The 66544-nt window shown below is 35.4% G+C and overlaps 3 protein-coding genes across 3 annotated transcripts; 2 read left to right on the forward strand and 1 right to left on the reverse strand.

Moving 5' to 3' along the window:
• Positions 1-4807: 4807 nt before the first annotated feature.
• On the forward strand, positions 4808-31479 carry LOC100378044 (cubilin-like). Its single transcript, XM_078005830.2, has 17 exons — positions 4808-4817; positions 5202-5436; positions 6527-6606; positions 7322-7455; positions 9266-9503; positions 11114-12023; positions 14168-14265; positions 16927-17127; positions 18418-18804; positions 20136-20423; positions 20705-20899; positions 21460-22176; positions 22624-23007; positions 23213-23308; positions 23847-24029; positions 25544-25823; positions 28985-31479. The coding sequence occupies exons 1-17, from the start codon at positions 4808-4810 to the stop codon at positions 30201-30203; spliced, it is 5655 nt and encodes a 1884-aa protein (XP_077861956.1). The 3' UTR covers positions 30204-31479.
• Positions 31480-37340: 5861 nt separating this feature from the next.
• LOC100378193 (uncharacterized) lies at positions 37341-55216 on the reverse strand. Its single transcript, XM_002741528.3, has 9 exons — positions 55128-55216; positions 50086-50258; positions 47774-47823; positions 46802-46881; positions 45857-46081; positions 45217-45384; positions 40693-40752; positions 40099-40213; positions 37341-37804 (listed from the first exon to the last, which is right to left on the reverse strand). Exons 2-9 carry the CDS (start codon positions 50232-50234, stop codon positions 37512-37514), a joined length of 1140 nt encoding a protein of 379 aa, XP_002741574.2. The 5' UTR covers positions 50235-50258; positions 55128-55216; the 3' UTR covers positions 37341-37511.
• A 247-nt stretch (positions 55217-55463) lies between these two features.
• LOC100379082 (programmed cell death protein 6-like) lies at positions 55464-60741 on the forward strand. Its single transcript, XM_002741534.4, has 5 exons — positions 55464-55577; positions 56298-56359; positions 56475-56678; positions 59616-59725; positions 60091-60741. The coding sequence occupies exons 1-5, from the start codon at positions 55480-55482 to the stop codon at positions 60190-60192; spliced, it is 576 nt and encodes a 191-aa protein (XP_002741580.1). The 5' UTR covers positions 55464-55479; the 3' UTR covers positions 60193-60741.
• The last annotated feature ends 5803 nt before the right edge of the window (positions 60742-66544 follow it).

A 66544-nucleotide genomic window follows, 5' to 3' on the forward strand; every position in this document is an offset into this window, starting at 1 on the left:
AATAGTAGATCATATTATTATCTACACCCTCAAATATTGTTCCTATGAGCGGCGTAAGAATATGCAGATCGTCAATCATATTGCCACATACAGGTGTAACAGCTGCAAATTTTAAAGCCGAAAGAAATACACCGCAGTTATACAATTTTATTAAATATAATAAAAAGAGATACAAAGTTCTCCCGTATAATTGAAATGAAATAGTAGGCAGTCAAGGCTACATATTCTGTCCTTATCGAACGAATTTCATCAGTTGACACTTAGAGCCTTCTAAGTGTCTAAAATATAAAGTTTCTACTTTGCGACAAGAGGTCGCTTCGTTTATGAGGGTATTAGGAGAATATAAATTTACTAATTTTTTAATGTTAGTCTGATTATTCGTGAACAAGCAGGTAATATACATTGTGTTTGTAATAACCCCGTGTTAGTTCAACTATAAAATGCACGCTTTATTAGAACATTGAATACGTGTTTTATAAACGCAGTAACAGGCATATTACTTGCGCAATGTTTAATTAATATGTACACGTTGCGTGGCTTCGGTGTCTATGCACTAAGTAATGTTTGAAATGCTCAATATCGTTACAGTACATTAATTGGATGTGACATGTACCTGTTAATAGCATGCCTAGAGTCAGGTGTTTACTTTAGCATGGACAAGCGTACAATGTAGAAGCAACTTATCAGCAACGTAGTCGTGAATGCGCTTTCCATAACATTGTTAATTTCATTGAATTCTGGATAAGGAAAGATTGTAGGCATATGCGTATTTCGCTATTTCTTTTGATATTGAGCACGTATACGATAAGATAAAGTCCTGAAATGAAATATGCATGAAACTTAGCAATAGCAGACTTGATTAGATTTATGTTATGAAGAAAACGGAAAATAACACGTGATTTAAACCAGAATGTAATTTCCTTTCTTTTTTCGTTCATTGTGCAAAATTTTGTTGTTGGTGAATATTAATAGCATTCGGTTAATATCCTCCTGATAGCATGATAACTTCCGTGATCATTAACAGGAAACACAATGCCATCAATATTATATAGTTTCAACTGACGTATGGATTTCGGTTACCGGAAATGACATAAAACGACATCATCGGCGTTGAATGCGATCTCCATAATCCTTATAAAGGCATTCTGCACTGTCTGCTTGTTTCTCATTTCTTTTATGGCCATGCATTATTACCAAAAGTATTGGTGTACTATTCCATTACAATCGTAATACAGAAATGGTACGTTGAAAATGAGCAATGGAAATCATTACATGTTTGTGTAACGAGGTTTACTAATGAGTAATAAAACATTTTATTGCTGTAATTACGCAACGATAGTTACTTTTGTTTTGTGAAGTGTCTATCATGAACATGTTGTTATATTATATTATACTCAAGAGTTATATTAATTGTTAATTGAGTTACATAGTATATATATATATATATATATATATATATATATATATATATATATATATATATATATATATATATATATATATATATATATATATATATATATATATATATATAACGTCATTGAATATAGAAGACTAAATCTAAATATAGTCTACAATTATTAAAAACAAGGTATACATAAAATGTGTGTGAATGTGTTATAATGTCTATCAGATGTGTTCAACGGAGTCTGATTGACCAGAATAGCAACAACAACAATATCAAGAACATGTTGTCTATTTTTATTATTAAGTGACGCAAGGTGAGGCTGTCTTTAAAAAATCGCAAAGAATATATCTGTCTTGTGTACTGATTTTACCGGAGCATAACTGAGTATCTGGATATGACGACCTCAATCAGCACACAAATGCGTATCAATGGCAATTTCAATTACTGTAAAATGAATGGGAATTAGAATTGCATGCTTCTTTTAATATTATTGATTGACGAGATAATTTAGCATATCCGACTAAATGAAGCAGTAGGTTTTAGCTGATCGTGGATGGGTCGTGTTTACATCATACGTTTCCACTCATGTAAATCTATTATTCTCAACACGTTTTAGGATGCCATATTCTCACAATGCAATTCGCAGCTTCAATTGCAGAAACATGTGTGACTGAATAACGCGTTTGTTGCTCGGTGTTTGTTTACATGACAACAGAAAACTAATTCTAAACGAGAAAATATTTTGATGCAGAATTTTGGGTCGGTACAATGACCCCTCTAATGAGAAAAAAAACACGTCGCGTCTTTACGGTATTCCAACACGTATGGATTAACGCGAATTTACTGTAGTTTATGATTGCCATTGTTTTGTTTTTGTTTTTTGCTTTTGGCAAATGCACTTGGTGTTTAAATGTTTTGAATTATTTACAGTTTGTTAATGAAATAGTGTTGAAGTGTTTTTAGTTAATTAGTTTTGTCAGTATAAGGATCAATGGTACCGCTTGGGTTCAGCAGCGACCTACCTAAAGGGTGTGAATGAAACATATGTTCGTTAATTTCTCTCTTTGCTTAGGCCAAATTTAACAATAACAAATACTACTGGCTAATCATATGTCATTTCCTCATCAAAGAGTGTCTCCATGGTAATATCACTGTCAGTTGCAAAAGCCAGTAGCTTTCATAAGAATATAAGCATTAAGCTCTTGTCGGAAATTAGGGTCTCCTCTTACTTTTATAGACGTTTGACAACTTACATTAATAATGGTTGTGCTATAGTCATCTCAGTTAACTCCTTCCTTTCCGCCACTTGAACTTGCAGGGTTTTATTTCAATATTGATCCACAATTATGATTGGCCAAGTAGTCGTAGTAGTAGTCCAACTGTGACTTTCACCTTTAATTCCTGTAGTAAGCTATTAACAATTCACCCATTTTTTTAAAAAAAAACTTTATAAAAAGCATGTTTTATTGAATGCTAAACAATAAACTCCAAGCTTCGTAAATCGGGCGCCTTTAACTGGTTAACTGTTCAAGTGTATGTGTGCTTAGTATGTCTCACACTTCTGCTCACTAGTCCGAGGTTCCATTTAGTGTGGGCGTTTCGATGATATTTCGATGCGCTGCTCTGTAATCGACCTGTTTTAGTAGTAGAATACAAAGCAGTGTATTATTTTATATTAGACAAATCGATAATGTATACATCAATGACGTGTCTCATTTGTTATTATTACAAATAAAACACACAGAATGTTTTCACTCTCCATATTAAAAACAACTTTCAAATAAAGCTGTTAACACAGAGGATCAATTGTTGATCTGACCCAGGTCAATTCGACATCAGTGCAATCAATCATATAATATATATGTATTTGTTATAACGACAGACTATGTGAAACTTTTCTAAAAAAAAATTGTTCTTTAAAAACTGTTTAGTAAATGCTATCCCCGCAACGTCGCTGCTTAGAATAGCTTCTCCGTGTGACATTTTCATCGTATGAGATCCGCTCAGCAAGGAAGACGTAACGTTCCAGCAATTCTTTTGTTGTACTTGCTTCCGTGATATCCGTCCTCTTCATGCCGGGAAGCCTGGCAAGTCATTTCAGAATTAAACACGCACTCTGTCACGTGTCACCATTCACAAAGCGCGTCTATCTCCCATAATCGTACAATGTAAAGATTTCTCTAATATGGCGTCAAAATGATACAGAAGTTGGGGGAATATACAGTGGCGATGGAATACCATCGCCATTATTAAATGTGAATTTGTCGTGTACAATTCTACTTTGTGCCAAAGCAGAACAAGGAATGTTTAACGCTCAAGTTTTCACAAACGTGTAGGGTGTACCTACAGTAGTATTTAATTAATTTTTCCGTTACTGCTCAACATTCACAATGATATCTGGCATAACTGGTATGACCTCATGACATTTAATCAGGCAAGAACTATTATAGAAAAGAAGTATTACCTTCAGCTTAAAAGGGGTTTTTGATTGAAATTACTATTTTTCTTCATTTTTTTGAGTGTTTGTCAGGTGATGCTTTATTCATGCAATTGTCAGCTTTTTTGGACATGCTTTATGGATGACATATAAAGGATTCATGCGGTCTACTCTGTCTGAATGATCTTAGGAAGTATTGCGAAGCTTCGTGACTTGCGGGAATAGCGCCCATACATCTTAATGCAAAATGTGACTATTGGAATCGATGCGGTTTATTCTATTATCTGACAAGCAATCTACAAGAATGGAATCACATACGATATTATACTTCTGTTTTCACGTGGAAATGGAATAGCAATGTTTCCATAAACATTACAATTTTCCTCAGGGTTGAACATTTCTTTAGTCTGTATCATTCATTAGTTGTATAGGTATATTAGACAACATACCTCTTGGTACAACTAAACATCAAGACACAGTGTGCACAGTAAACAAATAAGTTGTGTGTACGTGAATAAGTACACCAGCTGTTGAGGGAGAAGTAGCTCAATTCGAGAGCATCAACCTCAACTGCAAAAGGTGAAAATGATATTTTTTATAGTGAAAGTGTAGAAAAACGCTATGTTCTCATCGATTTAGATTTCGACATGCCCTGACAGCGAAAATTAATCGGTATTGATTTTTTTTGGTCTTGTTTATGGATTCCTCGCACGTGTCGATCCTCAGAGGATGCATCCTTGTATTCTATCGAAATAACAGTCAATGGGAACTGTAAGTTCGAAATCACACAAGTGAAACCCAAACAGAGGAGATGTTAAAGTAAGGGAATTTACGTTGAATGGGATTGAATATACTCAGGCTGATATTCATCGATTTCAATCTCCTTATCAAAATGTCATCAATTAGGTTTATAGAGGGAATGTCAATCGAAACATACCGAATACAAAATTGCTGTATCGGAAATGTGGCATGGTATGTCTAGTGGGGAATCGTGATGTCGTTATTTGCGTTTATAATTCTCTTCTCTGTACATTCAGACAGCTTATCAAATAATCGCGACACTCTGCAAAAGAATTTATCGCACGCCTCGACGCATTCTGTTAAGCTTAATTTGGTATACGCCTAGACGTATGATTTTATTTGAGTGGAAAACGATCGGCCTGAATCGTACAGCACTTCTCTTCTGATCAAAGGTTATTAGATGTACCAGCCCCCGATATTAAATTAAGTTCTTTGGTATTTTAATAACAGGTATTGAGATGCGTCAAATGTGTTACGCTTTAGGGATGTGAACTGAACTTTGTTGCCTTCTTCCGTGAAGATTTAACCAATTTCATCATTTTTTTTTTCTTGTAGTTCATTTACACAGCGCTGCTGGCGTGGGTGCCTTTCAGCGTTTTTACATCACGTCGGTATTAGCGAGAAATGGGCAATTTGGCGGCAACTTCACTACTCCGTTACCTGGCAACGTGGCGGCAATTGAAAACTGCGGCACGATGAACGTAGTATCACACACCCAAGCGCCCAATAGAAGCGAAGTTTCTCTCTACTGGCAGATAGAATCACGTGGTATTGGTTGTGTCGAGTTCAGGTATGTGATGGATATGAACACACGTCACGCATCGCGCGTTTATAGAAAATTGATGGATTTTATGTGACTTTTTTTTCAACTACAGTCCGACATTTTACTCATCATAATGCATCGCTAATCGTTTTATAATCACTACATTGTCTTGGTAGATAAATTTTAGATTTCAATTGCCGCCGTATCCCAGACAATGTCGCCATACGTAAATTTAGGTATTCGAACAAAATATCACACGTGTCGGCAAATATACTTGAATCATTTACATGTCAAACTATCATGTTACTCTACACACGATGCATAAGAATGAGAAGCCATTGGAATATTTTAGAAATACCTGTCTCCGATATTTAGTTGCCCCGATCGTAAGGCATTACACTGCTCTCAAAAAACTTACCCACACAAAGTTTTGTAATCGGATTAACTGTATGAGTAAGGTACCTCGACATGAACACAGCACATATAAAACCGCCACAGTCGTCGCCCTGTGCCGTGTTCGATAGGGGACTCATGCGACGGATACAAAGTTTACACGAAATGTGACCGCGCGCTTCATGACTGCGTGAGTTGAAATGAAAGTTGCATATTCCACAATCACTCCGGTAAGGGGTATGTGGAAACTGTTCATCGCATGGAGGTAGTATATTACTTACCGAAACAAAAGAAAGTGATTTATCACATGCATGCGTGCGCGAGGCGTAGTTTTTCTGAAGCCATATTATCACGTCAAAATATATCCCGCATTTTCGCTTCATCGCCAGCTTTACTCAACATACACTACAGACTCCCCGATTTTTGTTTAGTGTTAATACGTATGTTCGATTTGATTCATGCTAAACTAAACATGTTGTGTTGCCGCGAACATTAGATCGAATACTTACACGCTACGTACGTACGTACCAGTGACACATATTATTGTGCCGAACGTATTACACAACTATACCAGAATTACTGAGATAACCCATACTGGTACTTCATTGGATGAAAAGGGTGGAATAATTTATTTATGTGTATATTTCGATTAACAACTTCCGGTGTGATAATAATTCGTATTTCTTGTATTTACTGTTTTGCAATCAATTTTGTATTTCCGCAGTGCTCTTGTACAAAGCAGTCATGGAGAATGGTTCGAAACTTCCACGTCTTTTTGCGAATTCCCGGGAAATGAGATAGCGGGTGAGTAATGAAATACCGATCAATCATGTCTTGGCATTTTATGATGAATAATTGAGAAAGTGCACAAGTTGCTGATTACTTCTTTTCATCGACCCTAGTCAATTTCAGCTGAAACCCCAGCAGATATTTAAATCACCCCTTTTATAGTAATCCCATTTTTTTTTTGACGGGTTGATTTCATATCAGAAGCGAAAATTGATATTCAAAATAATTTACTACGCATTATACTGGTAAATTGGGAAATATAATACATTATGAAGGCGTTATTGTAAGCAGCTAACGTTTGTTCTCTGTTATAGACTTAATAATTGGATATGGGGTATTCTCTTGACACGGAGTGACCCGTTCCGCTCTGTTTTGTTGTTGAAAAGTTGTAGCTGTATGCACGCCACATTGCCTTTGACATACACCGTGTATAGCAGCATCTTCCCGTGGCAATTTGATCGATTCAACTATAAGACTTATTCGTGTCGCACATAGTTAGTAATATTACTTGTCGAAAGCAACGCAACACTGCGTAAAATGATTTTAGAAACACTTTATAGAAGTTTTAAAAAAAAAAGTATCAGAAAATTTTTAAAATGTTCGATTTTCTGTCAGCCTCGATACTTAGATTCAGAACGACAAATTTGTGTAATTTGTTATTGGATACACCCCGCTGGGGACTCGACAGTTTTTTGTACTTAATATTCGGTATGATTAAAACCCCCAACAGGTTGCATTGAATACAGAACTGATACAGTAAAAGGCGGACAAATTACGTCACCCAATTATCCTTATCAGTACCCAGACGGTGTCGTCTGCGTCGCTTTCATTCACGCGCCGTTGTTTGCTAGCATTTATCTACAGGTAAGCTTAGTTTTTTTCAATGAATTGATGGCATTTTGAAGCTATTCTAATCTCAGATAATTTAGTAATCAAAACCTATTCATGTTTCGTGTGCTGGAGTCATTTAGTTGTAGCCTGTGGAGTCATTTTTTGTCAAGTCCTTATAGTTATAGTCTACTCGATAATCCCACGCTGGCAGCATTCCCGGGGCCTTATGTGGCGTTATTCGCGCCGTCTACTACTGTGTTCAGAGAAATCTTCAAAGGAAAATGCAATTCACAAGTATGTTTTATTATATTGAACCTGTTCCGTTCAAACAAACATGGCGGATACACTCAGTAGTAGTGCGCACTTTCCCGCTTTGAGCATAAAGTTTTAAATAGAGGATAACTCATGAGTGATCCTATAATATGAGATCTATTAAACGAGTTTGGTAATTTTCATTTCTTTCGAGCCTTTGGAGATCATCCCATTTATCCATTTCGCAGCTTCTAATGTCTAAAACCTGACAGAAATCGTAGTTTGTGAGCGCGTAATCAAGGCATCATAGAGCGTTCTTGCTCATTTGCATAACCGATCGTCGTGTATGAACGCCGATTGTCGTTCAGTAGTTTACCCTATTGCGATAAAGCAAAATAGTGATTTTTGAAATCATCGTTATATTTACGGGCTGCAAAATGATTTAGTATCATAGATACTAATTTTAAAGTCGATTAAAACGGTGACCGTTTCACAATTCAAGACAAATCTCCAATAGACATAGTTGAAACAAATGTATGTTAGGAAAAATTGGGGTTAGGAGAATTTGTGAATGAGGTTTCGAATACTGTATATGCGTTTTTATCAAACACGCATTTGAGAAAAAATCTGAAAAAATTCGAATTATTATAATTATCAATAACAAAAATACTGTGTATATTGGCCTATTTTGTGATACGCCATGATGTCAAAAGTTCAATCTGGTTGCATTGACCAATCAGATTGCAGGGATTTTTATTATTCAGTATGGAGATTTAGGAAGTTATTACACCGAACTGCCATGATATATGGAATACACATCGTTATCTGTTATCTCGTGACGGTCCAGTGTTTATAATTGTCGGTAATTCCCATTTGTAAAACAAATTCCAATAACCTGACAGGTACTGGAGATTGAACTCAAAATATGTAAATATCTCGATGTATTGCGAGCTTTACAATATATTTCTCGATGGACCTGCTCACAATTTTTTAGAAAGTTTGTAATAAATCGCATGATAATGTTCATTAGTTCATTAAATCGGTGATTATATGTACAATCATGAAACTATTGTCTCATAGCACAATGAAATAACATCTATTTGTGTGTATAGTGACGTATTTTGAAGAAAGAATTGAACTAATATTTTTCAAAAATCGCTATTCATAAAATGATTTCATAGAATATAATGTCGAAGGAAAGTTGACTATCTCTGCCATATAAACCTATAACAAAAGCGTTTTATACTGACAAAATGGCAACTATCCACTAAAACTACAACCATCATTTTCTCGAGGCTGCTGAACCAAACAGTTAATTACCTTATATTGTACTATTTATTGCAAAATGAATAAATTCTGTGTATTTTTTTTTATTCATGAGTAGGCTCCTTACCTTAATGGGAATATTTCTGGTATTTCAAGGATATCCGGTACTATGTACCCTTTTCTGAACAGTTTAGTATCAAATCAATCGTCGCATAAAATACCAGTTGATTGTTTGCAACATCCTTTTTTTTACGCTTTTGAAAAAAAAAAAGTCGAATAATGTTCAGGCACTGCAATATATAACTTTGTTTTTGTTTACTCATAGTTTACCAGCGTCGAAATCGAATATGAACGGCAATGCAGTTACGACAGTGTTAGCGTATATACTCGAGGCACGAACACGGAGCCGCAAGAAATAATCTGCGGCGAATACATCGGCGAAGAACTGAGACAACTAAGGTTCAAATCATCTAGCAACATCATGGTTGTTAAACTAACAGCTGATGTCAAATTCGGTGGGAGAGGTTATACCGCAAAGTATTACAGTCTGGACAGCACAAATGGTGAGTTTCCTCGCCACAAAAACGTTATGTATTTATGCATTATTTATCAATCGTGATTAATACATTATGAAACGCGTCGATAATTAGAAGGAAGCCTTTCATAGCTTGTCAATTTACTGACTAAGCTCGTATTATACCCTTGGCAATGAACATTGTGATTGAACTACTGGTACTGATGTGTTAAAATTGCAATATGGACGAGAACATCTAATTAAGAAATAATTACCCAAGGAGCGAGTATGCCATGTCATGTTTACCAGTTTCACGACCTATACACAATACGATAATTAAAGGTAATTCTTAGACACAGAAATAACTTTGAATCGGAGGAGTCGTCACCTGCACATGCGTCAGATGGCCATAGCGTGTCATTGCTTACAAACAAACGTCTACCCATGAGCCTTTGCATTTTTGTCGTCGCGTGGGACTCAATTCCCGCGCGTGCGCAGGTGACGAGTCTCTCGTTTTAACATACTAAAAAAACATGTTCAAAGTGATACAACATCTAAAACGTAGTACTGGCAACCATGGCTGAATGAAATGGGACTTGCAACTAGAATACATCGATTAATACTATATAGCGGTGACAAAAATTCGCATCCGTATTTTGGCGTTGTGAGGTTTATTCATGTTGTTTTATGTACGCCAAATAACGCCCTACGCTCATTTGCGTCTTTAGAGGCTCCACAAAACTTCCGAGTCAGCCACTACAGATGGGACCATGTTTAGTGTCGTTCTGAAAAAAGGATATTGTCATGCTTATCTTTAAGGTACCCGGAGATAACATTTTTCTTTCTTTTTTAAATTTCTATGAACGAAGCGCAAAATACACACAGTAATGTTAGTTGCAGCTACGGATTTTTAGTGAATCACTAAAATTTATCGTGTATAACATTTTTGAAATGAATTGAGAAATTCTCAAACGCAAGTTATTTGACCACTCGCCAGATAAAAATGTCGTGCCGTGGAAGTGACTGAAATTACATTCTCACGAATGTACCACATCTTCATATTGTACACAGCTTAGAGCGTTTTCGGTGAGCATCGGCGTGGCATGCGCAGAAATGCTCACAGCGTAGAACACGCCACAGCGATCCCCGGCAGCGATCCCGGATGCGACGTTTCAGTGGCGGCCGTACAAGGAATACCCTAAACATCAAAACGGAGTGTCTTACTTAATATCGATTTTGACACGTTAGTATATTTTGGATGGCTAAAATTCCTCAAAATCCTTTAAAGCAAGCCCAAAAGCAAAATCGGCCGGGGCAGCACCACTGCAGCGAACGACAATTTGTTATGCGCAGTATCGTTGCGCAGTAGTTTCAGTGATGTCATCCATGTAATATCCACTTGGCGGGCATTATACCATGTAATATCCATTTTTATTTAATGTCATGTGACCGAGTCTCGACCAATTATAGCATGCATAACAACAGTGGGATGTGATAAATAAGTATATGCAACTTGACAAATACTTCTCCATGGTTTCTGTCGCATTGCCAGGCATGTTCATAAAAGCTATTGTTCTTTACTTACGTATTACGTATAGCCGAGGGTTAGACTTACCAATAGCATAACGGTATCAATGCATTTCACTTTACATGTTACAGGGTGCAACCTGACAATGACAGCGGACTCGGGTGTCGTTACAAGTTGGAACTACCCGGCATTTTACTTTCCAAATCTACAATGCCATATTATCATACATGTCGATTGGTCGAAACGGATAAGGCTCGAGATTACCGAGCTTGATATCCAAAATGAAACTATTAACGGGGAGTGTAACACTGACGTGGTCCAGGTGTTCGCTGACGGACCTGAACGGAATCACCGCTCGTTTTTCTGTGGAAGCATATACAAATATTCAAGAAAGGAGTTAGTGGCGGATTCCGTACGCAATATTATTGAACTTGAGTTCACTTCCGACTACCTCATTGAAAATTCGGGATTTGTAGCAGAGTATTATACGAAACTGTCTTGTGTGAATCAAACTATAACGGGAAGGAATGGGACCTTGTCGAGTCCTAACTATCCTGAAAATTACCCGAATTCTCAAGACTGTTTTATTACAATACAAGTACCGGAGGGATTTTCAGTCTTGTTGCGGTTCGTTAATTTTCAAACAGAAGGTACTGACATTGACGACGTTTCGTCTTGTCGAGATTATGTCGAAATATCAACTGGGAATTCTACTTCAGTACTCTGTGGCAACTTGGAAGGGAAACAAAACCAGTTAGTTTTCCAATCAACCAATAATACTATAATCTTACATTTCATTACTGATGGTTTAGTAACAATGTCCGGTTTTTATGCCGTGTTTGATGCTGTAGATATAGTAGATGCAGCGTTGTCGCCTTGTCCACTCGATTGGCTGAACTTTCGCGATAACTGTTACGAAATTGTGCACACCAAAAAGACATGGCAGGAGGCGTCCGGAGCTTGTTTGGCGGAAGGGACTCACTTAGCCAGCATACACAGTATGGAAGAGCAGTTTTTTATAAATTCCGCTGTACAGAACAGGTAAAGGTGTTACCTTTGTAGTTCACATAAATGTGGTCCACTTTGCAGTATATAACATGTTACAGTAATTAAGTTTCCTGCACACTCTGTTATTTATAAAATTATGCATGTCAACTTAACATTGGAGGTCCATCAATGGGGAGGCTACTAGTCGTTGTCTATATTTGCTAGAATTGAAAATTGTGTGTAAAACACTGTGTACCAACAAATAAAGAAGCTTTTTGAGGGGTTATTGTGGGTAGCCCAACAACGTGTAATGTCGTATATTGTAAACAGTATATTGTTGTGGCCACGAAAAATAAACTTTCCCGTTAACAATTGCAATTTGAAAAGTTGTAAATATATTGAACCATACATACAATTAACATATGTACTTCGTTGCCATGGTAACGCAAATAAGCAGGTGGATGTTTTATAAAAAAAATGATTGATTACACTGAATGGACGACAAAAAGACAAGCAAAACAACATGTATTTCGGGACCCTGGTACCAGATATCAAGCCGACTACAAAATCGTCATAAATTTCCTCTTCGTGCACAGAAAAACTCATATACACCGATATGTGTCAATACAATTGGTGCTATATTTTTTAAGTATGTTTGTTTTTTGTGCATGATTGGGAAATTGAAGCGTTTCCTTCTCGATTAACGGCATGTTATGTAACACCCCGTGACCTGGAGAACGCAATAATTTAATATCTGCTACAATATTATTATTCACGCCAATGAAAATATAAGGCGATATGTTGAAAGTCAAAGCATAATAACGCTTTTTTTTGGACTGTGTTCGATCAACTGCGATTAGCCAGCTTTTTGGAACCATAGTGTTTCTCGTCAACAGTTTGATGGTTAATGCATTTTTTGTTTCGCGATAGCAAGTTGTTGATCAACATTTTATTTGAATAATTAATGGCGACGAACGATAACTTTGACTTTCAAAGTGTTAAAGGTAATTAGCTGATTGGTAAAATTGGTGATATAGTAATCAGCAATCGTTCAGATTATTGCGCATTGGAAAAACATAGTGAAATTGTCATAGCCTTGCCAATAACGACACATGCTCTGTTTGGATGGAAATCATTAAAATTGATCATATCATACTATTGACAGAACAAATATTCCCTTAGTTTTTACAAAATATTTCACAATTTCTATTGGCGGTTGGAATAACATTTTCAAATGACCTAATTACGCATGGCGATCATTGATTGGCTGGTTGGATTAAACTGCAATCAATTTAAATTTCTAAAAATAAAGAGAACGTGTTTTCTTAGTTAAATCACAGAACAATAACACTTACAATTACTTCGATATACAGTGGCGTTAAAATAATCTAATCATAAAAACTGCCTCTCCTTATCAATTTTATCTGGAGCATTGTAATCTCTCTTAGAAGATTCCTAGTAGTGTATGTTGTGCATTCAATCGTTGACAATTATCGAAAGTACCTCTATATTGTCTGTGGGGTGTTCGAATTTGGGATCAAATTCTACGCTTGTAATTAGATAATAAATTCATATTGCTAAATTGTAAAAATCTCCCATGATGCAAATATTCACCATTTTAATAGTATTTCACGCAATTTCTTTGAAAATGGTTTTCACCAGAGAAACATCGCCCTCAAAAATCAACGGTCCGTGGGCAGCATCTTGAACGTGATTCATAACAGCGCTAGTCAATAGTTTGAATATGGAGGATAGTCAGCCATATTTACAATCATGATTTGAATTTTCATCCTCAACACAACACGTGGGTAAAAATACATATACTGTGTATAACTGTTACCACCCGCAATCCTGGTGACAATGGTTGTATCCAGAGACGCTGGATTAAACAAAGGCGCTAAAGTCAAAACAAACACCGCTAAGGATATTCCAAGGGATGTTATTCCAGGGGAAATTTGTAGAGAGATGGGGAAATTTTTACAATCGCTGCTTTGTGGCGCCCGCTGCATTAGGTTTATTATTCTTCAGTTATCATATTGAAAAACCTTAGACATTTTGGCGCCCTGAATTTTGTATCGCAAACCGCCATTATATTTATACACGTTAAGTCCTCTGCTGGTTAACATGGAGATTTGTCTGCCCGAGTATTGCAAACCAGTCACAAGTTGTCCCACTATGTTTATGTGTTTTGCCTTTAGCATGGAGTCTGAAGACGCAGCATTTTGGATAGGCGGACATGATATAATACACGAAGCTGACTACGTGTGGCAGGACCATAGCAACTTCGACTTTACTGGTATGTGTTAAATACAGATATTGGACGAAACTTTTGACAAACATGGTAGAAAAAATCCCATCTGAATATATTCTAAACCACGAGAATTTTATACTGGAATCCCTCTTCCGATCTGACGATGATTTGAGGGAATACTATTATCACACAAATAATCTATTAATTAATTAATTAATTAATTAATTAATTAATTAATTAATTAATTAATTAATTAATTAATTAATTAATTACTAGTAATTAATTAAAGCGGGGTAGTCGTCACATGCGCATGCGTCAGATGGCCATAGCATGTCATTGTTTACAAACAAGCGTCTACCCATGAGCCTTTGTGTTTTTAGCGTGTGTTGTTATCGTCGCTTGGGACTCAATTCCAGCGCGTGTGCAGGTGACAACCCTCCCGCTTTAATTAATTTTACACTACAGAGTGGGACAGTGCAAATCAAATGTCAATACGATTGTCTGTGATGTATATTAGCTACTATACCATGGTACAATTTCCTCCGTCTTTTGCTAAAAGTGAAATATCCCCGTTGTTCACATAATATGCGACAGACAGACTACAGTAATTGTTTCTGTTTTGTTGCTTCAAATGCAGCTCGTAAAAACAGTCTACATGTTCACGTTCTCAGAGTATCGTAATGTTAACTCCATTTCCATGATTGTGACCCCAAACACATTTTAGACAGCGGTTATTGATATATTTATAACACCAAGTCACGTTGATCGATCTATCAACAGATAAATTAATTATTGATGAAGAAAACCTATACTGGAGTGCCTGCGTTCACAACACTTTAAAACAGAATATAGATAAGAACGCCATTACTTATTCATATCAAGCGTGACTTCGGTATCTCGACATCGTCACGCAGGATTCCATTTGTTTGTGTGGATAGTATTTCGGGGTCACGCATTGTTTAATCTTTTAACTGAAATGCAAGTGTATCGTGTCGTCTTAGAATGTGAAAGGTAACAATTTATGAATATGCAGCCGAAATGTGTTGGTATAGGTGTGGAAATACCATGTTAAACACGGTGCTAAGATACCTAATGACCGCATCGTGACATCTGACATCATGTAGCAATAAGGCGCTGTCACAAAATTATATTTAACATATTTAGCGTGAAACTAAGGCCACACAGAGCATTCTATATCCGCAACCTGTCTATGCGCAATTATGATATGGTTTTATTATATTGCTTTTATATGTACAGTTTGAACAATAGTAAAAATTTAATAGTGAAATATGAGCGTGTTCATTATTTGTGATGCGCTGTGACAGTTTCCCATCCGGTTTATAATAAGAAAAAGCTAGAATCAATTTTGCAAAATACCGAAGTATGTATTACTATTACTTGCACAGTCACCATTTATTTATAAAAAGATGTAATCTCTTTACATCCATTCTGTCTTTCGGTATCGTAAAACACGGTGTTGCGTATGAGTATTGAGGCAATCCATCGTTTGAAATAAATATCAAAATGCCAAGAACATCTTAAAACATACAGACAGAATGTCAGGTCGAAATGATGAAGAATACATTGCTCATTATAAATTATCACTCATTTGTCAGAGATTCCCGTTTTGATTTCTGTTCACAGGAAGCTCGCTGCGACCTGTACAGTCTCCAATAAATTCTGTCGCAAGAATTATTATAGATTTAGGAGATACGATCAAATATAAAAAAGAAAATATATGTCATGTACGTCATACAATTAGCATGATCGATGCATGCTATCATGATGATATCAAAATAACAATATAAGAGTCAGAAATGTGATGGAAAATGTCAAAGGGGTTTTTCTTCATATCGCAAAATTGTACTCGGCGATATGGTTTGCAAATGGCGTGATAATACGAATCCTAAAATTGTTCAACATTAAAAAAATGCATATAATTTAGTCTGTACTAAGTACAATAATAATTTTTCATTATATATAGCATATGGGAAATATCATGTCTAAGAGTGCGACATTTGTATTCGGCATAAACTGCCTTGAGTATATACGGATCTTTATTAATAGACATTGCATAGGTAAAGGCAGACGTAAGTTGGGCGGTCAGCATGGAGTAGTGCTTTGCGCGACTGCTGACAATGCCTAGGCGCCTGTAGCCGTGTGTTGCATGTTCATAAGTAATTTGCCTGTAAATATACTATTTTTATATGACATTTAGGCTAATGAATTACAGCAATTATTCTATAATTGTTAGTTTTGTAATATCAATATAGTATGAAAAATGATGATGATGATGATGATGATGATAATAAAAAAATGAATTAACATACGTGACATGACATGTTCGCCTATTGATTGTTAATGTGCGTGAATTAAGTTATTAATAATAGGTTACTGTCTATATTAGTATAGCAATACTCGGGTAGTAAATCACTCGTGCCAAAGTGTGTTCTTCCCGTCGTATATAAGATATTGTTGTATGTACGTTTTATCGCTATTTGGGGGTAAATTAGCAACTACACTGCATTGACTGTTATATAAGCGAAATATATGGTAGAGATAATCTGAAACACAATAATGGAACAGATACTCTATAACATTAATGTAATATTGAGTGTTTTAAAAACTACGATGCATAATTGACTCATCAAATACTGCTTATATTTTCCATTAAATATATTCCCAATATTATTTTATTTATCCAAGATTGGTTTCCTGGCTGGAGCGCGTTTGAATTTTTCGGTCGGCAGCCCACAGACGACGGTCTCAGTGGTGAAGACTGCATCGAGCTCAGGCAGATATTCCACTTCCCGTCGAAGGGATATGGCGTGACCAGTCGACTTTACTGGAATGACAGAGACTGTCATGCTACAAATGGATATATATGCAAACAGCTGGCAATTGGAGGTATGTTGAAAGCATTGTCGTGATAGTTGCTCTTTAAAGTTGATGATTGTATATATCGATATTTAAAAAGCTCAATGGTTTTGGGTTCTTTTCTGTAAAGACAAATGAATTCACCAATCAATATATGTGTTTTTTCTTGGAAGGACGGTTAACGAAAACTAGTCTGAAAATAATCAATGATTGTAAAAATAGTCATGAATACTCGTGACTGTGTAGTGGTAGCGAGTTAAATTAAATCAATAATACATAACCTCAAAATGTCAAACCTTTTCATTGTAAAAAGAAAAAGGTGCGAATGTTAAGTTTTCTGTAATTGTCTTATATTTCTATGCTGTTTTCGAACGAAACTTACGTTCCCTTCACGACTAACAGAACAATTATAGAGCGAAGTTTTCAATGAATCGATTAACACTGATGTCAATATTAAATTATTAGGCGCGGTGAATACACTAAATATATAGTACACGGAAGCTAATGCGCCTCATGTAGCGCATCAAAGGAAAGAAATTATTGCTATTGTATCGATTCGAAAAGATTAATCACAACAACTGTCTGTAATTGAACATAAAATAAATGTCTCGCACATCATTGTGACATTGACGTCATTGTGCTACTATTATAAAGTGTATTCAATAGATGTTTTCTATAACCACAAATGCGAAGTTTTTAAAACGGTGTTATATTACCCTGGATAATGTAACACAAAGATCCAAAGATTTTTGAAGAAAGAAAAAACGTTATGAAAAAACGATATAAATCTAATATATTATATGGAGTATGTGCAGAGGATGCTTTGCTTTGATTCTGTCTATTCAACCAGTCAAATATGTTCTTTAGAAATGTGGATATTTATCGTCGCGTCTTAAATATTGTGCGTCTTAAATGATGCGCTACAGTCGTAATCCGCGTCCTGTTTAATATGGGACCCATAGTGACGTATACAACGCGTGTAAAATACGTTGTTTGTTTACATGAAATTCGAACACGCGCTGTGTGATGACTGTAGCGTTTTAAAGCGCGGTGGTCGTCACGCAGCGCGTGTTCGAATTTCACGTAAATAAACAATGTATTTTACACGCGTTGTATACGTCGCTATGAGTCCCATATCGAACAGGACGCGGCACGACGACTGCCGCCCTTTAAGCATTGTTTTCCACCTTAGTACGACAAATCCTGCTCGGTTCATAATAAATAGATTAATTAAGGTAGCACAATTTACCGTTTGAACATCATGTGGAAGACGAAATCTATATCACTCAAGGTTTATTTAATAGAATATGTGTCTTGCAGCCAGCACAGTGGCGCCACCTAGAGAGGTGAACTGCGACCAATTCTGGAATGCCACAAATGGTAACATCCGCAGCTGGTCCTTCCCAGACAACTATGCCAATAACATGGACTGTGATATAGTGATTCAAGTTACTCAGGGATATCAAATCATCTTGGAATTCTTAGACTTTGTCATGGAGGAAGGTGGCGACTGCCAATGCGAGTACGACTATATTCAAATATTCACACCTGGTGGTGAAGAGGAACCCGATACTGTTTGCGGCAACCAGACGGACAGTATCAAACTCTTACGGCGGGTCACAGACATTAATTTGCTCATAATCAGGTTTCACACAGATCATTCCCGCACATTTGAAGGATTTAATGCGGTGTATAGTGTACAGCGAGGTGAGTGATTGTTTTCGGCGTATACAATACAGAATTACCGTATATTAAACGAGACCTTGGGGTAAACATTTCTTTATGTTAAGAGAACAGCTGCGGGTATTGAATGTTTTTTTTCCCCATTTTCTTATTTACTTTATAGGTTTGGATAATATTATGAGGTTATTACGAGGATACCTCAAACTATGCACGAATACAGCACAGCGCGCGGGAGTATCGAACGACGCGCGGCGAAGGTCGAGGCGACGGCGTACTGTCTGAGTGCATACTTTGAGGTATCCTTGTAATAACCTTATTATTATTCTAATCTTTGCCTTCCAAGGATACACCATGGGAATGCCGAAAATCAAAATGTTTAGAACAGAATCAGCGAACTTCTTTGTGTGGAGTCTGGTCAAACCCTGGTAGCAGCCATGTTTGTTTTTATTATTAGAGGACGCTTACGCGCGTAATCATTCCATATTTGGAATTCGATTTTCCTAATATGGTAGGATGAAAATACCCCGTAAAATACCATAAAATTACGATACGCTGTAACTTATGGCGTCACGGTGACAGATGTATAATAATACTAAATATTATTACATATTTTTGCTAAACAATAATTATAGTATATATCTGCGGTCAAATAATTTTGTATCCACTAACATTGCGTTCAATTTCTATGGAAGGCATCCAACTAGTTTAACCTTGCATCGGTTTCAGTAGACAAATAACCTCGCTAGTATAACATTTGCCGATATGATTGAGCTTATCGCAGAGAGATATTTATGGGTCCAAACTCATAAATTCCCGCAGGATGATTTCCGACATTTTGTGATAAAGATGACTTTTATAATTAATCACTTAAATATGTCAAGGGTTGTCTTATTTTATAAATAATAGATTTTTTTGAATTTATTGGAAATTTGTATTCACAGTCGTAACAAAGTATTAATAACTAATGCCATTAGTAACATCCAATTTTGTTCAGTTCTTATCAATGACGTGTCCACTGGGTTTCTTAATGTATGTATCGTATACAAACTCAGATCAAACAGTGTAAGATGCTTTCATACTATTTAGTATGATATCACGTAGCCTTATGTTCCACAAGTGTAACAATCTAGTGTAGGAAAAGTCTAATTATCAGCTCGGATGTGACTCAGTTTGGGTCAAAACCGCTTCTTATACTAAGTCCCCTTAGACACCAAATGGTCTGTCAATATTTTTCTCTTAACCAGTTACTATTTCGTTCTTTTGAAACTGTAACAATGTCTGTGTAATAACCAGAAAATATGTCAACTGCTTTTGTGCTCTTCGATAAAAGTAAATGCAGGCTCTGGTCTCTCTAGGACCTGAATATTGTGACAATGACAGGTGGATTTTTTATAATGGAATATGCTACCTAATAAACCAGAGCAAACTTGATGAGGTGTCCTGGACGGTGGCGTCGTCTGTGTGTGATATCTATAACGCTAGCTTAGCGAGTATTACTGCACAAGATCAGTATTATTTTCTGGAAGAGCTTATTAGGTGGAATAACGGGTATGTAGCGGGGGATGTCTATTGGTTGAGTGGTAGTGATGTCCAGAGTGAAGGGAGATGGACGTGGCATGATGGGCAGCCATTTAGCTTTACAGGTAACATCGTTCTGTATTCAATGATACATCTCACATACATCTTTTAAATAGTTATTTTGGACTGACTTGAATAAATAACGTACTTTGTGGGGAAAAAACACGTTAATATCTAATGCATGAACACAGAGAAGTAGTTGTGCGCTGATCAATCATTTTGAAACATTTGACACCGCATCTAGGCTTCGAGCTGCTTATATCTTTCTGTATATCTGTCGTATATCTATTTTGCATATATGAACGTTCTTGATAACAGCTGTGGCTATGCATATATACCATTTCAGCTTGGTACCCAGGTTTTGGGGATGACGACCGTCAGTACAACCGTCAACCGAGTAACACATCCAATCATGACTGCCTGTCATTAACACAACGGTTTGAAACTTCAAATGGTGCTCTGAGAGTGGTGGACAGGATGTACTGGAGAGATGAACTATGCAATAAAAAAGCCAAATATATTTGCCAAAAAAAATCATTATGTGAGTTATTTGGGTAATTACAATACATATAGAAATTTCTTATTTGATTGGGTCATTGTATAATCATCAACAAAGAGAGTTGATCATCAAATGTATCAGCTTCAATGGAGCAAATCGTATTTCATAGGTTTTAATATCGGTAGAAGGTTGTAAGCAGCGATTGCATGATGAAAATACACGATTGGATGCATCCACGTGGTATTAGTCCCTGTAGTCATATATATTGTGTTGTAAGGGGTGATCACCTTTTATGAAAGAGGAACTTATTATACGGTGATCCGCAAGCATGATAAATGTACGTAATTAGTCTCATCAAACTTGCGTAATTTCATGCTGTATTCACTTAGCTGATTTGGGGTCCCGCAAATTAACGGTCTAGTGCGGAAATACTACGCGGTCTAAATTATTTATTTACGAGAATCGTTTTTTTACATGGTTGCTTTTGCTTCTTGCTGGGGGATGGGTTGTGTTTCCAGGTTTAGTCCGGTTTGCCTTGACGATGTATATATTAATCTCCAGGGTATCGACTAAGTCTTTCACATTTCCTTTTTTGATTTCAGCTATGCCACAAGTTGATGAACAACCATATCAATTACTCCTAAGCGGTATGGTTAATTTTAGCAGTCCAAACTTTCCGCACAAATATGACAACAACGTGAACAATGTGACTGTAGTACAAGTGCCTTCTGGATACCGAATAAAAATAGCGTTTTTAGTTTTCGCCTTAGAGGATCACAGTGAATGCCTTTATGACTTCCTAAGTTTAAAAGACGACGCGCAATGTGTTCGTTTATGTGGAAACAAATCCGAGCATCTGGATGAATTGACGTTTTGGTCTTTTACGAATTTTACAGAAATCACATTCCACACAGATCATTCTATAAGAAATACGGGATTTTACGGATATTACGAAATCGTCGATGTATTATCTTGTCTCAATAGGACAATTACAGGAAGACGGGGGCAGCTACATAGTTTTAATTTCCCGGAAAAATACCTTTCCAATTTGGATTGCCGTACTAATATAAGAGTACCACGAGGTTATCGCGTGTATCTACAATTCGAACAGTTCAAATTGCAAGATTCTGCCGATTGCAATGATGATTACGTTGTGATTTTTTTGGATGGAGTCGGCATGCGGCGTACTGAAAGGTACTGCGGGGATCACAGCTCAGACATCTCAGTCATGAAGTTTGTCTCATACCAGTCTACGATGAGTGTAATATTTCATAGTGAATTCAATGGATCGACGGGATACTTAGCAACATTCTCTGCAGGTAACACGTGATTTGGAAAAACCTTATCTTACATGGCGAGCTAAATATCTAGAAATGGTTTAGAATAACAGGCACTTCTACTATTCAATTATAACAATGATGTATTTGGAAATCAAATAGTGAACACGTTCATATTTTACCGTATATGTATTCTCTTAGAAAAAGTACATTATAAATGAGACGATTGGGGGAAATGCCCAGGGTGCACACTAGGACATTTTTTTTCTCTCCTGGGATTTTTTCAAAACTTATTGTGATATATTTACATGATCTAGTTCACGAAATTGCCAAAAGTACATCATCTAAATTAATAAGCAAACCAAAATTGACATTCATATTACATGTGTCTTGTGTTAACAAATTGTTCCATTAACGTATCATGCTGTTATTTTTACATCGCTAAACGATTTTATTGAGAGTTTCCTATGTGTACATTCTCCTTCACAGTGAAACACGCTAAAGTCGTTATTGATGTGCATAGCGATCTGACAACCAGTGGAGTCATCTCTAGCCTTAATTATCCAAATCCTTATCCGATTAACACAAATCTCACAATCATCGTTCGAGGACCACAGGATTCACACATAATTGTGACATTTGAAGGGTGTCTGATGACCGGATCTGCTCACTGTGCAAGTAAACTGAGAGTGTATAATTACTTGTTGTATAGCGAACGGCGAGAGATTGGCCAGATTATGTGCGGAGACGAGTGTAACATCACCACTGAGGATGTACTAACTGTCCAGTCAACACTGAATACACTGTTCATAGAATTCGTATCACATGATTTTGAACTGGAAGGATTTCAAGCTCGTTACCGCGTCACACAGAGTAAGATTACTATGTTATGTACCTAATGAGTTAAATTTACATAGTGTGCTCCTATAAAAATGTGTGTATCGGATCATAAGCTGGTTATTGAAATATTCAATGAAAATACGTTTTTAATCTGCAAATCCGAATTTATCACTCGGCATATAATTTGCCGCGCTTTGTTTTACAGATTATCGATTATTTTTTGATATACTTCATGTAGGTAATGACACGTGTGCGGAAGCATACTGTAGTCAACATGGTAGATGCGTTTACAAGAACAACCAGTACTCGTGCTCGTGTGATTCCGGCTTCAAAGGTGAGCAGGACTTGTATAGAACAATGATAGGAAACTGAGGCTTATTTTCTTTGGTGCATTGTGCCTAATAAACTAAAATACCTTAATTCAGTGCTAATTGCTATTAATGGTCCAGAAATGTTTTAGTGTGCCTCTGTTTTCGGTCATGGAAGATTGACACATTGCTATGTAATTAGAATGAAATATTGTTTTGCTGTGTACAGTGTGTAATTGTGTAATATAATTGATGATTGATAGTTTTAATATTGACGTAGCGGTGTATTATTCTATAAGCCCCTTGACCTCATCACAATTAGTTAGTAAGTCAATAATTATTATTCTATATGTTAAGTGGTCCCATGGCAGTGTAGGTTCAACACATAGAATGACGATAATTGACATGCTGTTATTAATTCGTGTATTATCTGGCAAGAACTGGGTATTCCAGGGTACTTTAGAATAAAGGAGCGACGGATTATATATAGTAGAAGTAATCCCCCGTGTAACCATCGACTATATGCAAACAAAAGTGTTTTTTTTTTCTTTTTTTGCCTTGAAGGATTATTTTGCGAAAACATCAACATAGAACGAGGAAAGACTTTAATGGAAAGATTAATGGAAGATCCATTCTGGATTGGGATTATTGTCATCCTGGTTTTTCTTCTATTAGGCATGTCGGGTGTATTCTTGCGGAAAAAAATCGGCAAACATTTAAAAAATAAGCGAGAATTGAAAAATATAGGTAAGGACACTTAATCTGACGTCGATAGTATTGTTGTGCGCATTCTCTTTTTATTAAATCGTTTCCTGTCTAATAATTCGTTTTAAGAACTGTCTACTGCACTTCATGTCGCATTTCGTCACTATAACGTGGTGGCGCATTTCCAAACACAGTCTTAAAAGATAAAGTGACACCGACAGTATTCAAACAATGTCTAAATACATAGTTACTTAGGAAATTTACAAGTCACGGAATGACTAACTGGAAAATATTCGGTAAGCACAAACCTTCAGAACTACAGCAAGTACACGTTGTTACACGTTTTCCCAAAATTATGGAGTTATACATATTGGAATTACGTAATCGGTTTGGAAAACAAAAAGAACTAAATGAAAGGTATATACTTGATTTCGTATCGCATGCAATGTCAAATTTAGTGGCGCATACATGCACGTTAACAGAACACCATGATATTAAAACTAAAATATATATTGCATTTTAAAATGGGTTTGTTCTCAAAACAATATTTAATAATTTAAACAAATGTTAATGTTTTTTAAAAAGACTATGTTTAATTACTCATAGAATGTCATTGAACACAGTGTACTAATGCCTATAACAACTTCAAATAGGCAGATTTCATAGTGTTGGGATAATACTCATATTAATTCTAATACAATTATGTTTCCGAATATAAATCCTCGAAATTGTTCAATGAATGGCCTGGGCATTTGTCATAGATTGCGTAAACGCCACAGATAAAATAAACTCCATGTAATCATGTAAATACATCTTTGTACCGTAAATTTATTGTTTGTTCCAAAATTAGACCCATTTCTTAATCGAATGAGATTGAATTGGAGGGAATGAACGGCGGCGATCTTTTACATGCAAATGTATAAGTGGCCTTACATAATTAGAGTTATAAAATGAGTTTAGGTCTGGAACTAACAACAAATATTAAATCTGATATTGTAAGCACACGAATGTGACTATGACTTCCTAAATTATTCTACACGTATGGAATGTTCTCCCCTATTGGCTATATGTACTGGCACAATAATTTAATATTTTCTTCTCTTTCCAGTTTTTCTTAACATCTACTATACCATCTTACAGTCAAAGTGTTATTGTCGGCAAAACTTGAAAGTTGAAAGCCCTTTGGTTATAACTTGGCCACAATAATGTATATAGACGCCCGGTAAATTCAACAAGAAAGATTACTATAATTAATATTAAATCTGTTATAATCCGTCTTCGGTCGTCGGACAGAGGATCCCGCGTGATTTGGTGGTTTTATGATCCCTTTATTAGATGCTGGAATCTCAAACTGAATCTACCCAATTGCTCGATGATGTTTTGCAAGACTGATATCTTGCAAATCTTGGATTTACAAAAATAATTGTTGCTTTACGTGTCAAATGTTTCAGATTTTTTTCCGACAATGCAACTCTAACTTCTAAGCACACTAACTTGCAAAATTATTTTTTGTTTTTATTTCTATCACGTTGCGTTTTCTTCCTTCAACATCACAGGTAATCAACTGCACGTTAACCCCGCTTCGCCTAACTCATTCTCAGGTACATCATCAAATACACGTGCTAATAGAGGCGAAGCTGTGCGTTTCCGTGACGACCACAGCTTAATGCGGGTTAATGAAATCATACTAGAAGAGATCGTAGGAGTGGGCATCGAAAACGGACATGCTGGGCGTGGTCAATACGATATTGAAGAAGAAGATGAGGAAGAGCAAATTGCAAATGGAGAGCATGCAGCTAATATATCACCAGGTGGTGAATCAATTCAGAGATACTTGTAAGTTTCAATAACAAAGTTCCTACCAAATATTTAATTAAAGTTGAATTGTATACAATTCACACACACACACAAGTGTAATTGTGTCAATGCACAGGGTCACATATGCACTCACAAAAGAAACCCCCATTTTGAACTGCTTGCAGGATATATCATGCTTGTCTTGCAAATGGTTATGTTTAATATAATATTACAATTTTAACGAAAACATACCAGTTTGAAAATGGTTGAGACATATACATTGTAATCATAACATAATTTACGGGGAGTTTAATTGTTATATGAAACTCCCACGATAATATCTAGAATCTAAACTAGTCAGTCAGTTAGTCGCCACGTACCACTGTGTGCAGTTGCCTGCGTCTGCATTAAACTCAACAGGAAGTATTGTTTCCTTGTACCGACTAGGCGAAATAGAAATTAGTATTAACGCGACTTGTATGCGATACATCGAGGCGAACTAAGAGAATGACAACAAAAGACGCTAACCAGATTTGTAATCTGTGCACGAACTCAGAACATCGACATTTCATTGAACTCCAGTTAATGTTATAAACGCTTCCGTAGATTTAACGAGACTTGGACAGGTTTGTGTTTCAGTGGAGCGAATTGGACATAATTTTACCTAATTATGTCTCCTAATTTGTGCTCTCTGCACGCATTTCGAACATCGACGTTTCATTCAACTCCATTTATCGTAATGAATGTGTTTCCACAGTACTATCGCAACTTGATGATATTTGTGTTCCGCCAATATCGAGACGTAAACGGCCAAATGTCAACAAAATCAATTTTGTCCAGTTTGTAGTTTACACACGGAGATTGCAACATCGAACATGTCTTTTGAAATACATTCAATATGAAATAAGTTCATTGTTTGGAGAAGTGTCCATTACATGTAAGTGAGGTATACCTAATGATTTGTAATATGGACAGAAATTAGATTGTTTCATTTAAAGGGCGATAGTTGTCGGCAATGCACATGCAAGAGTTCTGTTAATGAACGTTGTTTGTTTTTTCTAAATCCGTTGTGCTCTTCCAGTGGCGAGCATGAATGGGAGTTTTGATCTGGCCGCGTGTACACTAAATATTGTTATTGTGTCGATAAACAACGCGAGAAAGGCTATCGCGTAATTGTATAGTTTTGTGACTATGACTTTATTATTTTGATTAATATACATGTGTTGCATGCGCCATTCGTTTAATTCCTTTACTCTTATGTTTACTAATGTTAAGATGGTGTATTCTTTACTTCTATACAGATTTACTTTTACTTGTTTTACTACCTGGAAAGCCCCCTAGCTTAATTGACTGGCGAAATGAGATTATATTTCTACAGCCAATTGAATGATAAGATAAAGTAACGGGTCGCAGTAACGGCCACGTCAGTGACTTGTCTTTCTGAATAAATGATGAACGCTACGATCCGTCGTGTTCAACATGGGTCCCATGTGACATATAAAACACGTACATTCCATGCCACATGACAACCACCGCCCTAACTCTTGCGATTGTGTGAATTGATAATTATATCTGTGAATAACAGTTTGGAAAATGAATAGGTTTCTGGGAGTTTTTTGTCACTGAAGTAGAAATAACAACATATCCAATCGATATTCTTATACGTAGTCATTACAAGTCCGAAAACACAAAATTTATCTCACAATAAAGTAATCCACAAAGACAAAGCAAAACACCACAGCACATAGTCAAATCTACGAGAGACAGATATATAGATCTCATGGTAAACATGAATTGATGTTAGGTGCCAGAAAGGATAGAATAAATGATAGAGGAATACTTGCACAATATACACGATAAGCGGAAGTACTCACACAATGCAAAATCACTTTATGCAATTCCATATTCACCAAAGTGATGTGTTCTTTACAGTGACACAATCCAACATGTATTATATCAATGTGTCTTTGTCTAGCCTTCCAGTTTTGAATCTCCCCCGTGTTTTTGCAGCTGTTGACGCAAAAGTAAATGTATATTACTTGAACCACCGTTCAATACATATTATTAGTATAATTAATGTATTTTATATTAATATTTACAAAAATGTACAATAGCTCATCCTTTACTTTGAAAATTGGTTGTCATAGAAACAAATTCTAATCTGATAGTTGTATCTTATAATTATTTTCATATCGTTTTCAAGACAAAATAGAAAGTTTTGTTTGAATGGTACATGGTATACCGTTTAGACATAAACTACTATCGTAATTTTTTAATAGATTTCTTTTCAGAAATGTTAAACGACACTAATATGAAAAATATGGAATTACGTACAATCAAACACAGAAATATAATATACTAGTGTATTATTTATATTGAAATTGTATTAGACTAACATTATGTAAAGTCTTGCCTTGCTTGTAAGTTTGTGTTTTTTGTAAGACAACATTTACAATATTATTTTACTGTATATGTCTAATGTGTTTATATGTACGTTTATATTTTAGTCTTCCTCGTAAGGCAATTGATTGATCAATGAAAGGTAAAACGATGTATTGACATTTCCGAAACCGACCTTCCTAAATATGAAATGTATATTTTACCCAAACCTAACCCTTGTTGTTTTTGGATTCCAAAACTCCAAGCCATCTCACAATCCCCCAATATATATATATATATTTAGTCGCCTGCCTCTCCTGTAAATTTGTTTTGTTAGATTTTTAAATAAAATAAAAATATTATTTTTTTATAATATTACCCCATTTTTTGACCGGATCTTGCATGTTTTCACTCTCACCCGTTATCTATGCCATCACGGAACTGAATCCTTTATAAATGTATTTCATGTGCATATGTGACTAGTGCGGATGACAGTGGTGGGATTTTCCCCAAATACAGCAATCCAAAATAAATGCTCACAACTGGGAACAATGCTCGTCCCAGACAAGCATATAGTTGTTGCTCAGAGATGATTTTGTTTTCACATCACTACGGTTATAGAAAAGATGATGTATCAAGATCGTCTTGTTATCAAGGAGGAACCACAATTATTTGGTCCACAGAGTTTTTAATTATGACATTTTTTTAATATGTCTGTGTACACGATAGCAACCACGTGTCATTGGCAGTGCTGTATGGCATATGTGAGTTGAAACAAAATAAACAATTCAAACTAATTCAATTTTGTAATTTAATTATAGGGAAAGTAGAGGTACAGTGGCAACAGCCTTGAGTGGACTGGTATCAGCAGCGGCGCTTTCAAATGTGAATGCAAGAAAAACACAGCAGCGTCATCGCGAAGAATCCGATCATGACAATGTTGGAGGAACGCGCAAATTTATCTCTAACATACTGAAAAGGCCAAATTATTCTAATAATATCACTTTGGGTACAAAATCTCCCTCACTGCGACGACAATCTTATTTACGGACCGGAAAAAAGACACTGCAGAGGCAGAATACACCAGTGAATGGCTGTTCAATAAAAGACGGATACCTTGAGGGGACAAACGAAGCTAATCACGAGTTAATCAATACCTCCATGCAAGACAGGAACACTGATGGGGAATACTTGAATCAAATATTTGTAGCAATTCATGACGAGAGTGTTACTGATGATGAATGCAGCTCTAGTAGAGACACTCCGCGTATTTACGAAGAAGAGTTCAGTGAGGGGATTTCGGAAAGTAGCAATGAGTTGGAGGAGCCTGACACGCTCGTGTGTAATGATATAAACCAGGTGTCAGAATCACTATTATATACAATTGATGAAACATCAAAGGAATCTGATGAATACTCTTTGCATCAAAGCTCCAGCGTCTCGGAAGATTCATCAGTTGAGCTACCAGAGGTTCAGCCTTACAGAGGAAGGTCCAAGGAAAGTCTTCACTCACTCCATAACCAACATGTCATCTGTGAAATTGACGGCACCGAATACTCAGACAATGTCGATATTAGCGAACTAAATGACTGCAATTCTACAGATCTAAGTCAAGTCGCCATGCAAGTTCCACGTGGTTCTTTATTCTCTAAATCTTTCTCCACTAGCCTTGAAGGAGTTAGTCGTTTCTCGGATTCGGACAAAGAAACCGTAGTTGTAAATCATCGAAACGGGGACTTGCCACACCAGACCTCACAGAACCTGGATGATTATGACTTGGAAGACGGTGGATATCACCGGGCACCCGAGTCATTACAATCCACGTCCATAGTCTCAAGTTTTGACGGTTCGGATGATATGTTGAAAAATGAAGAGCATGGGGTCTCAGAACAACCAAACCACCTCACTCGTCAACGGACTACTCCAAGCACTTCAGAATTGGATACGATCAATGAAGGTGAAATAACAAGGCATGATAAACGTAGAAATGGTACAATTTACTCAAATAAAGAATGTACTATTTGTGAAGAAACAGTTTGAAATTGCCTGTGTTATGTGTACTTAGTCCTTATTTGGTGTTCCTCTGTGTTCCAAATACTATAACACAATCCGGAATGTATTTCCATATGGTTACATCATACATTCGTTGGAAAAAATCAGTAACGCTTTTACAACCATTTTCAAATTTCATCATCTCCCTTATAAAACACACATATTCAAAAATCTTGCATTGATATTTTTACGGACACTATCATTATTGAATACGTGTATACAGAGTGCCTTGATTTGTAATCTTGTTTGTAGTTTTCTTCACTGTAAATATTTTCTTTACCTCTGTTCTGCTGGTCAGAGTTTCATTTTTTTAATAATATTAGCATTTTGTGGGCTGATTTTTAAGCTCAAAGCAAAACTGGTGGATGGCTGTCGTGAAAGGACGTTCCAGAATTTCCGTGGTTATATACCGTATCGTATAATGCTATGGTATAACGATGATCGAAGGAAATCGACAAACTCAGAATAGAGTATCCGCTATATACTCCGTTATTCAAAACGGCGCGCGATTCGATCGAGTAGCCGAAACTCCCCAGTTCACGACAGCCGTCACTTGACGGTACGAGACTTAACCAATCGTGGTTTATATGTCGTAACCATCACGTGACAAAGATTTAACATCTCGTGCAGTACCAATACACCCCAACCTCATTAATGCATCTCATGTGAATACTTAATAGCAGTGATTCGCCAAGTGGTTGGGGTCGTGTTAACATCACATTTTTAACGTATGCATATATTTAAACCAACGTAACACATATCACGTGTTACATTAATTAGATATTCATTCTGAATTAAAATAATTAAAGAGTCTTCAATTATTTAATAACTTTTTTTTACATTCTTCAACAGAACGGTAAATCTTGTTTGAATTGTATTATATATTAAACTTGTTTTCTTTTTCAATTACTCATTGTGCTAAAATATCCAATGCAACTGAAAACATACAAGACGGGCGTATACATACTTATTTTATGCAATTACGATCTTAGAAATTTCTCAGAACTATCTCGCGGGATTTCTTTGCGAGATGCGTATGACGATTATAGTCTCCCTCAGTAACTCAATCTACTAACGAGTGTGTACATCGAAATGGAAATGACAGTAACAGCTCAGAGGTTTCCGGGTGCCTGCATAATCGATTACGAGCGCTGCAGAAATTATTCTTATGATAAAATATGACGGCTTCAGGGTATAATGAAATGGGTTCCATGACGAGACACTAATTATATCTCTGTGTGTCATCTCAAAATTACTACAAAAATTGAGTACTTTTATACGAACTTTAATAAAGATATATGTACATGTTGTTAGAATCGAGAATAATTCTCTCTGCCTTAGGATCGTATCTATTCACCACGAGCGGCTGGCATACATGCAGAGTGTTGCTTATATTGCAGTTATTAAGAACTTGGGGTTACACAAAATTCTATTTACGATGTAATTATGATTTTATTTTTTGTATATACAGAGAACGTCAATATTTTGCCAGAATTCTGTAGCTCGTATTATATTTTCTGCATCGGATTATCACTCGACCTAGAGTTTCAGTTTAGACGTATTTTTAATATTTCAATCGATTTGATACCGAAGACAGCCATGTAGAAACAAATGTATCGCACTACTGGGTATCGCGAAACTCGGTTACTTGGGTTACAGCAAGGCTAAAGTGCATTTTTAATTAGTGATATTTGTGGAACAGATAGTGTACACAAAGAACATAATAGAAAATCGCAGACGTCTGTGACATATTTTGATATCTATTCGGTATATGCACCTTTTCACCTATGTAGGTATACACCTATGTGACGTCAACACATGCTGCCCCGGTTTTTATTTGTCTAATGCATAAATGGGAGTATACAATGTCCATACTTAGTTACTCTGTTAGTGACATCAGCACAGAACGAGACATCAATCTCGATACAAAACGTCAGAATTCACACGATTAGCATAATTGCTAGATATTTTGATAACAATAATCGCACTAATTTTATGTCTTGTATGTCAATATGTATTTCTCAATTTACATTACAGACGAAGTTATTCATTGATTTATTTACAGACCGTGTGAATTCTTTTCATATATTCTGTGAAAGAATATTTATGTTTGAATTTTATAAATGAAATAAAGTTTTGTATTTTTCCTATAACGCGTGACGCGATTTTTTGCAGGCATAATGTGCTATTCAGTTTTGACTAGTATTGACTAGAAAAGATAAACCTCGTTTTCAGTCCATCCATAGTTATGATTCTCTGCAAATGCAACCATAGCAACGTGCGCATTTCTGTGAAGCTGGGATATAGGATAATGAAACGGCATGATTTGAACTATTGTACCATTAAATAAGTTATGCCATTGGGCACTGTACCACCGAAAATAGCAATTTGTTCATAGGGCGAGTCGTTTCCTATTCATCGTTCGTGGACACGCGCCTCATTCGGATTTTGTATTGGCACACTCGAAAATATATTTTTCGTAACTTCATTCCTCGAGTAAATCGTGACACAAAACGTGTATTTTTTTTCTCATGACAGCTTCTTGAAAATGTATACTTTTAAATAAAACCCACTCAAGATATGTTCACTGACTCTCATATAAACAAAGATGGCGACTTTGACTGTTGCGCAAAACAACGAGTACAAACTGAGACGTCACCATGCTTTAATTATGTCATTTTTTAGGTGATTGGAAGGTATTAAAAGGGTCACCAGCGGTAATTAGTTCAATTCGCGCCCAGGTCAAACCTCAAACTTGTAATTTCCATTAGAAAAGCACATTGCACTGTGGGGAAAGTCGATGTTTATCAACACAAATGTCGCACATGCGCAGTGCGACGACCACCACCCTTTAATTTGAACAATCCAGATATATTTACAGATTAGTTTGATTTTTTTTAATTACATATTTTTAACTATTTGGTATAAATAGAAATATTGTCAAAAAGTACATTTCAAAAAGAACGTACTATCGGATTTCGATACAGCCAATAAAGTACAATGTCTGATTTCATTCAAGCGTATGCATATTGGGATTCAATTAAGTATCAGATTCTCCAGCTCAAAGGCACGAATCGCACAACGGAAAGGTACCCTCATGGCGAGTCGTTTCTTTAGACAAACTTTCTGAAAGGTACAGTACAGTACGATCAGAACATGTTTTATGTAGTAGTCACTTTATACAAATGTACAGATAAAACGTATTATAATCGTTACGGCGGGGGGAGTCGTCACCTGCGCATGCGTCAGATGGCCATAGCGTGTCGTTGTTTACAAACAAGCGTCTACCCATACGCCTTTGTTATCATCGCTTAGGACTCAATTCCCGCGCGTGCGCAGGTGACGACCCTCCCGTTTTAACATGCAAATGAGCAATACAACGCATGAAGCGGTGTCACAGTAGTTGGACGTGTCAATGTTAATTAGCCTTTAAAACAGGATGCTTGGTAACTCATGTGTCTGCTATTTAAGATGTAAAACGTGAAAATAATGTGATCCACATTATTGAAGTTTACAGAATATACATTTGATTTTACATTTGTGGTTTGCTTCCAGTCTAATTTGTTCCAGGGCACCTCTATCACAAGTTCATTTAAATCAGATTTTTTGGGGATACCAAAAAAATTAGATAATCAGTATGCATGTTTTCATTATTAAACTAATTATACCTGTGTATTCCCCTAGAGTATCTATGAACCAAATTTCAATGAAATGTGATGAAAATGCAATTAAATTTTAATATTAATACAAATTATGAAAATAGTGAGGGGAGTCAATTGGTAGGTCTGTTAAATACACACACATACACACATACAGACACACTAACAGCAAAGACTTCCATTATGTGCTTTGGGAGTCAAAAAGTGCACACAAAAAAACGCATTATTTTCAAACATTCACTGATATTTTCAGGTCTTTATAACTTTATTTTGTAACTGAAGGCTACATTTTTTTTTACAGAAATTCTTCACAAATCGGAATTGCTTAGTTATTCCAATTTAAGTCCTATGCAGCATAAAACTGTAAAACTCCCAAATCAGTAAAGTGCTGATCACGCACCAGGTATATTAATCTTGTATTCCTACTCCACCAGATGGTTGGGTTGATACAGGTTATTTGTCAACTAAACTTTGCATGTAAATAAGTGGCGCAAATACATTGGCAACAAGTACCGGTAACAAATACAATTGCATATTTATGAGTTTCATATATGTTTGCATGTTAATGAGGGACATAACAAATAATTTGCATGTTAATGAGTGATATAACAGGAAAGACATTCTCGTCATTTGGAGCACTATATACTTCTTAAAAATGGTTGTCTAATAAAGACAAGACCTATCATTTTTAATAAAAAAAAAAATTTAAGACAAAATAAAAATGTTACAGTCCTTAAAAAAAATACATCTCATAAATATAACATGTAAATTTATTCATTTATTTGTGTATATAATTATAAGTAAATTACTTGTTGACTGTATGGAATGTATCACTCAATTTTGCAGTATAAACATGTATTGGAAAAAAAAATGTATATGCCATACCAAGGACGGAAACATAGTATAGCACATTATTAACAAGTCATGACGTGACACTACATGTAGTTCAATACGTTAAACAAAACTTAAAGACCTTGAAACAATTATCAATGTGTGTAACATAATGCAAGTGTAAAGTTCTATTTAATCAGTCAAGGTATGACAGAGATACAGCTCTAAAATGGAATTTGTTATTGCAAAATGTCAAACATTTTAAATTTGATGATGTGCATCAGGGTCCTATTCTGTACATTATGTCCCATGTATGGCCGAGAGCCAGTTTTCGAATTGGCAGAAATGCTTACTTTACCGGTATATGAATTATTAGTATGAAAATTGTTGTCATTTGGTCAAATGAACATGTGCACATATGTATCTTAAAGTGGGGGAGTCGTCACCTGCGCATGCGTCAGATGGCCATAGTGTGTCATTGTTTACAAACAAGCATCTACCCATGAGCCTTTGCGTTTTTAGTTATCATTGATTGTGACGCTTTAAGATGCATTATGTTTGTGTGAAGTTTGAATGGGATTGATCCAGGCATGTCTGAGATACGGGTGAGAAGGCACAGACGCGCACACACACGTGCATGGATGCACAGATGTCAATACACCAGTCTCTGTTTTCAGAATTAGTCTGATGGAGATTAATTAAAGTAGAATGTTAGCAAACCTCTTGCAATCAAGTCACATGACTTCTTTGTGAAAGATTTCACCTAGGGAAGAAGATTGAGAACAAACAAGGAAGACATGACACTTGGTGGCGCTGTTGTTCTCTAATGAATGTAGAAAGGCTTTCAATTCAGAGAACTTCATATCAAAAAGTTCAGAAATAATTTAACAAAAACTAGAAATTATTGCGATACTCGTTTATAATGGGAAAAATGAAATCAAAAATGACATTAGCAAACCTGGGTTTACAAATCAGTTTTCCCAACTGCGAATATGTTCAGTTTGGTACATCTTTTGTTTTGGTCTGAAATGAAATCTACGGCACCAACAAGTCATTGTCAATGACACGTCCCCGTTCCGTTCATATTTGAGTGACATTTACATTCAAAGCAGATCATGACCGAAATGCACCTGCATATGTACAACACATTGTACTAAATCTGAACAAAATCCATGCATGCATGACTGAGATCCGGTTCTGGAATTGTGAAAATACGTGATTTTAATGCATTTTCGGCCTTAAAATGGCCATCATTCAGCTATTGCTAAGCGGATCATGAAACAAATGCACATATCTATTTGTGACATGATGCACCATGTGTGTGTGAAGTTTGAACTTGATCAATCCAGACATGTCTTGGATACGGATCCAGAACTGAATTCTTTAAGAAAATGGCCGCCAGTCGGCCATTTCGAACTTGATCCGAAAAAAAAAAATGACGTGCATCAAGGTCCTATTATGTTTAATGTATGTACCAAATTTGAACGAAATCCGTCCATGCATAACTGAGATCCGGGTCCGGAATGGTGAAAATGTGCGATTTCAATGCATTTTCGGCCTTAAAGCGGCCGCCATTTGGCTATCGTTAATGGGATCATGAAACAAATGCACATACATATTTGTGACATGATGTACCTTGTGTGTGTGAAGTTTGAACTTGATCAATCCAGACATGTCTCGGATACGGATCCAGAACTGAATTCTTTAAAACAAAATGGCCGCCAGTCGGCCATTTCGAACTTGATCTGAAAAAAAAATGACGTGCATCAAGGTCCTATTATGTTTAATGTAAGTACCGAATTTGAACAAAATCCGTCCATGCATAACTGAGATCCGGGTTCGGAATGGTGAAAATGTGCGATTTCAATGCATTTTCGGCCTTAAAGCGGCCGCCATTTGGCTATCGTTAATGGGATCATGAAACAAATGCACATACATATTTGTGACATGATGTACCTTGTGTGTGTGAAGTTTGAACTTGATCAATCCAGACATGTCTCTGATACGGATCCAGAACTGAATTCTTTAAAACAAAATGGCCGCCAGTCGGCCATTTCGAACTTGATCCGAAAAAAAAAATGACGTGCATCAAGGTCCTATTATGTTTAATGTATGTACCAAATTTGAACGAAATCCGTCCATGCATAACTGAGATCCGGGTCCGGAATGGTGAAAATGTGCCATTTTGATGCATTTTCGGCCTTAAAATGGCCGCTATTCGGCTATCGTTAATCGGATCATGAAAAAAATGCATGTGCATATGTCCCATATAATGTGTGATGTATGAGTGAAGTTTGAACATAATCGGTCCATGCATGTTCGAGATACAGGTGATCACGGACGCACGGACGCACGGACGCACACAGGGCAAAACATAAGTCCCCGTTTTCGGACTCCGTCCGAACGGGGACTAATTACAAATACTATTATAAGTCTATGTAAGTGAAATCTTGCATATTTGTTCTTTTACTTTTATATAATAATTAATAAAATGTTTATTATATTAAAATGGACTTAAAAATCAATTTCTATGCACAGAGTCGGAAAAAATCTCAGCAACCATAGCTTACAGTTCAGGCTGCAAAGGGGACAATTCATTTCAGTGCTTTGAATCAGACTACTTATACCTATGCTTAATCAATATGTACCAGCCGTATTCATGTCATAATCTTTACATTCACCAAGTGCACACACAGTAATGTGACGTCTGATTCTGTGCAGCGCCCTCTATGGAGGAATGCACTATTTTTCAGGCATTCCTATTTTTATGTGTATAAATTGCTCATAATACTGTTCCACTTCTCACTTATATTGCCCCATCATTTGATATTCCTAATTTTTGCTGAAGCACCTTTGCTCTTTGCCGGAATTCCTCTTCCATTTGCTGTACTTTTTTCAGATCGTCTGACACTGTATCATTGTGAGCAAACTGATTGGTTGTTTCCACGGGAAAATAAAGGACAGATTTTTTCTTCTTCTCTTCATTCGTTCGGTTCCCTTTCGCCGACTTCGCACGGTTTGCTGTTGTTGTTGAGCTGACTTTAGCAGAGATGGGTCTTGTGGTTTCGTATTTCAGTGGTCTTTCCGATTTAGGTAACACTGATAACAGAAACAAAACATACAAAGATATCAGAATACTAAGACTCGTCAGAATTGATTGCTGACAGACAGACATTATCAACAATTGCACGCCACAATTTTGGGGTCTGAAAGTCACATCTGTGTATGCTGCAAATTACTTGTAGACATTAGAGTAGCAAGTTGTTTGGAGAGTTACATATGTGGCAATAGCTGGCAAGACTATAGGACTATTTTAGTGATTATAACATGATTAGCTACAAAATAGAGTTAAGAAGATGGTAGATTGGATGATGTACTCGGACAGATATATTCCATTATGTCATTCAAAACACAATACAAACACAACAGTTATATTTTTGACTAAATTACAGTCTAATTCTCTTTGATGCTTGTGGTATGATAAGCAACACACCATGTATATTCAGTACTGACACCAGCATCAACAAAAATAGGTCATACTTTAATGGATAAACCCACACAAAGAAGGCATTTTTTTTAGCTTGTTGGTGCTTCTAATAGAGATATGCTTATACTGATGTTAACATCGACTTAATGATCCAATGATAAGCATGCCAATGACACAACACAGTAAAATGATATACCAGCTAGCTATACCAACATGTCAAGGCTCTCCTCCGGTGTTTGGGATAGCTTGGAGACGGGTTCAGGTCGCTTGCTGAACATAGAATGACTATGCTAAGGCGAAGCGGGATACAGGAACTATAACTAATCAACTTGCTTACCTGCATGGAATTTGACCCCTCCCCCCGAACTTTATAATCATAGATGAATAATAGGGCTTAATTATCATAACAATGAATACACTAGTGGTAATTAACATATTATAATACTATGCATATTAGCCAAAATACTATTTTGGGAGGTGGAACATTGCATGTTAAGCACTATACAAAAGTACATCAAGGAGATGACAATTAATATATGGGTGAAGTAGAATAGACATGAGTAGTCATCAACTATCTCTACATCAATGACTTTGATTGGAAACATAGCAATGGATTGATGCAGGCAAATACGTTGAAACTGTATTTTGGCTTCTATTGGTGATGATCACCGCACCACACAGTTCACATTATTCATCTACATCAAATTTAAAAGTCTAAAATTAATTGATGACTGTAAACTTTTGAACAGCCAGGTTGGTAAATGCATTGTTCACATACAATGTGCAAATGTTGTCAGAATTTCCTTTTCAACTTTGATTAGACCATATAACATTGCATATGGTCACATCGTGTAGATATGTTTGAGAAGACAATCTGAGCGGTAAAATAAATTTCAGAATAGAAATCACAATATTTCCCTCACATCAATCTCAATGGGCAGGGGTCAGGTGAATATTTAAAAAAAAAAAAACAGAACTAAAGTATTCATGCAGTGATAGAATATACCATGCACATAGAACATTTACTATGTTCACTGAAACAGATAAAGCATACCCTATGTATTACATTGCAAAATACTTAAGGTGATCTTTAAAAAAAGAAGCGCTTACATTTGGCTTCATTCAGATTAAAGTTATACATGTAACTGCAGAGAGAAAAAGTGTGCTGCAAGGGACGTCCTTGATGTATGGAAGTAGAACATAAGCATTACAGAGTTATTAGACCAGATAAAAGCTATTTGTATAAACCACCTACACTACACTGTGTCATGATGGGTGGCACCATTGCAGTATAGGGGTGTACAGGATTACATATAGGAGTCAGTTATTGTGTATTCAGAGTGGAATAGATGCATTATTAGTGTAATTATACATAAAGCAAACATTTAAGTTCAATCAAGATATCTGAAAGCTTAGTGCTTTGTGGAGTAGTTGCGTGAAAACAAATAATAAAAAATCATCCCCCTTGTCTTGTTCCATAGACATTCAACTACCCCTAATTTTAAACTTTGATAAACATCATAATGTCAAGACATATAGGAACTATTTTTTCTTGAAATATCAACATATAATATTCAACACATTAAAGTGCATCCACATGAAGAGGAAATAACTGAAATGGTCAAAGTGCTAAAAACGGCTCTCCTGAATATAGTACTACAAATGATTAGGGGAGCTGTGCTATTTTATAGATTTAGAGGGATATAATTAGCTTTTCTGGTTCCTAATTTGTGGGAGTGATAAGAGAATAGTGATCACTAACTTAAAAAATTAAGGTCTGATGAAACTACGAACAGAACTAGAATTTATCAGAACGCTGGTGTACAATTATTTTGATTGTCACTGGTGATGAAACAGAAGAGAACTTAACAAACAATCAAAGATTAATCAAAGATTAAATTCTTACCTGCACTTTTAGGTCTGGCTCTCATGGAATCTGATTGCTGCTGTACTTTTGCACTAGCGGGTCTTTTTCCAACCTTTCTATCTGGTATAATGTCACCTGTATCAAACAAACCAGGCTACAGACAGGAAATAAATTAAACATTTAATTTAATTTTTATATGGTATGGTATGGTATATTACAGCATATGTAGGTATATAAGTACATTTATTTAATTATTTATTTAATTATTCATTCATTCATTCATTCATTCATTCATTCATTCATTCATTCATTCATTCATTCATTCATTCATTATATTAGCAGTTTATTTTTGATGACAAAAAAAACTGCACATCAGGACAAGATCACTCAAGAACTGAAAGGAGCTGCTATGGGATGTACATGAACAACAGTGATATCGAAAATTTTCTAATTGGGCAAACTGGATAATTAATATGCATGGTTTTCAAACCTAAAGTAATCAGATCTGAGAGCAATATGGTATATAAAATATTTTAAAGTTGCAATAACTTCTCTGTTACCATCATGTCAAATTATGATGGAAGAAATAAACAATCATGAACAGAGTTAAAATAAAATAAAACAATTGTGCACCTGGACATATCGCTCTGAACTAACATGCCTAATTTTATCATCAGAGTTTCCATTAGCAACCTGAAATAAATAAAAACAAATATCTAAATATTTATTATAATTTTAATATCACTGATAATCTGTCTCTATAATTATCCCACTTGTCTCAACGAAGTTTAGATTCAAATTAGGTATGTTACTTGTGAATTTCACCACCACCACTACCATCAACAATAAAGTAGTGATATATCTCTATATATTTGTCTGCAATAATTTCTACAATGCACTAACCACTCTATCAATTTCGTTATTCTAAAGCTGCCACTGCATGTATATTCAATTCAGGGTAGTATAATTGAAGTAAGACAAGGCTTAATTAAATGAGGAAATACATCTCCATACTAGCAGTGTGTCAACCTTTATTACATGCTTGATCCTTAAAATAGTGGTGTTCTCACTGGACGAAATAAGTCGTTGCCTTTGTTTGAGAACGATGTTAAAATGCGTGTGTAAACAGAATACGCCATTGTGGCGTCGGCGTTTTTAATACCGTCGTAAAAGGGGTGGACCAGATCCCAAATGCCGTTGTCACACTGGCTCTTGCACAACACAATGTGCCATGTGAACACAATACGACGACCAAACGCCCTCTATCTCCAACTTATTTATGCTTATTTATTACACAAGATGGCGTCAGAGGTTACAGGTTGAATTTTGAACTGGTCAGATGAAGAAACCAGATTACTGATATCTGTATGGAGAGAATCGAATATTCAAAGAATGATGGACGGAACGTCTAGGGATGCTAGAGTATATGTTATGATTGCAGAGAAAGCGGCTGAAAAGGGACAGGACGTCATTAAAATGTCAACAGAAGATCAAAACTTTACGTATAAAGTACAGAGAAGTGACTGAGCACAACAACAGAAGCGGTATAGATCTGAAAACCATACCATTTTGCATGTATGTAAATGTGTCGAAATGGACATAGTGCGAGTGGTTAGTGCTAGTAGCACTAATCCGAAAAAGTACTAGATCTAGTGGTAAAAATGGCACTAGATCTAGCGCAAAAATGGCACTAGATCTAGTGCTAAAATGTGCACAGTGCGAGTTAGCCCTGAGTACAGTCCTGTAGGTTGGCCTCCTTCCGCTGATCATTCGGCCCCCACAGTCCTGAGAAGTCGCATAGAGCAGGGATTCGACACTATTGTGAAGGAATGTATTGGGCGATTTAAGAGGCATTCAGCTTTGCTGTTAAAAAAATAAGCAGGTCGTCACGTCTAACTATTCTGAATGCCTTAACTGGAAGTGAAATTACATAAGATTTCCCACTCTAGTCGATCAAATCGACATTTTCCAACGTCAACCGAAAGTATACGCCGCCATCTTGTTCTTGACGTATTGATAAACAAAACGTTGTTTCGTTGCGTAAAACTAGTTTTTGCCAACGTTCCAGTGCTGTAGGTTCGTTTTTCGGCCACAAAAAGGGTATTTGTGATCGCTGGATTTGATCGATAGATGTTTTAGCTGGTTACAATCATGTAAACTGCAGAACGGTTCTCCGCCATAAATTTGTAGGCGGGTGTCGAATCCCCGGTCTATGCGACTTCTCAGGACTGTGGGGGCCGAATGATCAGCGGAAGGAGGCCAACCTACAGGACTGTACTCAGGGCTAAGTGCGAGTGGCATTGTTATCGCATTGTCAACGACGTCGAATAATAGGAGGGGCATCAACAACCACTTCATATGCAAACTACAAACAGTATAAAACATCGGCAATATCTGTGAGATATCCATAATAATACTTTCTTTATATAATACCGGATTCTGCTGTAAATTCGCTCATCAGAAAAATCGTCCTGGGGATTTCACGGCTGGTGGGCGCTTATTTGGGGTTCAAAATTTCAAAAAATAATCATCAAATATTTTTGGGGGACTTATTTTCATTGAAGTATCCAACTACGCAGACTTTCAACGCCGTTAGTTGGGCCACCCAAGACGAAAGAAACTATTTCAGAATTAACAATAATTAATAATTCTTGCTGAATTAAAAAGTAGACTGCCTGAAATGTCATTACAGTGTCGCCCAGTGTCATTTTTCAAATACATTTGTTTTTATTTTATTGGTAACGAAAGAATATTTTAAACGAAGTTTCATATAAAAACAAACACAACTGCATTGCGTAGTAGCAAACGATCAGTTGCGTAATCCGATCATGCTGCGTTTGACAATTGTTGATTATTACTCAGTAGTGATTATAATAACGCACAAAAAATAAATTCGTTGAATTGTTATGAAATTCAAATAAAATTCAACTTAGTTTCATCGTAAGCAAATGATTCCGATCGCATATAAACGCTCGATGCTGTATGGTATCCGCCATGTTTCTCTTGCATGAGTTGAGGTCAAATCGCTAATTAACCAATCAAAATGCTGAATGATGCCAACGTGTTCAAATCACCATAGCTCATTTAAATATGTTAATGTTATTGAACGCAACGCGGAGAGATTTACCGATGTTGTAGTACGATCTTTTGGCTTGGATTTTGATAGGGAAATGGCATGATTTTTTTTTCAAATCTAAAAATAGTTGTTTTCAAAAGATGAACTGAGCATTAGAAGAATAATTTAACATTGTTTACAGTGATAACAGCTCTTTGTCCAAACGAGGCTTACCCATTCACACTAGTCACAATAAACACGCTCTTGAATAAAGCTGTGAAGGGTTAAAATACGCATTTCACAACCGGAAATTCAACAGACGAACTTGTTACTTCACAGATTTTACATGTTTTAATTATTAGCAACTGTAACAAGAACAAGATTTCGAGAGTCTACAGCAAAAAATCCTAAGGACTCCTAACAAATATCATTGCAGAGAAAGTGTCTAGACACTTTATTAATCTGAAAACCTAAAAGGAAATGTTAACTCTTTCTTTACGGTATTAATAAAGCATTATTCTATTCTATTCTATTCTATATTATATGGTCACGTTAAAAAATCGGCGAGGTATATCATATTCCGCTAACTGGTTACTTGTGTAAGCAATCGCAAACTATCATCGACATCAAAGGTGAGCTAGACAATGTCCATATCAGGATTAACTTGTGTTGAAACAAAAGGAAATAAGCCAGGCTTTATAAATGGTCACTTGAGATGCGTCGTGGACCCTTTAGTACCTCCATGCTCCGAATATTACCGAATGCTTGAGATTAGCATAATCCATTGTAAAAAGGGGCTAAGAGCTAACGAGACCAATGTTTGTGAACGAATATTGACAAACGATCACAGGGTAAAGCTAAAACAATAGCGTCGTGGCTTTTTCCCGTTAGTACCGCCATGGCACAATGTAACAACAGAATTGCGTGAATCCACTTTTACCATTGGTTGATTATGTCCGCAAAGGTCAATGTCATGACAACCAGACAACGGTTCATTTTCTGTCTAGTTCCCAGCGGTACTGAGCAACAGGTCCATTCACAGGTCGCCGTACACACAAAATCCGCCGAGCTTTACAGGGACCCGGGACTTAGACTAGCAGTATACACATTTTTTATTTAGTTCATATATGCCATCATAATTTCATTTACGAAGATCTATTTTCATTGAGTGTGGCGCCGACCAGAAATAAAACGGCACGTCAGCGATTTAAAAAAAAAAAATCAACGCTGAATTCCACCATTTACATACAAGTTACAAGTTTACATACGCCGAAGTTGAAAACACAAACTTCCACACAATACCATTTCATACAGTGTATCTATTCACAATTTGTAAAAATTGCGAAGTTCGACCTGCAGTTTCACTGACCATGGAGCTAGTTTCCCGGCCGATCGCGTTGTTTCAAAGGTCTATTAGTTACGATACACGTGGACAATGACATTCATGTACATACTCAGTTTTCCCACTGTAGCACATTTCCAATAAATGAAAGATACAACAACTTTACGTAAATATTAATTTATTTTCAGACAATTACGTGATGTCTCGACGTCGTTGACAACGCGATATCAATGCCACTCGCACTATGTACATTTTAGTACTAGATCTAGTGCCGTTTTAGCACTAGATCTAGTGCCATTTTAGTACTAGATCTAGTGCCATTTTAGCACTAGATCTAGTACTTTTTCGGATTAGTGCTACTAGCACTAACCACTCGCACTATGTCCATTTCGACACATTTACATACCTCCATTTTGGGATGAAAAACCTGAAATCTTAGGTGGAAGGCCAGCATTCAATTCTCAAACACCGATGTTTTTACTAAGTGGGAACGCTAGCAGACAATTCAGCAGATTATCTAATATTTGCACAACAAAAAAACAGTGTTAACACCAGCGTTTTTTAGATGTGTGAGAACGTAGCTAATATAACTTATTTTGACAATAGACATGCCTTTGTCACTCCATGGAACTATAAACCCCTTTTTTATAGTTCCATGGTCACTCGCGTAAGGGTGTGAGCAAATATGGTATATATATCACAAAGGATCCATATCAAACACAACATGGATGTGATGACAGACGATGAGAAGATTCATTACCTTGGACTGGTTTTGTGGATGTACAAAGAAATCTACTGTTTCTGCATCCATCTCAATGTTCTCGTTACTTGATTTTCCTGATGCGGGACGGTATAAATGGTGGTGTACTGGGTTCCTCCTTTTTAAATGTTTGTCTTTTTCTCCTGTTTCCCGAACTTTCTGATCTCGCTGTAAATGAAAAACAAAATACACTGCTGCATGTATACATAAACTTTGTAGCATGAGTGGATGTGCCGAGGTGTTCCTTTACCCGATGGGTCAGGAATGCCACTAACCAGTCAGAATACTGTGTGATACTATCAACAGTGTTTTATATTTTTCAATGCATTGCGTACGTAAATTTCGTCATTATCTAAAAGTATCGATACAATCCGTTGGAATGATTTTGCTACATGATGTTTTTTAAGCACATGGCCTGTTGACACCAGTTTTTCTGATTCATTTTATAACCTATTCATAGAAACTTTCTGTGCCATTCATACTTTTAGAACTATGGACATAATTTCTCTTTGGCTACAGATGTTGATCAAAACTCTTGAAAAGTTATGAAAGATACAGAAGTTTACGCAGGATTATTTTGTGAATGGTGACAAAAATTAACTTTGGCATCGAATGGTTAATAACTAGCGCTGTGACTCACCAGTCTTTGCTGAATAAATTCTCTATCAACATCACCTACAGATCTGGGTTTCATTGTAACTGGAATGCCTAACATACTTTTATGGTGTATCAATAACTCCTCTAAATAATCTATTCTTGTTGTTAGGTGTCTCTTGGCCTCTTCTTCTGCTTCTCTTTCTAACTGTTTATAGAACTTGTTAAGTAATCCTATAGTCAACATGGCCCAGTTGTTGATGGCACGAGGCTGCAAGAAGAGAAGAGGGTCTTGCTCAGTAAAATACCGTAGGTTGTAGGTAATGATGTACATGTAACCACTGGCAATAAATGCTATTGGGTAATAAAACAGTGTGCTGCAACAGCACATTCTCATTGGTCAATTGGTATTCCATGATTCCTAGCTATATTATTCAGAACACATTGAAACAACATACTCTGCTCATCATAATTTATAAAACCTGCTTTGATAATTGTGATGATGCACTCTGTAATGCAATCAATTTTTAATAGACTATTTTTGATTAACTTCTTGTTTCTGAGCACTGCCAAATTACATGACTCCCCATTAACCTAGTGACCTCCATAGATATGAAACCTACAAACAACCATAGGAAGATTACACATCTTTCAGATACCTCTGACATAACATAAATGATAACAGAGTCAGGCAAATAAATAAATAACTAGTACAGTACACAGAATGAAATTCTCAGATTCATGTTCAATTACAAATAGAGCACAGCTAGTAGTGAAATAATAAGTACTTTCTCTCCTCTATTAGGGTTAGACGATGTTCAGTCTGCCTTTCCAGGAAAAAATCTAGTCACAATTGGCTTGCACACACTATAGTCAGATATGTTTACTTAGAGGTACTGTATGTTTTTTTGTTTTTTTTATCAAAAACATATCACCATCTAAAATCTATGACTAAATTGCAGCAATAATGTGTACAAACATAAATACGTACCTTTGGTTGTGTAATGAATGTAGTAGATGGTATCTCAGTATGGAATGTTTGTTTTGGTACGGTGTCTGGGGGTGCGACACCTGTTATAAGCAATGAACATAATGTTATTATCATTATTATAATTCGTATAATTATAATCTTACTCATAAAATAATGATGATAGTTGTCTGAGCATATCTAATAATTAGTAATCTGTTCATTGTTATGTAACATTATTTAAATAATTATTATTAATTTCACGAAGCTACAAAAGTACAAAAGGTTGGTGTTCTCCATTGATAAATCAATAAACCGAAAAAAGGAAGGAAAAACAAACACTTCTTTAGTTTATAAAGCTTTACCTACATGGTGAGTCATATGCTGGCTCACAGTTTTGAAAGAGTAACTGATCAAAACAAATTACTCAAAAAAAAAAAAATTATACATTATTGTTATGCAACAGTAAATCACAACCCTGGCCCTCAATAGAGTCATGAACAGATAAAGTATAACAGCATCAAATAGCTGTGTGTGAAGAAAAAAGAGAACGCAAATGCATTTTAATGTCAAGGGAAAAGTGCACTCAGTCTTGTAATTATCTTTGCGAATATTTGTTAAATGCATTTTTTGAATGTACCATTAAAACCATTCAGGTGTTGCAAGCCAAGAAGAATTCAAGAGCTTTGATGGGAAATAATTACCATACACTCATTTGTGATATTTCAGAACACACATACATCAGAAAAGGCATCAAAAGACACAGAACACAGGATGCTTAAGGGGTTGCTATGCTACAGTGCACTGAGTAAACAATATGTTACCATGCAGCGACCAGGCAATTATCACAGTAATAATACACTATATTCTCAGTCACAATATTTTATATCGGAGTATTCAATTCTAATTTCACAGACCATGTCTGCTTAATATGGTTACTAATTAATTACTACAAAGTATAAGAACACAATTAACCCCTAGATTGCCTTAACTTACCAATAATGTTAGCAACATGAATGGCAGCGGCTTGATCTCCGAGCCATGCCCTAAAACATGATAAAAATAATAAATGACATGATATTAATAAATTACAGTTTAAAACACAGTGACTGGAATCAATATTAAACAAAATAAAATCAGTATGACTCCATATTTTTTTCAATATATTTATCAGGACGTGTAGCTAAAAAAAATCATGTTTATTTTATCCAAAATTATTAAAGATTATAGAAAAAAACATAAAAATGTTCTACCAACAGTATGGTACTCACAGAATGCCACCTGTTTGCATAAACAGTTTACTATACAGTACAGTCGAACATTGTATGAGGTATGTTAAAATGAGGGTCTAAAAACTCTGCGATGCGATTGTGCAACTCGTCGATTATTGCACTCTACGAAAGGTTGCAGAGTCACTTTGTGAAGAGGACGATTCCCATTGGTTGGTTGGTTGAAAAGCGTAAATCCCAATGGTTGATCGATGCCCATATTACTTTTTTATTTATAGTGTAAGGGTTCACTGCATGTCGTATAGAAAAATTAAGTTTTAAATGGTTATTTCGCCGACTGCTAGTTCTAAGCTGGCTTAAAGTTAGCGTAGCCAGCTTTCAAAACTTCCTCATATTAAAACTGTACAGTATAGTGTGCCTAAATATTTCATATTAGAAACATGCATACATACTACAATAAATAAATTAACATTATTAATAACATTGATACTTGCTTAAAAAATATAAGTTTTATGAAATTTAACGCAAGCTGAGTGTAATGTCATTTTTAAATAGAATTTTAGCAGATTGTAATATTTCTTCCTTGACAGACAATGATAACCATTTTGTAATTGAAACATTCTATGTATGTGAGCAATGACTGTTGCTCCGTAACGGCTTATCTGCAAGAAAATATTGACCCTACATCTTGTACATGTACACTGTGTAAAATACAATAAATAAGACCAGGTGGTGGGTTTGGTTCACATATTAATCAACATATACATACAAGGGTAATCACAGGTATATTCAATCTAATAAATTTATCACAATTTGTTGTTTAAAAGGTGTTATATAATTACTGATTTGAAAACAAGTCTACAATTTTTCAAGTTTTTCTTTTTAACAAATCATTTTATGCAAAAATTTACATTTTTAAAACAATATATACTGTAAAATGTGTATTAGAAGCCGCAGCTTCTATTAAAATGATACAATGAAATGGAAGGGATACGGCTTCTATTAGAGCATCTACACATATGAGAGATTTGTGAATTTTTGGTTCTCAGTTGTTCAAAAATAATGGGTGCGACTTCTATTAGAAAAGCAACTTTTAATACCGATTTTACGGTAGTATTGATCTGATTTCCAAATAATTTACATAAATATGATGTTTTCACCACATTTTGAAATAGACTGTGAATGTTTTACCATAGAAACATGGTGTTTTGTGTGGAAAGTAGTTTTATGATCATTATTTTTATTTGGGTTTTGTAAATAACAGCATTAAATAAAACTACATTGCAAAATTCAAGGAAATCTGTGCATTTATTTTAACATTAATTTTAGCTAGATTAATGCAGAATAAATGTTGAATCGTTTTAAAAAATTAGCTTGATGCAATATTGCATTTTATCAACAATTAAAATCTTCAAGAGATTACAATGTAGTACTGTAAAACACTTTATTTTCGCTTGGAATTCATTTTCACTATTTTCGCTGAAGGAATGATTCAGTGAAAATAAAATCCAGCGAATATACCTTTTTTCCTGTATTTTACATTCAACTCTTCAAAAATCAGTGAAAATAAATTTTGTACAAAACACCCAAAATATGAGTATTTTACAGTATTGATAAAAAGGAAGGAAACGTAGCTGTGTTGATGTGATGCAAGAAGTACCGGTAGGTCAATCAGAGTCAAAAAATGAATAAAGTAACATTCATGTAATTCATCTTTTATTTTTTCACTGGGGTGCTTAGGGGAGGGAATTAACAATTTTACAATCTGTTGCAATCAAAACCAAGGCTTGTACATCTGAATTGTTACTCCTATATGCCAATGTACTGTTAACTCAGAGATCCCATTGAAATCACATACAAATTGTGACATGCCATGTGTGAGCCTTAGTGACTTTACAGGAATATGTTACTATTAAATACATATGCTATATTTATTTTATTAGAAGCACATGCGCTTAGCATTTTTTGTGTGTTTATATAAGAGCAATTTTTTTAATATCATTTTCTTTTCAGATTTGTAGGTTTTCCCATGATTCACAGATAAGAATCATTACTAATAGACTTTGTTAAGTTGGTTACCTTTTGACAAGATGTATCAGGCAGTTCAATTGGTCCTGGACTTTTTGGGTCTCTGCTTTACTTTCTAAAACTTCTTGACGCATTCTTGCAACCGTCTCACGATACACTTTATTATCAATCCCAGCATTCGCCGATCTTTGCCGATTCATTTTGAGATTTGTTTAAGTAGAAATCTGTAAATGAGAAAATAGCAAAATTGACTTACACTCTGTTTCATGAAGGTGTGTTTGAATAGCTATACAATATCTGTAAAACACCCTTCATTCAATCCAATGAGTCTTTGTATGTTTCCTTGATTGACCAATAAAAATGCCAAGCACACAAAAATGATTATACAATCGTATATAGCCATTATGTATCCGGCAAGGTGTTATGATTAGTCAAGTTGTTTTCAACCATTACTCAAAATTTAAAAGCATTTATAAATAATTTATATAAAAAACAATTTTTGTGAAAAAGGGTCTAATACATTGTTATTTAAATTGATCGATTTATATAAAAAAGATTGGATTTAAATTTAAATTATTTCATTAAAAGGACAACATTTTGTTTGTATGGAAATACATTTTAAGTAGCTTTGATAAATTGAATGAATGTCATTTAGTTATTTATACAAACAGTGGAAATACATAACATCACAGTTGTATTCGATAAAAATAGGAACTGAAACTGAAAAATAAAAACAGAAGATTTCACAGAGGGGCAATAAGAAGGAAATGCACCATACTTGTGGTGCATGATGGAAAAATAACATTTTTGAAGGCTTTCAATAGTAAGTGCAACAATTGCACTACTTTTTAATTTTTTTTTATAGTTTTTGCAGCATTAGTCAATTATGAGTTGTAATTGGAAAACAAGATTTAAACAAGCAGCCTATCGGCTGAGATAGCTCCGCTGTTAGCAATGCACATTTCAATTAAAGAAGTGAAGACATCATTAGAAAATGAACAATATGAATAGTATCAAAGCAATCGGACTTACAGTTTTTAACAAGAAGTCGAAAATATCACTTTTTACCAAAAATTACAAAAATATTCACCAAAATAAATTAATTAGAGAATTGAAGATATCATCACAAAACGAACAAATCTGAGAGAGGTCCACATGTAGTACCTATATATGTAATATCAAAGCAATCGGACTTGCGGTTTTTAACAAGAAGTCGAAAATATCACTTTTTACCAAAAATGACAAAAATATTCACCAAAATTAGAGAATTGAAGATATCATCACAAAATGAACAAATCTGAGAGAGGTCCACATGTAGTACCTATATATGTAATATCAAAGCAATGGGACTTGCGGTTTTTAACAAAAAGTCAAAAATATCACTTTTTACCAAAAATGACAAAAATATTCACCAAAATTAGAGAATTAAAGATATCATCACGAAATAAACAAATCTGAGAGAGGTCCACATGTAGTACCTATATATGTAGTATCAAAGCAATTGGACTTGCGGTTTTTAACAAGAAGTCGAAAATATCACTTTTCACCAAAAAATGACAAAAATATTCACCAAAATTAGAGAATTAAAGATATCATTACAAAATGAACAAATCTGAGAGAGGTCCACATGTAGTACCTATATATGTAATATCAAAGCATTTGCACTTGCGGTTTTTAACAAGAAGTCGAAAATATCAGTTTTTACCAAAAATGACAAAAATATTCACCAAAATTAGAGAATTAAAGATATCATCACGAAATGAACAAATCTGAGAGAGGTCCACATGTAGTACCTATATATGTAGTATCAAAGCAATTGCACTTGCGGTTTTTAACAAGAAGTCGAAAATATCAGTTTTTACCAAAAATGACAAAAATATTCACCAAAATTAGAGAATTAAAGATATCAACATGAAATGAACAAACCTAAGAGAGGTCTACCCAAGGTACATATACACCAAGTATCAAAGCATTTAGGCTTGTAGTTTTCAAGAAGAAGTCGAAAAAGTAAAACATTGACACGGACGACGACGACGGACGACGGACGACGGACAATCAGATTAGATGGTCGGTGTAGCCTTCAGATAGTTTCACACAAATTGATATACCTACTCATGATCAACTCACACCAGATTTAAAAATTTACTGATTTACATTGAGTTTTGGGGTACATGTTTTCACAGTATAATAAACTCCATGTTCAAAGTTAAAACTATTAAACTGGGCAACAAATAATTTACTAGTCACTGGGTTACCATGATACAAGTACAAGTGCATCGACACAAGCTGTTAACAACGAATATAAATAACTGGGTTGATAAGAGGATATCACTGAAGGGTAAGTGCTAATTTTGTCAAACTGCTGTAGTTATAATGTAAAGTAAAGATAACCTTTTTAATTGAAGAGTTATTTCCCATGTTTGTTGTGCATAAAACCATTAGCTGTGTTGTCATAGCGACTTTATAACTGAATAGACAGAATAAAAAATGTGTTTCTTTTATTCACAATTATCACAATGCTAAAGTGATTTTAGATTGTTCCATATGACAATCTTTAATATTTTTATAATTTGCAAAACTGAAAAGCAATTCAGGCAAACAAATAGTGATCTTGCTGAATAAACTGTTATTGTCAACTTTTAAATAAAATAGGCTTAATTGTATCAGTAATAAATAGATTGTTTGGTAAGACTTGTGTTAAAAGAATTTATGTGTAGTTGATTGAAAGAATATTCTAAAGAAAATAACAGACAACTAGGTGTTGTATTCTTTTTGCAAAAATTCAGAATTTGTTTTATTGTACTTTATAGAAAAACTGTATGCAAGACAATAATGACAATTTAAAAGATTTTTTCTTTCTAAAAAAAAAAAGAGTTTAATATTTTAAAATGGAGATAAAAATATCAATTTAAAATGTCATCCTCATTGTCACATATCATGAATACTGAACAGGAAACACCTGTAAGAATAAGAACATTTGAATATATGTTGACCGGAAGTTCTTTTGTTTAGGAATTTATAGAATTTATCATATATCAATCCATAATTATTATTATTATTATTATTACAAACAGAAGTGTTTTAGACTATACAGGGTTCCATATATTTAAATTCAGAATATGGTGGCTCATGTGAATTACTGTTTTTGTTAGTGGTTTTCTTCAATCTATATAATACTGAAACAAAAGGACCTTGTGGTACTATCAGCACAACAATACCATTCCCTTCATTTTCATGAATTTCATTATTTTCAAATTCCAATTTCAGCAGAATCCAGCCAGCCAGTGAAAATCTTAAAATTTTGTAATACTGAAAAATTTTGCTCGAATCATTCGATATGGCATATATTTATGATAAAAATATGCAAATACCCGAAAAATTACATTGGTTGACCAATGTTTTATTTTCCAGCTGTCTAAGTGATCCGTACATACATGCTTTTGTTGTGATACATAGCATGTACATCTCAAAACTTTCCTCACATGTGTTGATTTAGTGTAGACAATAGTCATTTTAGCTCAGTGTTACTTGAATTATAAGGGCTGACAAAAGACACATGGCCCTTTAAAAATTAAGAATAAGACTGCAAAGTCCCTGAATATTAGATAGTGTAACAAAGAAAAATAGCGAAATATTATACAAGTTATCCTTACCAAAGCAAACAACAAAAATGAACTTTTTAAATGTCTACAATGAATGTGTTAATTCAAAAGACCAATACTAGTAGTATAGTATAGAATGTCTCTGTAACAGCCCTACAAAATAAAATACCATTCAAGTCAAGAAGTTTTAATAAAACCGAGTCAGTTAATAATACAACTAAGTGTTCATTTCACTGCCTTAAATAAATTAGTTTTTTTTTTTTTGAGAAAGCGCTTGCCATTTTGAAAGGCAGCATACTGTGAGCAATTGTGAATGGGATTCAATTGAACAGTTGGTACCAAAGATACACTTTTAAAAGGCACAAAGCTTCCGAAGACACCAGTAACTAGGGGCACAGTGTACAAAAGCATGTGTGTAAACACATGTTAGCAGTCATACTGGACACATTACTATCATGTCATGTTTATTGTGTTTAATGCGTGAAAAGAAACATATGGTATTAGTAAATTAGTATTCAGATCATAACAGAGAATGGTTGTTTTAATAATTGTTATGAATTAATTATATTTCTTTTTATAATTCCATTTTTATTACTTTAAAGTTTCATGTAAGTTGATGTTAAAACGCTACTATCATCGTGCAGCATGTGCTTGAATTTTAATGTAAACAAACAATATATTTTACACCCAGTGTAGTGCACCGCTGTGGGTCCCATATCCAACACAACTGTAGTGCTTTAAACTGCTGAACCAAGGCGTTTAACTGAGAACATATCACAAACAATAAATAACTCGGCAGCATAAATATGCACTGTCACATTCAATATTTCATTTTATTTTTAATATTTAACCTCATTAAAACGGAATAGACAATTATTTGTATAATTTTCACTGTAAACAACTTGAAATACATTTATTTGATCCTAATTATTAATATATAAAATATAGTAATATATTTGATTTTAAATAATTTTTTTTTTCATTGATATGATTACAGTGAAAACCACCAGATTTTAACATTGAGATTTCTCTGGATGTTTCGAGATCAGAACTACTGATTACCTACTTGTTTCAAAATATTGACAATTACCTGCTGATTTTTGTCTACAGTATTTACATTATTTTCATGTGTAAATATATCAGATACAATACCGATTTACCCAATCACCCCACCCGTCCTGACTTCACAGGAGGTACTATTATTATGTGGTGAACACTTGTTCACCTGCCCAAGAACTATGTGCATTGGTGTGCGCGTAAATAATACTATTGTTTAAATCCACCGTGAATTTCAAGGAAAGCTGCGCACTGGCAGCTGGTGGTGGGGAGAGGCATCTGCTAAAATGTCAACGAACGACGGGACGAAAGCAGTGACAGCTCAGATTACATTTACATTATGGGCCTGCAGGCTGCAACGCTGCTATCACTTTACGGAAAATAAAGTTAAATGAACAGAATGTTACTATTCGGATTATGGACCGTGTCACTTACCGGACGTGAGAATCCACAGTTCTGATAAGTATTTACATCAGTTTATGTGAATTAATTCCTATTTCGTTTTCATGCAGTGACTCGATCTTAGATTTGTATGACAACAGCGAAAAATAAAACCACGTGCCCCCTAACTCGATGATAAAACGCACATCGTTTAGCTTCTAACGCTAAAAATGCAATAAATCGCGCATTCAGACACGATTTATAGATAAATGCTGTGAAAGTAATACACTATTCAATGTAATCGAAGATGTAATATCAAAATAACGGAACAATAAATAATGTTTAATGTTCAAGTGTCCGCCTGGTCTACGACAATATTACGTCAGTGAACGAGGATTCGGTCAAAATGGCGTACCAACAAGGTTACGGTGGTGGCGGATACGGTGCCCCACGACAGCCCCAACCTGGTGCCGATCAACAGTTTCTGTGGGGAGTTTTTCAAAGGTAAGGATGTTGAGGGAAAGACAAACTTATTGATGTACGCTGTATTTCGATTAATAGAGCTACTGGCACTGGCGTTGTAACTCGGGCCCGCAGTACTCTGATCATTGTCCCATGGAGCTCCATGATTGTCCGAAGGTCGAAGTGACGATACCACACCTATTGACCTAGGCTATCATTATACTTTAAACCAGATGGTAATCATGTTATGATGTATTTTGTTGATATATCATAATGAGGGTAGTTTCTTGACTAAAATATGTTACATTAATTAATAATTATCATTGATGTGTCTGAAGACACCCATCTCCATTGTGTCATTCTCTTCGTGGATACAACTTTGTATGTGACGTCACCAGTACCATCAGGAGACATTCTACATTACACATGCTATTCCAATGGGGATCCACAAGGAGACCAGGAAAGATGGTGATGATAATTAGAAAATATTGGTCATAAAACCAAACTACAACATTCTTCATATTTACGTAACATGAGGGATGGTGAGGTGTAAAAGCGTAATACTTGGGGTATATATTTTAATTGTTGAAAAATATCTGCATGAAGAGCATTTATTTTGCCTTTCAGATCAAATGTATTTTCTGTTTGCAGTTTTCTGTTTGTGTCTCCAATATTCTCAGCTTACGGGAGTTTTTCTAAGCTTTCTTTGATAATTATTATTATTATTACAATAATTACCAACTCTTTTTATGATTATGATAGAGTTGATAAAGACCGAAGTGGACAGATATCATGTGATGAATTACAGCAAGCATTATCGAATGGTACGTAAATATGTTATTTACATGAAAATAAACTAAAAATAAAAACAAAGGAAGTATTCAATTCAAAATAATTTCATAATAATCTAAATCACATTAATTATTTTCACTATTGCAGGAACATGGAATCCTTTTAACCCGGAGACCGTCAGAATGATGATCAATATGTTCGACAGACAAAACAAAGGCACTATTAATTTCCAAGAATTTGGTGCTCTCTGGAAATACATTACCGATTGGCAAAACACTTTTCGTAGCCATGATACTGATAATTCTGGATTTATTGACAAAAACGAGCTGAAAAACGCTCTAACTGCCTTTGGTAAGTGGAGTAATTATAAATGATACACTCATGGTATGTGTTGTCTGTACTGTACCATCAGTGTGTACTGAAACCGCTTCATTAGTCCCCGTTCGGACGTAGTCCGAAAACGGGGACTTATGTTTTGCCCTGTGTGCGTCCGTGATCACCTGTATCTCGAACATGCATGGACCGATTAAGTTCAAACTTCACTCATACATCACACATTATATGGGACATATGCACATGCATTTTGTTCATGATCCGATTAACGATAGCCGAATAGCGGCCATTTTAAGGCCGAAAATGCATCAAAATCGCACATTTTCACCATTCCGGACCTGGATCTCAGTTATGCATGGACGGATTTTGTTCAAATTTGGTACATACATTAAACATAATAGGACCTTGATGCACGTCATTTTTTTTTTTGGATCGGGCTTGAAATGGCCGACTGACGGCCATTTTGTTTTAAAGAATTCAGTTCTGGATCCGTATCTGAGACATGCCTGGATTGATCGAGTTCAAACTTCACACACACAAGGTACATCATGTCACAAATATGTATGTGCATTTGTTTCATGATCTCATTAACGATAGCCAAATGGCGGCCGCTTTAAGGCCGAAAATGCATTGAAATCGCACATTTTCACCATTCCGAACCCGGATCTCAGTTATGCATGGACGGATTTTGTTCCAATTTGGTACATACATTAAACATAATAGGACCTTGATGCACGTCATTTTTTTTTCGGATCATGTTCGAAATGGCCGACTGGCGGCCATTTTGTTTTAAAGAATTCAGTTCTGGATCCGTATCCGAGACATGTCTGGATTGATCTAGTTCAAACTTCATACACACATGGTACATCATGTCACAAATAGATATGTGCATTTGTTTCATGATCCGCTTAACAATAGCTGAATGATGGCCATTTTAAGGCCGAAAATGCATCAAAATCACGTATTTTCACAATTCCGGAACCGGATCTCAGTCATGCATGGATGAATTTTGTTCAGATTTAGTGCATATATTAAACATAATATAAGCTTGATGCATACCAATTTTTCTTCGGATCAAGTTCAAAATGGCCAACTGGCGGCCATTTTGTTTTAAAGAATTTAGTTTTCGATCCATATCTCGGACATGCCTGGACAGATCAAGTTCAAACTTCACATACACATCATACATTATATCATACATATGCCTGTGCATTTGGGCCAGTCCTTTTAAGGTCAAAAATTGCACATTTTCACCATACCGGAACTGAATCTATGTCATGCGTGGGCAAATTTAGTTTAAATTTTGTGTTGAAAATGGCTGACTGGTGGCTATTTTGTTTTACTGAATGCAGTTCAACATCCATATTGTTGCTGCTTTGAATGTATATGTCACTCAAATATGAACGGAACGGGGACGTGTCATTGACAATGACTTGTTTTTGGTGAGATTACAGCAAGTCTCAGAAGTATTGGGGAAGCCAACTTGCAAACTCGCTAGCGAATTGCCTAACTGCTTTGGTTTTGATTGAATGGTCGGCTTTTGAATCTTGCTGGCGCTGTCCTGTGGTCACGCCCACTCTGGGTGAACCTATATAACAGTAAGGGACAGTCGTCATACTTTAGTTGTCTCTTTATTTGGTTTCAAGCGGTGTTCAAGATGGCTACCCCCCATATAGTAAATATCAGTGGATTAATCGCATTTATCATATTATCACTTGTACGCCAGCTGACATGGAAACTACTTTCACATTATCACGCCTCGCTGCAGCAAATCATTCAGGGGAATCCAGACATGTACCAGGCTACGTAAAAGCATTCTATGTTCCCTAATGCAATACTAGTATAGACTTGCCCTGAGTGGACGCGACCACGAGTCGGTGCCAGTGAGATTCGAAAGCCAACTGTTTAGTCAAAACCCAATCAGTTAGGCAATTCGCTAGCGAGTTTGCGAATTGGCTGCCCCAATACTTCTGAGACTTGCTGTAATATTTCTGATATTCACAAGTCATTGAAAATGTATTTTTATCAGACAGTCACGAATAATTCACACTTTTTAGACATTACTCATGCATATCGTTTAAGCTACTGAGAACACACAGCTGCACTTAAAAGCGCCTATGGACAATGAAATAAAAGTTTTATGATGAAGATTTTAAAATAAAAAAAGCCCACAATATTAAACCAACTTCAATTTATCCAAAACAAATCCTTTAAGGTTCGAGTCGAATTGATGTTTATGTCATGTTCGTCATACATTATAATATATCAATGATTATGATTTCATACCGTCCGAATACCGAACATGAAAAAGAAATTGGGTCACTGAATAATATTTTTGAAATACAAAAGTCCGAAATATCTTGGAAAATGGTCAAAATTGTGATTTTTACACTTGTTTTCTATGGAGAGATTATTCATTCATATCTAAAATTTTTGCTGTTTTACGTGAGATGAAAAAGCCATATATTAATGTTGATAACATGTATGAAATCTAACATAAACTCATTTCAAAATTTGACATAATTTAGTGATACTAATTTCCCATTATATATACCAGTAATGGGATTTTATCTCCCATAATGCATTGCATATATTTGCAGTAACATTTTCAACAGTGCAGAATTTGAATTCAACTGGAACTGTCATAAGGATTTTATTCTTAATAAATAATATTTCAGAAAAATGGGCAAACGCAAATCATGTATGTCTACACTCAATATATAGTCAATAAAACATTACATTTCTGTTTTTAGAGTTTTTGCTCTGGGCTATTGTGCAGTGTAGCTGTACTCTTTATCTCTATGCATATAATTTCTGATCGAGTGTGATTTATCATGCGCCATTACAAAATACAGAAGTGAGACTCAATCTTTGTGATTTTTAATAATTTGATAATATGTATCTTTAAATAAATACTTATTGAATATTTGTAAAAAATAACTTTTTTTCCTCCAGGGTACAGATTTTCTGACTATTTCTATGACATACTTTTGCGTAAATTTGATAGACAAGGGAAAGGAAATGTTGCCTTTGATGATTTCATCCAGTGCTGTATTGTAATACAGGTAAAATATCAAAATTATTTTGTTAATTAATTTAATACTATATTAGTTCTGCCACTCAGATTACTCAGCTCCAAAAATCACATTTTTGAAAGGTGTCGCCTCACCACTAAAAAAAAAGACTCACCACTAAAAAAAAAGCAATGATAGATGGGATACATAATATCCAGGAATCGATATACGAGGCAATCTGTTAAAGACTAGTCAGCAATTGAGATGTGTATTACGCCTTCATATATTTTTTATTTATCTTGCCTGTATTGGTAGTGAAGGAAACATATTTTGATTTTTTGGTAAAAATGAATTTTTATTAAATTTTATCATTATATATTATCAATCATTTACATGTATGTATGTTTATGTTCCAGACGCTGACGAGCTCATTCCGCCAGTACGACACCAGCATGCAAGGACGCATCACCATCAGTTATGAACAATTCTTGGCAATGGTGTTTAGCATCAAATCGTGAAAAAAATAAATTAATTTTTTTAAAAATCAAAATTACTCAAGATGGTTGACTCCCTCTCAGATAAGAGAAAAAAAATGATTCTAATTTGTTTGTCTCATTAGTGGTATTTATGGTCACTCGATATATGGCACACTGTCACCTTAACCTTGTATTTGCATGACTTTGCAAAGGTCACTCATCCTCAAACTTGTATGTTCCCACAAACATGCTTCAAGTTCATATCAATTTACAAATATTCTACAATATAGTAATGTATCATTTTTAATAATATTTTATTAATAATTTTACAACCTGTACATGATGATGATTTTATCTCAAAGCCTAATCTACATTTTAATTATCAATTGATCTTTTTAATTATGTCTGTTTAATCTGTCTAATAGACGAGTTTTGGGTTTCCTGGCTGCTTTGTTACCATGTGTGTGAAAGGGTCAGATCGGCGTAGATTCACTTCTAGTCAGCTGAAATAAGCAGTATTAAGTAGACATTTTATTATACTAGCTTCATTTTTGTTCCAATCATTTAAAACTTTACAAAATTTCCATAAAATACAGAAAAAAACGTTTTACATTTACACACACACACACACACACACAATCAATTTATCGGGTATACCATTTTGGTATTTCTACGTGCCTTGTAAAATATTTCTGGGACCTCATACAATCATGTCTATTCAGCTTGAAAAAAAACAAAAAAAAAACTGAGGCAAACTGGCTGTAGGATCAGACATGGAAATCCCTTTCTGACACCCTCAGTAATGTAGCAACCAGGAAACATGTCTGTGAACTTGCTATTAAAATATTGTACTGGCTGTTTTTTGTGATCAATGTTGTTAAAATTACTCCATTTTGTCCAGCTCAAGACATGAAATATGGTTTCTTGTGAATTACCCAGTCAACTAGTTTCGGAAGGTAGGAAGGATCTTTAATGGGTCATAGGTCGAATGTAAGAATGTATCTACTCGCGTTACGAATCTAATAACATTTCAGTTATCAAACTCGCCAGTTGTGCTGTATTAGAATTTTTCATCTTGTGGTGTGTGTGGTAATCGTGGTGCAATTTTTTAAAGCAATAAAACAATGCAAAATACATTGCAAATTATAGTGTTACAGTTGTCATATTTCGACTGAAGACTTATGCTGATTGGACTACTGATTAGCCAATCAGAAAAAAAACATTGTTTGTAGGTCTTAGTGTTAATCAATCAAGTGTTTTCAGCATTACCATGCTTGTAATTATGTGAAAACAATGGAAGTTATTGATGTGTATTGTAATGAAATGAAATGTACAAACTGGTCAATTAATCCAAATTTTGGGTATGTGTGGAAGAAGAAATGTAAAATGATTGGAAATACAGCTACAAATGGAAGGCACTCAGAGTGCAAATTGATACTCAACTAACAATACAATGTATTTGATCTGGACGGGAAATGTGAATGCAGGGCGCTTGTTGACCGATGCAGGGCGCACGACTACCTATGCAGGGCGTACGACTTCCTATGCAGGGAGCTGCGTCCTGCTAAAACCCCTCGTGGAGAACACTGCAAACCTTCGCCTAAAATGTAATAGATGGGTTTTTGTCTGATCAACAATCCGTCCTGAAAAAGTCATAAAAATTCATAAATTGTTGAGTTGTCTGGCAAAGAATAATCATTGAAATTGTTCTTGTTTCTATGGCCATGAGATTATTGGTTTCTTGCAAACAGTCTGTTCAAAACTTTGATTGATTAGTCTATTTGTCAAGGGCATCATCATCCGAGAATTTCATGACAATTTGTTGAGTTATCGAAATTGATGTTTCCATACAAACACTAATCAGGGTGTACAATAATCTATGCTGCAAAACAGCGAAGGATCACAACATTTTGTGTACACATGCAGACATATTGTACAGCTAGATAAACATTGGAACAATTACCGGTATTAACTTACACAGTTTAATAATGTTACACTGAAAAGTATCCTAAAACCTTTAGCAATTTTTTTTAAATTATCAACATATAAACATGTGTTTGATTTTGGAGGTCCGGATTATTAGTCATCAGATGATGTCTGCAGTAAGTAGGTGATGTTTATTTCAATGTGTAATATTCAACAGTAAAAAAAACAAAAGCGACGGTACGAAATTCTGCATGAGGGCGCTAGAACCCCGGGACGCTATTTCCTGCATTTTGAGGGGGAAATTTGAATGTCAATGCTCTCAACATTGGAGGAGTAAAGCTTGAAAAATCTCTGGTTCTAACACAAAAGCAGAAACCCATCAATTGATACAGCTAACACAGCGTCCAGTACCTCGAATATTAAAAAAAACATGTCTAGTATACAGGGGCGCGGAAATATGCTGTTCAGTTGCGGGACACCATTACAATTGCGCATTGCATTGTGGGATATATGTGTATGAGTAACCACGAGCTTAGAGGTGACGCGCACCCCCTGCGACCTCTTTGAAGTCGCCACTGTAAAGATTAGTGGGTTGATTATCAGCAAGCTATCTGTGCAATTGTATAATTGATGTCATAGGACGCTACGCAATGTCCTATCTTTAAAATATCTGGGTGATGTTTCTTCATATATTGTCAGCAATGTTGATGAGCATACATGCTGAAATTCAGAGATGGTGACTGGTCTATATAAGTATACATGCTGCCATTTTCCTAAGCTTGTGATGTAGTTAATTATTGTAGACGGCCACGATTAACCTACTGATACAAAATACCTGATAACATAAAATAAGACTTTATTTGAAATGGACAATTTCAGTGCGACAAACAGCAGATAGATTCATTGTTATCTACTCCGACCTCCGCACACAGAAAAAAACATAGTTTGTGGTGCTATAAAAGGAGAGAGTGGAATGATTAGATTCATAGGGAAGAAGACTGATTGGTTCGATGACTACCCTGAATCGTCACTTTCTAAGTACATTACGACAACTCCATAAAGGAGCGTAGTGGGCTAAATGACTCGCGTGCTCACACGCAACAATACTCTGCTGCCACGAAACGAGGTGAACAACACGTTCAGATATTGATCAACCACATATCTGACAGTACAGCAAACCCATTTGAGGTAGATAACCATCCTGATAACGTCGTCATCAATGTATCAAATGCCACTGTCAAAGAAGAATAACATTCAGAGTTGATATTCCGTAGAGCTTTGATCATAGCAAAGACATGGAGGCTAAGCGTGACAATTCTCTTATAATTCCCTCAAAACGGCAATACCAGTTTTACAATTTCATGAAGATGGTCAGATGCACAAAACGAGAAAGGATGATCTGGCGCATAGGCTTAAGGAAAAAGTGAAGAGTAAATTTAACTCTATTATTGAAGTATATGATATCAATATTAAAACATATCATATTGTTCATGCTAGGATTTAATTTGTTCTATTCGACTGGAAGTTAATAGGATATCCAATAAAACTTATTTTTTACTTTGTTTCATGAGAATACAAATTAATTTAATTGATATATATATATATATATATATATATATATATATATATAACATGATTTAAGTGATACAGGTTTTTGAACTCTGGAAATCATCATCTGGGAGCTGTGATGTGATTGTATTTTACTAACAAAGATTGTACAACTGATTTTGTATTCAACAATCAATATTGAGTATCGCTGGTATAACCGCAGTACTTCGAATGTCCGGGCAACTTTTCTCAAGGTCATTATTGGATGTAATTCCAATCATCCAATGTTATTGGTTTGTACTTTAACATAAACGTGTAATCCCTGAATGTAATTTCATTCACAATTGCATTAATAAAGAAGGTAGCATTATTTATGCGATGAGTGCCCCCATACTGCCTCTCGCGTGTAACTTTGTTTTTAAACAGCGAAACAGTGACGCACCGGTATTACGACCAGACATCTCCGGTGCAGAGTGAGTCGCTATGCAAATCTGTAGCAGCTGATTGACTAGTGACGTCTTGAGACGCGCGTATCAGTTTGTCTTGTGTTGAAAACTTTTACATGTAGTGTTCTGTTTCTTGTTTCAAGTTTTGTATTTTCCATCTCTAGGTGGCGCTATATACAATATCTATGGTCCCATACATGTACAATGATATTACAACAACCGCCACCTTAGCGTGAAAAGCAACAGCAATGGGTTGCTGCTACTCTAATTATTCAGATTGAATGCAATTTTTCCAAATAAAGTTATGTTTTAAGATTTGTTTGTAAATTATTTTTACATTCCTGTGATAAATACAAGTTTAAAACAAGCACCCATTGGAATTACAAACAAAATAAACCATTAGATTGTCATTTGATTTCATCATGTGGCAGTAATCCATATTCCTTTTTTAAAAACCGTATTAATATATATCAATCGGACATCAGCGGAAAAAAATGGAAATTAAAAGTCAATTGTTCGACTATACTTATGGGTCATAATGCTCTCGAGATCCAGAAACTCGAAAAAAAAGGTGACACTCTCACTAGACAATATTTGGAATTACGTTTATGCATTTGTTGCTATGGTGAACTTGTTACTATATCTATATTAGCTTGGATTGGACATTTATATGAATCCCAATATTTTTTAAAACTATTACATTTAATTTAGTTTTTAGTGTGACAATATTTTTCTATATTTAGTGGGAAGTTCTATACCATAATGCAAAATTTGAATTCGTCTCGAACTGCTTATCTTAGTTAATTTTCATTCCAGAATGATTTTTCTCGCTAATGCATTCTAAATATACTAGTACTCAATAGATAAAACAAACATAATTCGATAACAATATTTCAATCGAACAAACTGTGGGATGGACATGGAAATGAAAAATGTTGAAATTACAATAATAGCCATAAAAACAGCAAAATACGGGAAAAAAAGAATGATTGCGGAAAAATGCGATCACATTGATCTTACTAATTTGTATGCATACTATTATATAATATCGATATCTCTAATGTACGTCACACTGAAATTGTCGGTGCTTAAATATGTACTGGCGACTTTTGCGCATGTTTAAATAAACGCCCTCAATTTAATGTTTAAAGATGTACACGTGACGAACTTGGAATTGTCGTGGTTAACTATTGGTTAGGGCTCGAAGTATGTGCAGCTACCTGACCATACAAATAACATACAATTGAGGTAGTTTATAGTTCCGAGATTCAACACTTCGAAGAGGCGGCACCGTAGACTATTACATGTTTATTTGAGGGCACTGTTTCGTTCGGTTCTGATCGAACTGAACTCTGGCAGATCTTTGTTCTCGTTCGGCACGACCATGTAAACTTGTCATCTAAATAGGCCCAGGCCCGTAGTTTGGGGGGTTCGGGGGGTTCGGTCGAACCCCCTAAATTTGTGATCGTAGATTAGAACATAATAAAACAAACAGTATTAATTAAAATAATTATCACCACTTGAGTCAGTGAGGTAACTATCAGGCTCAGCCAAAATTGCATAGTAATGAGCATTTTGGTGGCAATGAGCTTTAAATGTCAATCGTGAAGTTACGCCGTCTCAGCTCAACAGCAGCAAATCAAAATAAAGTTGTTATTCCGTGGTTCCGCGATGATGTAATAAAGATCGCGTTCAAGCAGCTGATGTTAAATATTAAAACAACATTGAAACAATAATGTTATGGTTCATTAGTTTTCATGGCATATATACTGTTTTGTTCCAAGTGTATCAGCCAAATGTAGTCAACTCATTGTATTAGTACATGTAGCCTGTGTTATTGGACAACAGTGTACAGCTAAGATTTATCATCACGAGTTGTATAGGTCGAAGAGCTTATTGCGGCCACAATTTATCCCACAGTGTTGCTTCAGTACTGAAACTATGCGATGAATCATATTTTTCAAACATATTTTTTACACGTTTTTTTATGTCTTAAAACATTTTCTATATTTTTAGTGGGTTCATAAAAGGGAGATGTAGTCATTGAAGTCTATCGAGACCGCTGCTAAACTGTCACTATATGCATATTATTTTACAGCCCTCTAAAAACAAATTTACAGTGAACCAATAAATTTACATACTGTAAGAAACTTTATGGTATGCCATTGGTTGGTGCATTTAATTTGTTTGATACAATCATTGTGCCAGCTATTTCTTATGGTAGCGATATGGGGGTACAAAAAATCGGAAATCGAGAGGGTACAGACAACATTTTTCAGATATCTACTTAGCGTGAATAGTTGTACTAACAATGTAGCGATGTTGAATGAATGTGGAAGGCTATCATTATGCTGTAGTTATTTTAAGCGTTGTATCCCATATTCGTTAAAATTACTTGAAGTATTAAAAAGCTGGAACCCCAAAACATGTTATATCATGCTTAAACGATTAGACAAGACCGGCAGACTTGCTTG

Source organism: Saccoglossus kowalevskii, chromosome 6, assembly GCF_978046115.1.
Source record: "Saccoglossus kowalevskii chromosome 6, keSacKowa6.1, whole genome shotgun sequence".
In the NCBI taxonomy this organism is placed as follows: domain Eukaryota; kingdom Metazoa; phylum Hemichordata; class Enteropneusta; family Harrimaniidae; genus Saccoglossus; species Saccoglossus kowalevskii.

Coding starts and splice junctions, on each gene's coding strand:
- LOC100378044 (XM_078005830.2), top strand. Junction 20,424..20,704: donor GCAGCCATTTAGCTTTACAG/GTAACATCGTTC, acceptor ATACCATTTCAG/CTTGGTACCCAGGTTTTGGG. Junction 23,309..23,846: donor GTGTGATTCCGGCTTCAAAG/GTGAGCAGGACT, acceptor TTTGCCTTGAAG/GATTATTTTGCGAAAACATC.
- LOC100378193 (XM_002741528.3), bottom strand. CDS start 50,234: ATGAATCGGCAAAGATCGGCGAATGCTGGGATTGATAATAAAGTGTAT. Junction 47,824..50,085: donor CTGATACATCTTGTCAAAAG/GTAACCAACTTA, acceptor ATCATGTTTTAG/GGCATGGCTCGGAGATCAAG. Junction 46,082..46,801: donor CATTCATTACACAACCAAAG/GTACGTATTTAT, acceptor CTCTTCTTGCAG/CCTCGTGCCATCAACAACTG.
- LOC100379082 (XM_002741534.4), top strand. CDS start 55,480: ATGGCGTACCAACAAGGTTACGGTGGTGGCGGATACGGTGCCCCACGA. Junction 55,578..56,297: donor CTGTGGGGAGTTTTTCAAAG/GTAAGGATGTTG, acceptor TGATTATGATAG/AGTTGATAAAGACCGAAGTG. Junction 56,360..56,474: donor ACAGCAAGCATTATCGAATG/GTACGTAAATAT, acceptor TCACTATTGCAG/GAACATGGAATCCTTTTAAC.